The 71370-nt window shown below is 32.2% G+C and overlaps 1 protein-coding gene across 1 annotated transcript; it reads right to left on the minus strand.

Annotated features, from left to right (window-relative positions):
- Positions 1-501: 501 nt before the first annotated feature.
- LOC127729799 (multiple epidermal growth factor-like domains protein 8) lies at positions 502-54780 on the minus strand. Its single transcript, XM_052237693.1, has 33 exons — positions 54423-54780; positions 49710-49873; positions 43992-45153; positions 42101-42240; positions 41563-41700; positions 40401-40593; positions 39307-39479; positions 37113-37793; positions 36564-36667; positions 35508-35785; positions 34844-35075; positions 33382-33596; positions 32920-33061; positions 32339-32567; positions 31492-31645; positions 30768-30842; positions 30362-30540; positions 29589-29857; positions 25137-25275; positions 24587-24767; positions 23408-23604; positions 22169-22313; positions 21448-21718; positions 20569-20701; positions 19711-19909; positions 19248-19405; positions 18604-18847; positions 18081-18261; positions 17413-17602; positions 16479-16652; positions 15055-15327; positions 12746-12965; positions 502-10206 (listed from the first exon to the last, which is right to left on the minus strand). The coding sequence occupies exons 1-33, from the start codon at positions 54598-54600 to the stop codon at positions 9197-9199; spliced, it is 8421 nt and encodes a 2806-aa protein (XP_052093653.1). The 5' UTR covers positions 54601-54780; the 3' UTR covers positions 502-9196.
- Between the last annotated feature and the right edge of the window lie 16590 nt (positions 54781-71370).

Below are 71370 nucleotides of genomic sequence, written 5' to 3' on the forward strand. Positions count from 1 at the left end.
AGGTATCAAAATGGGGAAATCAGGTCCGTAAATCACAAATATAAGAACTTGCATTCTGAAATCTTACGCATGTATTTGTATGCAGCTTTTCCTGAAATCCCAATAGTTATTCTCTCATTTTGGTCTGCATGTCAAAATCGCAGTAATAAATGCACGTAATAATTTCTGAAATTACAATATTATAATTTTGGGTATTTTAATTTTTAACTAATATTTTTCACTATTTGCAACCCTATATTTCTCATTTCAACACAAATAACAATACACATCAAGTTTTCCCAGTCACTGCATTGTTTTAACATACTCTATAGCAACATTTGAAATTTTACAAACACTGTGCTTAATGTCTGTGCATAAAAATTATGGAAATCTGTTCAGCCAATCTTTTCTTATCACATGACATATAGAAGTGCAGACTGACAAAAGTCAGACAGACAGCTGGAGTGCTTACTATAGTACACCATCAAAAAAAATTGGCAGGGCCATAATAATAAAGAAGACTATTATATCAAATGATTTATTGCATTGTGATGTGCATGATAAATTGACCATCACACAAATAATTGCAAAATATTACATGCAATACATTTATATCAATATGAAATCGTGTGACCATCTTAATATCACATAAAATAATTTACAACAAGACAATAATCTGAGAGTATAATTCTATAAATAACATAGTTCAAAGGTTATTGCTAAATTTACTAGAGCAGTAGGATAAACCCTTAATAAGGCCAACATGTTGTTGCATTGTTTCATTTATTCTGAGTTTCTGAAACAAATAGAACTATGAATTAAAAATCAAAGTAATGCAGTTATTAAAACTTATTTGATAACAATTTTAACTCTCTCTTAAAGGGTAAGCACTATTTTGGTTTTAACTAAGGTTTGTTGCTGCACAAAAGCATACATATTCTGGTACCAAAAATGAAAAGGAAAGATGGCCTATTTAATAATGATATTACACTATATCATTGATTAAGGCCTAGGTTTTGTAAATGAATATTCATAAAGTCAGTTACAGAATCAAACACATGGGGAAAAGAAAAAGGCATGGGAAACACTTTTTTTAAGACCCCAACCACCCATAGCATCACATTTCCATTTGACTTGAAACTTGATTTTGCTGGGGGAAAAAAATATATTAAAATTAACAAGAGGCTGTCAGAGTGACAGCAAACGGATTTTCCTGCAGAGGTTGAATCCTGAACAGTTGAGCAAGTATGAACACAACCTTTTCAGCTTAAAACAGCTCTGAATTGGGATTGTGATTGAATATTTGACACAGCATAGGTTTGTGACACAAAATAAATGTGGTCAAAGAACTGAAAAATTTGAAATTGGGCATTTACCTATTATGGTCCAATATCCAAAATCTAAGAACATTGTTAGAATCAGCATATCAAAGAAGCCCAAGAATTTAATTTTTGATGAAATACTTATTAATTAATTTCTGTTCAAAGGGAAATCACTCAAAATAAACAAGAGACCAAATGACATAGTTAATTATTAATTTCTATTCAAAGGATAATAACTCAAATTCACCTAATAAAAATCAATCAATATACTGAAAGGTCTACAACTCAAGAACGGGAACAGCTAAAATCGTGAAAATTAAACTTGACCTTCATTTAGTCACAGGAAACAACATATCTAAATTTGAAAATTGTCAAAGCGTTTTCATTTTAATGAACGGACACTGTTTGGCAGCCGCCCCACCACCCACCTGCCCGCTGTACATCCCCAAATCAATAACCGATTTTATTTTAAAAAATCCTGTCAAAAAGTGAAAAACCTTTAATGTCATGACTAAAAGTACTGGGCCCATTTAAGAAAATATTTGCATTTAAAAATCCATATCTTCCTCCATCTTAAATGCAATTCCATTCTGTTAAATTTAGTATTAGCCCACATCATTTCACTTCTTTCCTTTTTTCAGTAAAAATTCCTGTGATTGTATTAAAATACACCACAGTAATCAGATCTATTTTTTAAATATCAAAATGTACAACAATAGTTACAGGAAACTATTAACTTCTAGATTATTTGGAGCATTCACAAGGACAATCAAAAAGCAATAATACTGACACAGACAAACATGTATATCCTGATTAAATACTTGTAGAGTTGACAAAATATTTATAATGTAATATCACATGAGAAGATGATTCATAATGAAAAATTGAAACTAACTGTTCTCTTATAATTTATTTTTCAATAGCACAATGTGTCAAAGTCCTAAGAAATTCTTTGACAAACAAATTCATCAGCATTTTTTTTTATAATGACATTGTTTCAGCAAAGATACAAATGCTTTAGTCCAGGCAAATCATCAATTTTAAAACTTAGCTGCTCCATGAGTTTATACAATTTAATATCAAGATTTTTTTTCCTTTAAATGTGAAATATTAATAAGTACAGATTCCAATAATTTTGATAATCAGGCCTTGGTGCGAGAAATATGAACATGCTAAGGGATGAATTGTAACATAACGACAACAACACCCATAGTTGCCACAAATTACCTATTATCATTTTTCACCACTACTTCTAAGAAATGGTTGGATTTCTTTTGATATTATCTTCCAGCATAATTTTTTTTCTTGAATCCGGGAATTTTGTCCAAACTGTGAAACTTCAAAATTCATTAAATACAAAAATGATTTTATTAGCAAAACATCCATAAATGCAATCTAGTACTTATATATAACAAATCAAGTCTTTTAAGCAAGGGATTAATATGGATATTTGGTGAAAAACATGAATAAAAGTTCATCTTTGGTTTTTGTCAATGAAACATCAACTTGAAGAAACAGAAGATTTTTAGATGTCAATAAATGGTCAATAAAGAATGTTTTAATCTAAATATTATCGAAACTTAAATTATTTATTCAAATAGGAGATCAAAAGTTTTATTTCTCGTCTATTTTCTAACACCAGAGATAGTAAAAACATCACACAAATCAAATGCCTCATTTAGAATACTAATGTACCTTATGCTAATTTGGTGACAGGGGTGGTCTGTTGTACTGTTCAAATTTTCAGTTACTTCCCGTATACTTTTCAATCTTTTTAATATATCATTAATATTTGATGAAACGAATATAGATCACGTTTAAGTACTTAAATCATTGTTTACATTAGATATACAGTTATATATTCCGACATAATTCTACATCTTTTAATCGTTATTTCATAAAAGATGATGTTTAAGGTAAAATATTTTATCATGTTTATTAAATAAATTTTATCATTACTGATTATTGTACAACTTGGATCGATGAGATCAAATAAAAAATAATCCCTAGATTATGACCTGCATCATGTACATTTGGGAACCACCCTTAAATGAATATAGGAAGATATGGAGTTGAATGTCAAGAAAACTGCAACATAAGTAGACAAAAATAAATCTAGTGGTCAAAATAGAGTTTAAGAATTGTACAGGAGTGGTTAACACCCCCCCCTCCCCCACTTTTTTTTAATTGCATATGCTATGCAGTATACAATTTTGCCCAGTGTATTTCTAAATACTTTTGAAAAAAATTATCTCAAATTTTTTTTGTCAAATATTTGGAATTTCTTGATGTTTTTATTTTCAACATTCTTCCTATAAATATTTTTCATTATTTTTAACATTCATTTCTATAAATATTTTTCATATCAAAAATCCATAAATATCTAAAAAAAATCAAAATAGTTCAGATGCTTGTATCTCAAAATTTAGAACTCACATCTAGCTTTATTTTTCTGTTAATTTCATATATTGCATTATAAAAAAGTCGCAATAATTATTAGGTTTCATTTTTTTTTTTTACTAAAAAGATTAAATGTTTCTCTACAAATTGAAAGTTTTTTTTTCAGATAGTCAAGAAATATAATGAAAAATGCATTCCCACTATAATTCTTTTATTGTATTGGTTTGATCAGAATCTAGGAATATCTTTATTATGACCTAAGGCTTCCTCAACCAACCACACCTGATTTAAAACATTGTTAGCATTTCTATGATAATTTTCTTTTTAAATCAATTCATTCTTCTTCGATTATTTCTTTCTAATAAATGCATTACCTGGCACAAGTATATAAATATATTTCAACTTTACTTGGCAAACAAAATAAATATAAATAGATCTCATTTATGGATAATAAAATTAAGCAGAGACACTAGCTTTTATATTTATCTAAAATCTAGGACATGATTGTCTGGTTTTTGCAAGTAATCTTAATATTGACAATAATAAAGTTAAGACTATGACCCAACTAAAACAATGATAAATTATCACAATCTATGAATCTAGTATAACGTTAAATCAATTACGTTATTGCATAAGACAAAACATTCACCAAATTGATCTTAAAAATTGTAATTTGAAGTTGTTTCTCAAGAAGAAAAAACCACAATCATGAGTAGATATTAAATATGCAGAGTTGGGATTTTTTAAAATGATACCATATTTTCATTGTGATATTTAGAAGACTCAATATACAAGTGACAAAGCAAATGGTGCTAGATAAGTGAGAGTCTGGATGGGGCAATCAATAATGTATTATTTATTTTTTTAAAGCCATTTTTCTCTATTCTTCATAATTTTTGTCCATTTGTCTATATTCTTTATATTTTAGCATCCCATTATCATCTATTCTTTTTATGGTTGCCTATTTTTCTCTATTTTTTATTTCTTTTGGCCTATTTTTCTGCAGTATTGATCCATTTATTCTCTATTCTATAAACCCCATCCAGACCCTCATAAGAGGCTTTCTAATTGAAATCAGTTTTTAAAAGAATCAAAAGCCAAATGGAAGAAATTTGAACATTGAATTTAACAGGAATTTTTTGGGGAGTATTTTAAGTTCAGGCAATAAAAAAGGGTCACCAAGGTCATTTACAGAATTCTGTTTTTATCAAAAACTTGTAAAATCAACATTTTTGTTCAATGCAAGCAGCAGCATTATCTAAAAAGAAAATCTATAAAGTATGTTTGAAAATATTAAAATCTGTCGTTTTAGTTGAAGTGTGAGTGAGTATACTATTATATTCCCTAGGTTTTATTATCACAAATATATTTTCTTTCTTAATATCTTCTGCATAATGCTGAGACTTCCTCATTCCCTAAGGATATGTTACTAGTTTAATCTGGTTTACTTTGTTATATACAGGTAGCCTAAATATCAACATAAAAAATAATACAATATATAACAAATATTTCTCGAAGTTAATATATAACTCATTAAAACTTACTAAATCATAACATTATGGCAATGATAAACAATATGTACAATTTAAGATATAATTATAACAAGCAACAAATATTTAATCATATAACAAATGAAATAATGCCATTGTGAAAAATGAATAAAATGTTTGATTTATGACAATCAGATTTCTAATGCTATAAATGTGGTACATGAATAAATGATAAAGCTATAAGTTTATATTCTCTACAAATATTTACAATGTATAGCATGTCAACACAAAATATTACAAAATAAATTCAAATGATAGATATAAATAACATGTATATGGGTTCTGACAATCAAAAGACAAACATAGATCCCTTGTTCATAGAAATTTCAGATTGATTTTGTAAATGAGGAGAGATAGACAGGGTACCATTCTCTCTACATTTTCTCCTTCTCTCACTTAGAGCTATTTTCTTAAAGCTTGTAGTTTAAAGGTTTGGTTGGCTTGCTTGCTTGCTTTGTTTGTATAAATGTTTGCTCAAGCATTGTAATTAAGATTGACATCTGCAATCAACAAATAGGCGGGGCTTCAGTTTGTATACATTATTCTTAAATGTTATTGGATGTTAAATATAATGTATGCAAGATGAAGCCCCGCCTATCTATTGATAGCTGATGTCAATCTTAATTACAATGCTTGAGCAAACATTTATACAAACAAAGCAAGCAAGCCAACCAAACCTTGAAACTACAAGCATTAGGAAAATAGCTCTAAGTCTTTGTTTACATTCTCTCTTCCTGTCATTTTTCTTAAATCTCCCATTACCCAGTCTATCCTTTCAAATAATGAATAAAATTTGTCTTACATTCAACCAAGACAGAATTACATAAATTCAGATCTAGAATGATGCCAATTTAAACAGATTAAATTTCTGGAACACAACATTACATTTTCCAACTTACTGAAAATGTCTGACAGCATGTGGATATTTCTTAAGAAATACATCAACATGAGATCTCTTTAATACTGGATTCAACAAAATATATGTGACTAGAAATGTTCATCTAAAAAACTGTACACCAACATATTTCCGCTGATACTTCATTTCACGTTTAGCCGTTTCTAGTTGACCTCAGGGCGATCGGTTCTAATGATTTCCTAATTTTCTAGATGCATTTTATAAGGAAATGTGAAAGTTTTATGCATTCGCGACGATTTACATTCACATTATTTCTCTACTCGCCAAAAAATAAATCACTCTCGAAAATAAGTTGGTTTACAGTATACTGGAAAAAAGCAATGCATTCATAGAAACTAAAAGTATAACCTAGTTTCCTGTAAAACATTCATTGCAAGAAAAATCTTTCATCCCACAGGTTTATACCCACAATTTCCTCTCATTTAAATTAAAAAAAAAATTTAAGGATGTACTTAGGTCAGGTTTAGGAATTTTGTCAGATATTCGAACTCCTTGGTTTTTTTCCTACGATAAAGGTAAAATATTTTGCCCCATAACACCCATTTTTCTTTTCATATAAGACTTCAATAGCTCATAAAAGGTCATTTAACAAAATTTAAGCAGATTCTTGATTTCTTTTCTTTCGATTTGAGACCCAAATAATACCAATACAAATATAAGGTAAAAGTCCGAGTCAGGCTTTTCCCACCATTTTTTAACAATTGAATATCTCGAAAAGGACCTCCATAACCTATTAATATTCTTAGCTGATTTTGTTCCTCAACTTATGCTCTTCTGACTATCAATTTTAAATTCTAGATTTTTTTAATTTCGCCTCAGTACATCCTTAACATTATAAAAAGTATGAATATGCTAATCAAATCCAAACTAAAGCTATCAGTTATAATTCTAAAATTTACTGGCAATTCTGAATACAATGTATTTTACTATTAACTAGCAATTGAGGAATTTTTTTTATATATACTGATCAGAGAGGTAGATAGATATGAAATATAAGTAGGTTTACATTATTTCAAGGTAAAATAAGTTTTGATTTGACCATTTGCACTTGTTTAAATCACACACACTAACGAATATAAAGGTGTATGAAGGCTACACAACATTTCATATTTGTTGAATTTTTAGATTCTTCGAACTACATTTTCCATCAATGAAAAAAAAATTGATTAGTCAGTGTCAAAATTTTTTCTTATAATATTAAAATCTTTCACCTGAAATGCATATAAAATTGAGAATAGAAATGGGGAATGTGTCAAAGAGACAGCAACCCGACCAAAGAACATATTCCAAATATTCACATTCACCAAGTTCTTCATGTCATGAAAGCTAGTGTAATAGCTATAGATTATGACATTGATTTATAAGCTTTTAATATTTGAAGCAGAAAAAAGATGCTATTGCTTAATGCATTTCAAAACATTTCCATACAAAAAAATTAATACCAAAATTATCCTTTTATAAAGACTAAGAACATTGCACTTCTCTGAAATGGGTCATCAAATTGTTTAAGAACGAGCTGATTTTTTTCTGTCATTTATTCCAAAAATCATGGCCTGTATTTACTTTTAGGATTTTTTTTATCAAAATAGTTTTGTGTGAAAATAACATAACACATTAGAAAATTGTCAAGCACCAACTAAATAGACTATAATCTTGTAAAATGTTTACTAATGATACTTAAATTGTCTTATCTCCTAATCTGTGGTTATGTGTAATATTCAGGAAAGTAAATCATCGGTTTAACATCCTCCAATTTTGACACTGTCCAATCAAAACTGATGTTACATACCACATTGCTTTATAACTTTATGTAGCCTGTTACATGAAAAGTAAATGCCCAAATTACAATAAACACATACATCAGCATTCTTACAAGGCAAAGACATGGATTGCATTGAAATCAATTTATGTTTTGGTTCAACAAAATGAATCAAATTTCTTAATCATATTAATACATACTGTGGATTCGTTTATTTTCGTGGGTATCAATTTTCGTGGATAGAGAAAAAAAGACGTTTCGTGGTATACGTAAATTCGTGGATCGCTGATTACAAAAAAAAATAAATTCAGATTCGTAATTCAGTGATTTCTTTTTGATTTAGGAGATCATATAACCTCCTTAGTTTGATCAATAATAAAAAAAACAAAAAAGAAGGAATTCATTGAAAAAGTTTTGAATTGTCAAAATCCTCGCTTGGTCATTCTAGGTTAAAGTGTTCATTGAAAACTTCTATTACAATAATGGACAGAGACAACTAATTATTTGTTTGTTTTACAATTTATAAATTCTTGTCGGAATTTTATAAGGCATTTAAAACTCTATGATTGAAAGCTCATTTCCCTAATCACGATATAATAAACAGTCATATAAGTAAAAGGTCTGAAAATAAATGTTCCTGTCAAAAACAATATTACCTACGGGCAATATCCCTGTACTTAAGCCTATTGATTTTTAATCACCAGTAAACCAAACTATGACACGGTAATTAACAACTTGCAGTTATTTTCCATGAACAGTTTTAATCAATTTTAAAAAGTAAATTATCACTGATATTCGATATATTTATTATTGATTTAATCAAAATACTTGTATCTCCTTTCAATAAAAACACGTGTTATGTTATAATGTTTATAGCTAGTCAACACTATACTAGAACTGCATAACATAACCGAAAATGAACATCCGACTCCATACACATTTCTCGGGATTATTCTTCGTTGAATTCTTAAATTCATGGTTCTCTGTGACCCACGAAACCCACGAAAATTGGTATACCTCGAATAAAAATTAATCCACAGTATATCTTTTTTTTAATAATAATTTATCAACCTGATGTAAATTATATCTTATATCCCTATTTTTAAAGCAGTTCTATTTGATTATATCCCATCAAAATAACATCGTATTTGACCTACATACATGGGTGTGTAATACAGTTTACCGGTTGAAAAGATTATACCATGACAGCATAAGCTGAGCTTGCCTCCATCTATGGAACACTATAGGAATCTGCATTTTTTTTTTATAATCAACATTGAGTAGAACTAGGTCTTCTCCTTGTATTACCTTTAGGATTATTATTTGCAGGTCTATAATTAGATGTCAATGTTGAGCCTATACAAAGTTTTGATGTAGCATGTGGTCCCCCAGGAAGCTGAATTACAACTGTTCTTATCGCTGCCGAACCACTAATAATAGGTTCAACTGCTATTGGAATCACATCAAATGGCACTTTTTCTTTAACAGTCATTGTTGTATGAATAATAGGTGGTAATAAATCTACTGGAGTAAGTCCCATGATTGGCACATTTCTGTGCGGTATTTTTGGAAGTTTCGGTCTCCTCAAGACAGGAGTTGATGACATTATGATTGGTTCAGGTTCAATATACACAAGAACTTTAGAGAAAGGTCTGGAAGCCATATGCATCATTTCTTTTGCACGTTGCTGTCGACTACGTTGTGTATCAACTGCTTGTTTCATCTTCCATAACAAGACGCAAACTGCTAAAAACAGGAAGAAACTTGAGAAAAAGACGGAAAAGAAGACAAATAAATCTATGTGTGGTTGATCCTGTCTGAAATATAAGTTTCCAAATGTATTGTTTGAGTATTTACTACCTACTCCATACATGATGATATAAAATCTAGCAAATTTTAAATTATGACTGTGAACTGGTAAAGTAATCACTAATCGAGATTCCACATTTTTCACACGTAAAATGGTATTTGTTTGAGTAACAGTATGGTATGTATGAAAGTTCTTGGCATGTATCTCTAGAAGTTCATGAGTGACTCCTGACGTACTATTTTGAACGCTCCTCTTGTCCAGAGGTTTTGATTCTGCCAAGTTAGTCATTATATTGTGAATGTGGATATTATAGTTATCTAAGCTCCTTTTATTGACTGGATATGACCATCGCTGTGAGCTTCCACCTCTAATGTGAAGGTCACTGTCAAGTTCTAAAATATGAACTCCATTCTCTTTGTTGTCCTTCACAGTGAAAGTCTGGTCACTTGAGGAAAAGAAAACATCTGCTCCTAGATAAAACAAAAATTGTAAAATAAAGATAAAATGAACAATTGTAAAGTGATGATTCTTTTGAAACAGTATTTTTATTTGTCAACTGACAACAATTTTACTAAATCAAAATAGGTGATTATTACATAAATCTGAATTACGAAATTATCATTAAACAGATTTTGTACAAAATCTTTTGTAAATTTGCGTATGTTTCACAAAACCTAAAGTTGTATAGGTTTGCATTGAGGAGTGTTTTACTTGTGTATATTCCATGCAATGAATATCAGTAGTTACAACAAAACTTCCATCTTTAAAACCCTATGAAGTACAAATATATAAGTGTCAAGTTCTCTGCATGATGAAGAACCTTTTCAACAACTCTCTGAGTGACCTGTAGGTGAACTGTTGCAAGGCAAAATTTCTGCCTCTATCAATGCAACATTCACTTTTCTCGTAGCAATTAAAAGTTTCTTGTCCTTTATCCATGTTGGTCTACTTTGCAGAATCTCCTTATTGTATTATTTGTGAATTTGATTTTTTGTTCTACATGTCGAAGATCAGTTACCGTCACAATGCATTTTTTTGTAATAAAAGATGCGTTTCGTGAATTCTGCATACTACTATTATCTGCAGACACATATTTTTGCTTCATATTTAAAAACTTTGATCCGACTAAGATAATGAAATTCAGAGTTTTTTGTTTTTATAACGCCTTATGGGAAGATACGCATGCGGAGACATGACGTCATTACTTTATGGCGTTCGCTATTTTAGAAAACTTACTGTTTTCAAATACATAATATATCAATGCTTGCTTCAAAACACAAATTTCTTGCATGAGAATAAGGAAAAATTTATAAATTTAAAATCATAGGTTTTGGTCCCCTTCAATACAGTATATTTTGTTGATCTCAAATGACATAATTTATGACCCTTTAGACTTTTTGAAAAGTAAAAAGATTTAGAATATATATGGACGTAATGACTATGTGCTTGGTTAATTTAGCCAAGAACCTTCTCGTCTTACTACAGAAAAACATTATATGACATAAATACTCATATAAAGAGGAAATATCTATCACTTAGTGAGTAGATTCTAAAAATAACTGATGGTAACTGGTTCTCTTCATCATAGAATTTCACGGCAAAATCGACACACTAGTATACTGACTTTCATCTTTATAAGTGGATTTAAAGATTGAGTGTGTGGGTGTTTGACCAAACTTCTGGTAACCCTATTTATGTTAAAAGAATATTTTCAACAGGAGTTCCTGTAAAAAAATATTTGAGAAAAACTACCAATTCTGACAGTATCTGGTACCGGACTAGTAGTCCCAAAAAATGCATCAAATATTTGTCACTGGATGTTAAGCAAGCAACAATCAATCAATCAATGCATATTTTAATAGGGGCCTCGGTGGCCGAGTGGTCTTAGTAGTTACTACTGTAATCACTAGCCAGTCAACACTGAGGTTGTGAGTTCGAACCCCGCTCGTGCGGGTGCACTGGACTCCAATCTTAATTGACAAGGATTGTCAGTTTTCCTATCGAAGGTCGGTGGTTTTCTCCGGGCACTCCTGCTTCCTCCACCAATAAAACTGGCCGCCACGATATAGCCCAAAAGCGGTGCTTAAAAGTGGCGTTAAAACACCAAAAATCAAAATCAAATCATATTTTAATAACCGTTATGTAAATTTAAATGAATATGCATTAATTACCAAGGGTTTTCTGGAATTTTGTATGTGTCCACAATAACTCTTGCCCTGCTCTCAGGTAAGGGCTTTATTCCATGTTTATGTCCTTCAAATAACATTGAAGATGAGGAACAACAATAAAAGATCTATTTGCTCACTATATGGGTCATTTCAAAATATTTTTCACAATACCTCCATAGATTTAGACAACATGCTTCCTAATTAACCCAGATTTTTGTACACATATCTATAAAATTCATCTAGCTTAACTTAAGGTGGTACATAACACTACAGGGAGATAACTCTGTAAAAATCAGCTCAACGTTTTAATCAGGTACTATTGTTAAGGAAATATTAAGCTTCTCAATGATCAAAATTAGTGTTTGTCAAACTGCTATATATCCAATGAAATTTTTCCAATAAAGTGTTGGTTTAAGTTTTTTGAAATTTTTATATTTTTGTCAAAATTTTATGAAAATTAATCGAGCCAAATTAATTTCAGTCAATGTGTTTGGTACCACCTTAATCTTACTAAATAATTAAAAAAAAAAAAAGCGAATGTTTTCATTTGGTAACTAGACCTTAATATTAGAATTCTACAGATAATCTTCATACCCAAGTTTTTACTTAATAAACAGTGCTTGTTAAATTAATTTTGCTTTTTTCTAGACTTTAGGCGATTATTAAAGAGCTTGGCAATTGGTATAAACAATTAGAGCTGTTCCAGAATTAAACAAAGGGGGTCATAGGAAGCACATATTTAAGACCCCATATGTATTGATGGGTTGCTGTCTGGTGAACATTTATTCCACCTCTTCTTGTATTTATATTAGCCATCCTGTTGTCTATTACTATTACTAACCTCCCTTGAGAACATCTATAGTTATACGAATGTCTACATTGAGGTATCGTGGTTGTACTGCAAAGAATACAGATCGTCCTTGCATCAAAGGATGAGTATTCTGGCTACATTCATTCTGTGTTTCTGGATCAAGGCAATATTCTCTATCAACATTCATCTGACGGTAACATTGGTGGTCATGGACTGGATGACCTTGAAAGTATTCTTCACACACTGCACACTATAAAAAATACAAAAATATCAATAGAATCAGATTGTAAAGAGTCAACTCATATGAAACAATAAAAAAGAATTCGGCTTAATCAGGATTATTTCTTTTATTTTTGTTTATGCATGTTTGGGAATAATAATAATAATATTATTATTATTTATTTAAAGAGGGTAAACACAGTTAGTTACAACACTCTAATCTTCCATCACATAAAAATTACAATACAATCAAAAAACAGATATTTACACATAGTTAATTAACTGTCAAGTAGTTCAATGTATTATTATAAACATGATAAGAGATAAAACTGTTCAAGAGGAACATGTAGTAAAAAATAAAAAAAATAAAATAAAAGTAAAATAAAAAATATTCAAATCAAAATAATGCATTGTAAGAAAACAGAATCTTATCAGGACTGTGTCAAGTACTTCTTGATACTTTGTTTAAAAGTAAAAGTGTTTTGGGCTTTACACATTTTGTTAAAAATGTAAACTTTTAGCTATTTATTGGAAAGAAGAATACTTTTGTTACATAAATATGGGCTGTTTTTGACATTACATGCATCAGGTACTAGCATCATTAATTCATGCAAAATTACTGAAATCTTCACAATTTTAGCATTTGTGCTAATTTTATAGACGGTTTTTGTCCAAAATGGAAGTGGCTGCACTTGTGTTCAGTCTTAATATTTAAATATATGTTGTATTTGATGATACATAACATATTTAAAGGTTGAGACTGAACAAGAATGAGGCCACTTCATATTTGGACAAAAACCATCTGAAAAGTGACGGTTTGTGACATATTTGATAGATTTTTCATATTTAAGCTTGAATTTAGGCCTCTTTATTGACCAAATCAGTTCAAGTCTTTTACATAAACTAATTGAATTGAATGGAGAAGACACTTAAGTGTTTAAAAAATGTCAAAAATCTTTCATCAGATGTACTTACAAATTTTAGGCCAAAATAAGCCCTTACCGGACATTCTCCTTTAACATAAAACAAGATTTGGAAATTTTTTTTTTTTTCATACTGGATGCACTAAAAATACAGTTCAAAGTATTCATTACACCACCAAAAATTCACAACAGGTTCACAACAGTCAGTAACCGATAGTTTTAATAATGTGGTAGATGAGCTATATTCATACCTTTATAATAACCATTGAACACACTGGGCCCAGGGCCTTATAACATCATAGTACATTGCAGTAGACTCCGGCAAATCGGATACCCAAAATGTCAGCTAAAAATATCCCATTACCTGATATATTCAATTAGACGATAAATGTATATTCATTGAATATTCTGCAATAATGAGTAGACCTAATCCTGAGATGTTACTAGCCCTGACCACTGCTATCTATATGAAAGGGCTGGAGTGATTTTTATCAGTTACATATATACATATATGTCTCCGGTTACATCACCACGATGTTTGTGTAAAATATTATCAGCTGGTTATGTAATTCTCATATTTGTTTTCAGTTTTTAAATCCTATATTTATTAAAATAAATCAAATGTCCTGAAATATTTATGTGAATAAATATCTACCATTCATAGTTTGTGTCTTTATTTGTTTTGTAAACAAATTAATATCCATTATTTACATTATCACAGGTAAGCCAATTTTGGCTAAAAATAGATCAAAGCATTTTCTTGTCTGCAAGATTGTAATTTCGTAACTTCCGGGTCCATTTCCTGTCAGAAAAACATTGAAAATATCCGATTGTGCATGGTTTGAACAAAATTTCCTGAATATTCTTATCTTGCCGATATCTTCTTATATCCAATATTCGATTACACGATAAAATTAACATTAAACATATAGGGAAGGATTTGGTGTTTTGAAATAATATTACAATAGCCGATATATTCGTTTAGCCGATATCTGATTACGTGGAGTCTACTGTAGTGCTATATTTTTTACCATGGTGTTATCTGACAAGATTTCATATATTAAGAATGTGTTATAAATGTGGTGCTTAAATTTTGGGGAACCAGTGCTATTCCAAATCTCATGGTGTTGTTTGAAAATACTGGTTGAGAACACTGTACCCCCTGAATAAAATTCAAACCAGATTAATTCAGCCTACCTGTTTTTTCCAGCATGTATCTGGCGAGTCATTTTCATCACTGGAGCAGCGTGTTCGTGTATTGTTTCTGCATGGACGACATTCTCCTGTCATATTATCACAAAAATGACTATGGCCATGACACTGACATTTGATACAAGCATCAAACTTGGTCATTCCTTTATGTCTGAAGTAGCCCGACTGACAGCCGTCACACTTTCTACCTTCTGTGTTGTTCTGACATCGTATACATACTGGATCACTTATTGGACCATTAGGATTGAAATCCCTGATCTAAAAAGTACAATTTTTAAAGCATTAAATATGTAATTAATTTCTCTTTTTGTCAATTAAGGACCAAGATTTATAAAAAATTTAAAAAGAAACTACTCAACAAATCAAACTTAAGAAGGTCAGAAGAACTATGGCATACAGAAATTTAAGTCTTGTTAATTTTTGTATCTATCCGCTCTTCTTTCAGCCAAGCAGCAATTTAAGAATGTAGATAAGCATGATTTCATACCAATAGGTACTGCAAACACTAAATATATAATATTATTATGTTTTACTTGTACAGATGTTGACTACTATATCGATATCACAGAATTAGTTACAGGTGTAATCAAATTATAAACTTTTGACTTATATTTCAAGTGAAAAATGTAAAGAAAATAAATCAATATAAATCCTCAAATCTTGGATATCTCCAGTTATGACAACAGGTATGTTCCATCTTAAAAAGTTGTTTTTTGATTGTAACCTATTAAAGAACCTAATGAACAACAATATAAATAAAAGTACTCCACAAGTTCAGCAAGAGATGTACATGAGCCATTCAATATGAATTTGTTATTCTTTCAGGTTTTATGTAGATTATTGTAAGTCTATATTTGTTTCTTGTCTGTCTGTTCTAAGACTTATAACTTCAATACATTTCTTTAGTGTACATAGATAGTTAAAGAAACTACATGTATGTGATTTTTCTCAACTTAAAAAAAAATCAATACATCTATATCCATCTAAAGCAAGCAAGGACTGAATATTTTTATTTAATCAGACAGTTGGGTCACTTTACACAGGTTAAAAAATCCATAAAAAAATTATTGCAAGTCTGGATTCTACAGTTCAGTTCTAACAAGTTTTCGGTTAATACAGATTTGGGTTTTAACACTTTTTTCATATTATCCTTTTCAAATGCAAATATCTTGTTTTGAATCTGACAATGATTATGTACCAATAAATAAAATTACTTCCTCAAATTGGATATTTATATATACAGCTGACTCCAGAGCATTTGAAATCATCACTGATTTTTTAGTAGGGTTTGTGTTGCTCAGTCTTCTCTCTGTGTAGTATTTTGTGGAATTGTTGTCCGTCCTTGACTACTGATCTTTATTGCCCCTTCGGCATCCTATCTTTTAATTATTACAATGCATATCACTTACCACTCTATGATAGTCGTAAGTAGAATAAATTGTACTGGCATTCAGTTTCTTAAAGTCTTTGACAGAAGAACATCTATTTGTATGATTATTGCAGACACTGAAACAGGATTTACAAGGTTGATTCAGCTTTGGACTTCCAACGAACCACAACTTGCAATGTTCACATTGAGCTCCCTGTAACATAAAGAAGAACAAATGAAAACTACTTTTTGCAATAATGATTTTTTTAAATAGTTGCTTTTAACAAATTAAATAGGTCTGATTCTCATCTCAGCTGAAGAAAATTATTCTGGTCATTTCTATTTCACGTTTTTATATTCTAGTTTTGATTTGAGTTTTTCAATCTATTTTCTCAATTACTTATTTTTGTTTGTTCAATAAATTCTAATTTTCTGTAATATGCGTAGACAAGCTTAAGGGGTGAGTGAGTTGAAATAAAATAAAGAATCTTTTAGGTTTAATTTATTTTTAAAGTTATTGAATAAGGATGACAGGAAAGTGTTCATTATAACAAATATTTCTAAAATAATATGATATAATGAACAATAAATATGTTTACTGTCAAATGGACTGCATCTGATGCTTTATCAATAACAGGAGTTTCATCTGCCCCACAAGTCAATGCATATGAAATTAAATCAACAGAAAGCACAATCTGATCAGACAAATAAAATTGCCAGACTTTACTCATTGTTGACAGGCATACAGTGACCTATAGCTGTTAACTTCTATGTGGTATCTGGTGGAGATTTATCTCATTGGCAATCATACCACATCTTCTTATTATCATATTTACTGCAGTGGGTAAGGTGTTGGATTATGAAAGCTGAATTTTTTACAGAACCTATTGACTGATTTATCGTTTTTTGCTTGATGTCCAGTGACAAATATTTCATATAAAAGGGTGATTAGTGAAACTAAATATGTTACTTACCTGTGTGTTGTTATGACAAAGTAAACAATGTTTTGTCTTTTCCACACTTTCACATTCACTGTATTTATGGCACTCGCATTCTACCGTACAATTTTGGCCAACAAATCCAAAACTGCAGTCACATTTATCTGGCCTGACACATACTCCATGTTGACAACCTTGATGACATACTGGGATACATTCTTTGGTACTGAAAGATATTTACCATAGTCAAATATCTCCCACAAAATTTAAAGCAAAATGCATTCATTAATAGTGTTCAATTTTTTTTTCTTTGATTGCAAATTTATTAAAGCTCTAAACAATTTAATTGATATATACTTTTAAAAGTAAAAAGAAATAGGTAAATGTATAACTTTTTGGCGGATCTGTAATATGTTTTGATAAAAAAAAAATTAGGAATTTCATATCAGTAATTTTTCATTTTAAATCGTTCATGACTGCATGGCAAATATGACCTTATCTAGTCTCTTGCAAATATAATGACAGTTCCACTATCATATTTCATTTTCTTTCACCCTTTCTCTATTTACTACTGTACATTATTTTTTCTACTGAATGGTTGACTGCTTTGAGTGTTATAAAACTGTTCAATGTTGGTTTGTTACATGTATAATGATTGCTCCCTATCTCCCCATCCCTCCACCTCCCCCTTTTGCCCTACTTACTTAGAGTCTTCCCTGTATCCTTTTTTACATGAACAGTTGAATCCCTTCAGTGTGTCAAAACAGTCCTGAGTTATATTGTTACACGTATGGTGGCCATTGATACATTCATTTTCTGGTGGACAGCTAATATAGGACCAAATCGGCTCAACTATTGACCAGTGGTACTGGTTCATTGGTGAATCTATGTAAATAAACATAAACATATTTTATAAATATACAACAGCTATAAAAAACTGAACAGATTCAAAACAGAGAGAAAATGAGGTACAGGTCTTCAATAAATATACAAACATTCTACAAAGTCAAAAGTCCCATTACTCTGGATCATTTATTCAAAAACACAAAATAAATCATCAAAATTGAAATTAAGTTTGTTTTCAATGAACCAAACAACTTATGAGGGAGGTCCAACAACAGTATACCTTCATTGTTGAAGGGCATATCAAAAACTGTTCAAATGGTATTCTTGTTTGCTGATCTTGTCTTAAAAATTAAAAACATCACAAAAGACCATAGTACTAACCAGATTGAAAGTTCCTGATATCTCCTGGATTACAGACACCACCAGTCGGACCTTTCATTCCTCCAGGCATACATAATCCCATGCCATTGTTTCCAGCACACCATCCACATCCTGGAGCTCTCAGACAATTTGAACACTGTCTGAACTCATGACAGGGTCTTAAACACTCAGTTGTAGAAGAGTCAATCAGTAAACCACAGTTGCCTTGAGAACACCTAAGTGGTTTGTAAGCTTCAGACATACACTGAAAATAAAGAAACAGTCACAAATTAAATTATTTTATCTACTAAACTGATCTTTCTTCTGATGTGATTAAGAAACAAATTCAGACTATCATCAGCAAAATCTAACCTTTATGGTAAGTAAGGGCCATAACTCTTGAACAGTTTTAAGGTTCAAAGATTTGGTCAAGGGGCATTATCATTATGATTTTTAAACGGAAAAAAACACTACTTTAAACATAGCTAATGGCTATAACTCTTAAACAGTAAATGTCAAAACTATCAAAATCAAACTTTACTTGTATGTTATGGTCCATAATATTGTGTTAAAAGTTTAAAAAGATTTGGGCAAGCGGTACTTAGATTATTATGTGGAATCCAAGCTTGTTCATGACCTCTTCAATGTGAAGGTATAAAACTTACTTCCTGTAGAGCATGACTCCATACACACTTCCCAGACCCAGCTTCTGCTCCTACACTTCTAATGCATGACTGGCAGTTAGCATTGGACTGGCATGGTGCAGGACATACAGTAATGTTAGGGGAAACGTTACGTCTGCAATACCAATTTTCTTCTTCATCTGTTAATATTAAGAAACATGTACTAGCATACTGTCATTTGAATGTGCAAAGCCTGAATTGTTATCAATATAAGATGTGGTATGATTGCCAATAATGTAATTTCCATTAAAGACCAAAGGACAAAGATGTGTAACAATTACATGTTTATGTATTATCTATGGGTCAAATACACAATGAGGATTTTAAAATAAGAGTAAGATTAAACCTTTCAATACTCAACAGTAGGACATATACATGTAGACATACTGGACGATTCCTAAATACTATTCCCCCCACTAATGATGAGGTTGGTACAAAAACTTACTATATCCTTTTGTACTGGTCCATTCACATTTCAGAGCTTTACATCTTTCACAGGTACTGGTTCCACATTCAAATATTCCACACCAGTGTGATTCCCCAACTGGTGATGAACTCAGGTGATTTATACAAGTCTGACCGGTACATTTACGACCAACTTTTACACATTTGTTCTCTCCACAATTCGAGCACCATTTGCATATCTAAAAAAAACAATATAATAAATATCTACATCAATTTAATTGGAAATATTTTTTATCTGACAGTTGTACTTTCGAAACTTCATTTTATATGAAGACATCTAGTGTCTAGACTATAAAAAAATGAAAAGAATAAAACCTGTTGACTTTAAGATCTTTTTTTCTAAAACTGAGTATGAGACATTCAGCATACAGCTACTTTCAAATTTCAATAAAAATCTGGTAAATAAAACAAAAAAAATCTTAAAACTTCATACATATATGGACATACATATGACTAACATAGTATTTCCTCAACACATGCAAAATGCAATAATAAGTTAAGCACATAACATGGACTTAATAAGCAATCAAAGCCTACCATACATACTCTAGTGGAAGTAGGAAATTTGGAAGTAAAATATGCAATCCAGAAAAGGTGCAGACTTTCACTTTGTATTGAATTTCCCACTGTTTTCATTTTTAGTACTGAATTTTTCACAGTCACATGCATACATTTGTGTATAAATCCTTTTAAGTGCTAAACCCAGAAATGAAATGAAAATGATTTTCACAATATATAAGCTGTGTGTATTTAGGACTTTTTTCTAACATTGACATAGATAGTAAAAATTTTCAATATTATGTATAGTTTCTTACTGTCTGGTTAATGTAATAGCTACCTGTCTTATATCCTTGAAGTATGGGAACACAGCTAAACATGAATCACATGTTGTATATCCATCACAATCCCTCCTTAAATGCCAATTCTTATCACATTCTCCTTTACCTTGTAACAGTGTTTGGCCAAAACATCTGCAACAAGGATAATAACATTTTAAGATGCCCCCGCTTGCATATCATATAAAATCATAAAGGGACATAACTGAAGAACATTAAAAGTGACTCTACACAAATGTGTACTTAATCTGTGTTTTGTGGTAATAAGTATTGTGTATAAGTTTCATAACATTTGGTTGAGGCAAACTTAAGTTAGAGAACATAAACGCAAAATTCAGCAATTTTTCCATTTGTAAAGGGGCATAACTCTAGAACAGTAAAAGTGACACCACCAAAATTCAAACTTGATCTGTATTTTATAGTAATAATCATTGTGTATAAGTTTCATAACATTTGGTAGAGGCTAACTTAAGTAAGAAAACGGAAACAAAAAATTTGGCGGGGACATAAAAATGACTTAATTTCTATTCTTGAATACAAAATAATGATTTCTCTGTAATGACATGTCATTAAAATGTCATATTAACCGTAAAAAAATAGTACACATTTAAAAGTTTACCATTAAAAATTTCATCAAAACTGGACCTCAAACTAACTTTTGACAATGCTTTAAAAAAAATGTGTTTTTATATGAAACAATAGGGGAATCTATGATAGGCTTAAACACTTTTGACCAAAGACTGAAGCTTAATGCTGCCATCATTAACTGTTATTAATGTCTTGATTATTAACTCAACAAATTTGACTTAATGTTCAGTAAAATTGAGTTCCAATACAACAACCCATATTGTTTCCTCTACTTCATCATTTTTCACACTTACTCATATGGCAAAAATTTATGGATGTGAGCTGAATAACAGGATGTGACATTGCTCCCATCTGGACTGGAGATAATACATGCTTTACATCCAGTGGAAGATCTAACACACTCATGCTCATCCTTAATTAGTCGACACCGGTCTATTGGCAGTGTTACTTTGATCATCCCACTATGAACTTCACCACTATAACCACCCATGATGTAAACACTGGTTTCTATGGCAACAGATGCAGCTGACACCCTTATGCTTATAGGAGCATCTTCTTGGACTTCTGTGAGAAAACAATGTAATTAGTCTATCTAAAATATACAGTACATATATAAATGAAACAGTTTCTTAATCTATAAGAACTAGAATAATGAAACAAACTTTTTTCTGTTTTTAAAGCATACTTATTTATGCATGCATTATCATGATTATGTTCAGTCATTAAGAAAAAAAGTTAATAATGCTTGTGCTATGTGTGTGCTTTCTTGCTATTCTGACATAAAACATTATACATGTGTCGCCTTCCCCTTCACAAAAAAGCATTTATGACATCTGGAAAACATTGCAGATAAAACCAACAATTTAAGTCCTTCAAACATGTTAAGCATTGATTCAAAACTAAACACAAAACAAACTGATGAAAATGAGAATATCATTTTAAATTTTTTGTTTAATTCATTATGTTTATAAATCCAAAAATATAGAGACTTCATAAATAATATCAGGTTTTTACCTTTGAACTGAAAGGAATGCCAATCATTACACAAGTAATGGTAAATCAGGACCTTGTCACTTAGTTGTTGGTCATCAGACTGACCACCAAATATGACCATATACTTCCCAACATCAACTGCTGTGTGGAATATCCTCTTGTCTTTCTGTAATCAACAATCAGATTTCCAGTTAAAGTAAATGATAACTTTTTCTACCTTGCTCTTTAATTTCCAGTTAAAAGGAAATGACAACTTTTTCTACCTCGCTCTTTGCAAAGTATATTCAACTTTAAAAAAAAACACTGAGCAAAATTCAAAAGTAGAAATAAACCTGTCTGAAAAGATGTTCTTCAAGAATGAACGTTTTTGTTTTTATTGAATAGATGTTTAGTTAACAACAAATAAACTAGATGTTCTGGGAGTTATAACTCACTATATAAACATTCACATATATGAAGAACTTATGACACACAGTATGAAATATCTAAATAACGCTTGGTGCCATATAACAAGAAGCAATAATAACATTACATGCATGTTTCATAATAATACGTTATTTTGATTGGCTAACAGCAATCTCGTGTCATTCTGAAATTAACCTTAATTTCAAAATGAAATGTAACATTCATGATGACATGAGCTTCCACAATAAAGTGCACAGGTAAATAGAAGAAAAACTTGATAGAAATCGTGTTGTCAAAATCCAAGCAAAATAATGTAATCATAAGTTTTGAATGCTTCTTTTAGTAATTTTATAGAGTTGTAAAAGAGTTGACCGCTTCATACAAAATGTACTTCGGTCAACGCTTTTACACCCCAATAAATTTACAAAAAGAAGCATTCAATTCTTAAATGAATATTAAAAATGCAACAGTAATATGTTACGGATAGACACATACAGGTAAACCTGTATACCCCCTCCTTCAGAGCAGGAAAGTGTAATTATTAAACAACATTCATTATGTTGCTCGATATAACAGCATATTGAGATTGATTTTTGGTTTACACAAGTGTTTATTCTTCTCATGTGAATCTTTTTCTTTCTTTTTTTTCCACATTTTTTTGGCACCTTAGAAAGGAATATTTCCTAGAATGAAAAATACTTTTTAATTTTTTCTACATCATGTACACAAAACATTAAATAAACTGCTATAAATTGGGAAAAATTCCCCCAATAAACTTTATGACCGCCTCACCCCCTACTAAAAAACAAAGATAAAATACCAAAACAACACCTAATAATAACAAATTACACTAACCCCTTCTTCTTCTGAACTTTTAGTTGACTGCAGGTTATTCCAACGTTTGCTGACTAAATCAAATGCATATAACTCATCAGACAGAACCACTCTAGGAGATTCTGACAGATTAACTCTTGGAGATCTGTATAGTATTCCTCCATATATATAAATAGATTGGGTTTCCTCATGGTGGACAGCAGTATGACCATACAATCCTGAAGTTATATGTTCTAATAAAATATTGTGCGTTTATTTCAATCATGTTAAAAATATGATATTGCAATAACAAATTTTGAGATAAAATAATTAATACAGCCATTTTCCTTGGCCAAATGAATATCATTTACAATATAGTTGTATTGGCATTACATCTAAATAATACAACAATAATGATAAAACAAAACTTTATCTGGACACAAAAATAAGAATAAGCCACAGCTTTAGAATTTTTATCAGAAATCAAGTCCTGAGGAAAAAAGCTTCCGGTATCTATAAATTTTAAATATTTCAATAAATATGTTTTGTACAATCTCTCATTAAATCTATTTGCTAGCATAAGCAATGCATGTACTTTTAAAAATACCAGAAACTTTTTATGGTATGATATATGTGAAATTAATAAAAAAAAATCTGTTTGCAGCTCTTTTAAGGTCTTGATTTAAATATATTTCTTTGCTATCTTGTTTCCCAATTTAAGAATAAGTATAAACAAGAGAACATTATGTATCTTTTTTCAATATCCCACCATTATCAACCCAATACACCAATAGAATCCAAAGAGCTCTGCATGAGGGATTATATTGGTTGAGGGTTGATAGTGTGTGATATTGAACAAGCAATATCATATATATACTTTATTATGTACTTTAAGTCAATACTTTTTTGAGTGACATGATGTTATTGCAAACCAAAGGAAACTTTTCCTCATAATCATTTCCTTTTGGTCAAGGTATTTAAACGTGAATGGTATAGATGATATCATGTCATACAGATTATGAGTTTGATAAAGCCTTTGCAACCATGACTATTAATATCAATATCTATATCATAGATGGTTGATACAGAAAGATTGCCATAGATTGTATTACACATAAAATTTACTTGTTTTTATACTAAGTATATAATACTGGTAATCTAATTAATCAATTATTTATTTCTGTATTCTTTCTTGGTTGCCAATCTCAGACTAATATGTACCTATTGGAGCTCCTATTAGGTCTCTATGTGTATAGACTCTCCAAGTAGATATAGTAGCATCATATTCATACATGTTCTCTGAGAAGTAACTTGTTCTTGAAAATCCACCAATCACAAGTAGTTTTGCATCCCCTATCTTTGTCATTGTATGTCCAGCAACAGGATATACCTCTGATGATACCTAAAAAAGACAATTTCATTGAATATCACAAGATCACTGATTTCAAAATATTCTAATATTCAAGATTTCAAAGGCCAAACCTGTTTGCAAGGCTTTTTTTCACATATTTTTGTCTTTAATTCTGATCTGCCTCAAAGATAAAACTTAAGTGTAGTAACATTTACCAACTCTAACTAAATCACAAAATTAGCAGAAAAAATAAATCTCTCCCGAAAATTTTTATACTTTACAAAATATCTAATTAGTCAACATCTTAGGATTTGGATGGTAATATAAAAGTACTTAGTAATAAAACACTTAATTGCAATGGTTTGAATTATATCCTGTCTAGCAGAGAGAAGAAATGAGAAGAAAACAAATTTTTCTAACCTCTAGTGTCCACTTGTGAGCACCAATAGCAAACTTCCACATTTCATTTGTAGCTTCAACATTATTTCCTCTTCTTACAAAACCTCCAAACACATACATTGTCTTTAGATAATCTAAATAGACTGCTGTGTGGTAATATCTACAATAAAAAGAAATATTTTTCCTTCTACTATCACACCAAAACAATCAATAGAAATGTTTTAAATTCAATTCTAGAAAATTATCGATGCCTTTCATTGAATGACCCACATTTTGACTCTGATGTGCTTCTGGGAACAATAAGCAATGGTTGCATATCTACCTGCACTTTTCTACAACTAGTGTGCTGATGTTTCTATTGAACTTGACACAGTTATAGATAGTGTATTCATAATTATTATCATGGATTTCGTTGGTAAAGGGAAACCCAGAATTCTGGTCATTAACCAAATACATATTTCCAGTTCATTTAAAAAATTTCTTCTTTTTCACACTTGTTATGAGATATATATATTTGCCTTCAGGTTTATATGATCTGTTCATCCTATTTTGACTCTTCAAAATTCAAGAGTCTATCCTAAATTGAGGTAAATTATATGGCCTTCCAAATACCATTTCGATTCCTAACATCACTGAAGAGACATTAATTGTCGAAATCCGGATATGGTGTACAAATTTTTGCACCTCATGTTTGCGGTATCCCATCTTTTCCCCAAGTTTATTGTTTTCTGCTTGGTATTAAATTAATAATAAAGATCCATTTTGTTACATCTTGTGATCCGTTTATTTGGCAATATATATATAATAAAGTATATCAGGAAATTTTCTTGTGCAGTGTTCCAGCTAGGATTTCAAAAGGGCAGGGTGCCAATCCTGAAAAAGGGCATTTAACGTGTGATATGATAATATGAAAAGGGCATGTTTTAATAAAGATTATAATCAAACATTGTTTGTTCATTGAATCACTGGTTATAAATATACAAGAACAACATCATTAGCCCAGAGAAAAACTATCTTTCTACTTTTTAGGCTGAAAACTTATCAAGCAGCTTGTGACACAAGTTTTAAATCATTGCTTGGCACAGTTAAGCTTTCTATGCAGTATTTTTTGAAAAATGTCCTGCTTCATTCTGTTTCTATGGTCTGACACACTTTACAAGTTTCACCTTTCTACCTTTTCTGTGCTTAATGGCAATACAGCACAAAACAGCTGTAAATGCACAATGTTAGGATATAGTGAACAGTGAAAATTTGGATTGAAAATAAAAAATACAGAAAAAGATGACCAAGGCACCCTACCAACCCTGCTACTAAGACCCTCTTTAACTTTTCCCATAACTCAAAACACCTAAACATATAAATTCTAAAGCCAGAAGTATGAAGACATATTTTATAATATCTTAGTAGGTTACTCAATGCTAGGAAAAAATAAGATTGAGTCATCTTTCTTTATTTGGGTGTGCTCCTTCTTTGGAGGATAATATACAGTACCTAGAAGATGTAAAATACGATCAACAATATGGCGGCCGATTTTGTTATTTTCGTATAAATAAAATGCTCCGCTGGGGCGCAGCTTAATACGACCACAGAGGTCGAACCCTGAACAGTTGGGGCAAGTATGGACACAACATTCAAGCTTGATACAGCACTGAATTTGGATTGTAATTAAATATTTGACACAGCATAGGTTTCTGACACAGAATGAATGTGGTCTAAGAACTTAAAATTTTTTTAATTTATCTATTCAAACCATATCATTATTATTTGCTTTTATATATAAATCAGAAATAACCAATTTAAAATGGAAAATTTTAAAGAAAAAAAAGGAAAAAAAAATCCCCCCCCCCCCCAAATTTTTTGAACCTTATGATTCATCACCCCAAACTCAATCCCAGCCTTCCCTTTGTGGTATGGTACCTTGCAGTACACATACATGTGATGGACTGTGAAACTAAGATCAGGAGTTTGGGAAATTTTGGTCAGGAGATTAGGACTCAGATCAGGAGGTTTTTAATTGACATAAATTCTGTCGTAAATGTAACCGTGTGCTGTAGAAATTGTCTGTTAAAGTGTGTTTTCTTCAACTTTCCATCCAAATGTATTATGTTTATAGTACCCTTGTACTTATAAATTTTCTCTTATCTTTTTAAAACTTTCAACTTGTTCAATCTAACATTCTTCTTTTATAGTATGTTCTTTAAATTTTTTAGGTCATATCTTTTTTACCAGTATTCATTGCAACATGAACATTTGCTTATCTATCTGCAAGTAGATCTTTTATTTTTATCTTTATGCAAGAATTTTTTTAATGCTTGATAAGTAACACATTTAGACTGCTATCTTGGGTCATAGTTATTATATAAATTTCAATTTAAGCCTTGAAAGGAAGTATAGAACCCTCAAATAGTTTTCAAATTATTATTTTTTTATTTGTCCTAAGACATTTAAAATCATTTAATTACCATCCTTTTATGATTATTTGTTCAATTTATATTTTATTTATATTCTTTTAAAAATTTACATTATTTAAAGGAAAGTAACTTAAAACAGGATAAATCAAGGGAAGTAACCCAACATTCATTTTAAATACACAAAGTTTTATTACACAACGGCAGTTAGCCTGAGGTAAAAATCGTTGATTATCAGTATGTTTGACACCAAAGGTGACAAGTGAAGCCATATAATTATGCATGTTATTTGATTTACAGGTAAAATATAACTTCAGGTAATGTCAGTTACACCAGATGTGTTGGGCTGAAATTGTTCATTCATGAAATATTTCATGCACGGGATTTTTTTGTCTTCAACGGGAGGTCAGGACTGTACAATTTCAGAGAGATCCATACACTTGAACACAAGTTACTGTCTGGAAACTAGAAAAAATGCTTGTTTTTTGGCCCCAAATTCCTAAACATTTAGGGCAATTACCCCCAAACTCAAACCCAGCTTTCCCTTTGTGATATGGAACCTTGCAGTACAATTTCATAAAGATCCATACACTTACACACAAGTTATTGTCCTGAAACTAGAAAAATGCTTGTTTTTTTGCCCCTTTATGGCCCCTAATTCCTCAAATTTCTAGGGAATTACCCCCAAAATCAATCCCAGCCTTCCCTTTGTGGTATGGTACCTTGCAGTACAATTTCAGAGAGATCCATACACTTGAACACAAGTTATTGTCTGGAAACTTGAAAAATGCTTATTTTTGGCGCCTTTTTGGCCCCTTATTCCTAAACGTTGTGGGCAATTACCCCCAAAATCAATTCCAGCTTTCCCTTTGTGATATGGAACCTTGTAGTACAATTTCATAAAGATCCATACACTTACACACAAGTTATTGTCATGAAACTAGAAAAATGCTTGTTTTTTGCCCCTTTTTGGCCCCTAATTCCTAAAATTTGGAGGCAATTACCCCCAAAATCAATCCCAGCATTCCCTTTGTGATACGGAACCTTGTGGTACAATTTCAGAGAGATCCATACACTAACACACAAGTTATGTCTGGAAGTTACAAAAATTCTAATTTTTGGCCCCTTTTTGGCCCCTAATTCCTTAACTGTTGGTACCATAACCCCAAAAATCATTCCCCACCTTCCTTTTGTGGTATTGAACCTTATGGTAAAATTTCATAGAGATCCATTCACTTAAACTAAAGTTAGAGTGCGAAAACCAATGTGTCTTCGGACGACAACGACGACGACGTCATACCAATATACGACCACAAAATTTTTTTTGCGGTTGTATAAAAATGAAGGCAGTCAATGAAAAATACGTCTTAATTTGCTATTTATTTCACGGAAAAACAATAAGAGCAATGTTTTTGAACGAGTTGATTATGGTTTTCGACTTTCTGTCAATCACGTTTTCTCCATGAAACTATGGTAAACATTGCTAATTGTGCCCAAGTTGTATGAACATTTCTTCAAGTCAAAGACAAATGCCGACTGACCGATCTATTTGAATGAATTAATGTTGATGATCATTAAATGACCCATCCGATAAACGGATTACCTATAACAACAGCTTATGACACTTGTTGTTACCGTTGATTAGCTTGGCCTTGGGGTCGTAAACAAAGTCATATACTTGTCGCCAGGTAAATTTTTCCTAATTGGCTGATCATATCAATACGAACAAAATAATATACCAATCGATCTTCAAACAAGGCAGGGCGCCCTGCAAACTGTAAAAAGGCCACAGGGCCGCACTCGGGAAAGGGCGGGCGGACCGCCCTATGAAAACGACCTAGCTGGAACACTGTTGTGTATCTAATTTCGTTATATTCACTGTAGATATTGTACTGGGAAATTCACCCTAATGCAAATATTTAACTGTTCATTTAAAAGCATTGTACAAGGCAATGAAATGGTAATAATGAACAAAGCAAAGATTTAACTGTCCAATCTTAGGCCAAAACACTGAACAAAACCAGACGCAAACACAATCTGATATACAGTATCACAATGTAATCACCTTCCAGTGGGCTCAGTTGTAGTGAATGGAACGATTTGGGTCCATTTATTAGTCGTCAGATTAAACATCCACACATCATTCAGCAGTCCATGTCTCAGGGAGTACCCGCCAAACATGTACATACTGTCACTCCCGCATGCAACAAGGGTGTGGCCGTATCTGCTCCGGGATATGTCTTCAGGCAATCTGGTGTAAGGTTGGAACACAGTGTACCATGGGAAAATCTCCACTGGCCCTAATGATGAGTTACAATGACATGATTGGGAATCCTAGAAAGAAAATAAACATTGAATAAAGGCAAATACTACTCAACTGAGAGAGAGGTGTTACCATTACATTACTAGTAATCCTGGAAAGAAAATATACATGTAAAAATACCTTCATACCTAGTGATATGTCCAATGACAGTTCAGGTAATCATAGAAAGGCATATGTAGTTTTTTATTGGCAAATATCTCTAATGAGGTAAAAAAGACAACACAAGGATCCTGAAAGTGATCTGTATATTCATGACTGATTGACTGGTGTTTACTTTACGTTCAGTGGAAATATTTCATGCATGTTCAGGACAATCTCTGTATATTTAGTGTACTCTACTAATGTTCAGTGTATTAAATGAACATTTGTAGTGTTTAGTGTATTCAGTGACTTTAACTAATGTTAATTCATTGCATTCTGTGAAATCTATTAAAGTTCAATGTATTCCACATACTCCGCTAGTGAAGCGCCAATAATAATTTCTGGCAAGATTCCAGACAGCCTATTAAGCATACCTGGTTAAACAAACATCCTGGTGAACAGACAAACTTGCGACATTCATCCCCCTCAAACCCTGCATCACAGATACATTTGTTTCCTTGGCAGACTGGATTCTGTAACCTAAGCTGGTACCTACAGCTGAGACCACAATCATTCACTTGATAACTGGCATTAAATCCTGGCACAATCAATTCTGTAATTTAAAGCAATTCTCAGTTAGTACAAATGGTCTCAATGCATTTATTTCAATTTCATAGACTTTTCATCAATTAACCTCAATGTTATATATTTTGAAAATTATAGCAATAATTTCAAGTTGAAAATTATCATAATATTTACAGTACTTTTCTGTACAAATTTAACCTATCTTTTTTAAGACATGCATAATATGGATATTTCTGCTGCTTAAACACTTCTTACCTTTATGCCATGCTGTACTGCCTGCAAAGGTTAAGATATCTGCTGTCAACATCCAGATAGGATGGTTGTATACACCTACAAAAAAAACAGAATTCTCAATTGTTTGAATTACAGGGTAATTAAAGTTACATATTTAAGTAAGCTGTCTGCATAAAAACCATCAAATGGACTACGATTGTTGTTCAAGTCAGCTGTAGTGTTCATGTAATAACCTAGAAAAGATCTGCTAAACATTGAAATCCAAATGGTGTTCCCTGATATCTTTAAAAGCACAACACAAATTAATAAATAATATTTTGTTAAAAACTGACTCTCTAAAATAAAAACATCTAGGAAAAGGGTGTTGGTTTGATAAGGCCCTAAAATGGCCCCTATTTCTTGCTAATATTATAAATTAGGTTTAATTAACTAATATATCATGAATTATAGCTAAAACAATTGTTTTTTTTTGAAAATTTACACATCAGAGTTCTTTTTATGACATCTCAAATATCACACATTATCATTTTCCATGACATTTCAGTGAAAACAGATCATATTCCATTGATTTTTTGGACTAGAAACATAGAGTGTATGCATTGACAAAAATGAACTTTCATCTTAACTTCTATCATAAAATTTTGCATATTTAGTTTGTAGAAGCCACCACTTTTTATTACAAACAATAAAAAAGATTTTAATCTACTATGATAGGAATACTGTTTGTACCAAATACTTTACTTACCAGTCTCAAAAAAGACTGTAATCACTTTGGACCTAACTGTGACAGATTTTGGAGTCTCAGATCCACAGAAAGATGCCAAAAGTCCTGTGTCTGTGTCAGGTGAATTATGGCCATATATAAAGCTGGGAATCCCCTCATACACATAGACATGTTCCTGTAATTATACATATCATATCATATTTCATATTCCTTTTTTCTATTTTCTTTGCAATGTTTAAAATCATATGAATTACAAAAAGTAAATAAAAAATAATGCAATTGCAAATAAACATTCCTTGCTCTTTAACATAATAATAAGTACAACCAATGAATTCAACATAAATATTCTTAAAATAATGTATACAAATAAATAAAGCTACATTTGTGGTAAATAGAGAAAGCTAAATAAACGACAATCACTGTTCAAATTGGTCAACAGATAAGATATTCAGTAGAATAGACCTTATCGCTATTTGGAAATCTGCGCCGCTTGACCTGAAAATCTGCACCTCTTGAACTATTGACATCATACAACAATCACTTTTCTTTTGTGGCGTCACATATTTTCCATTGTGACATCAAAATTTTACGGGAACCTTTGTGATGTCTGTATAACTGTTTTTCATTTAATAGAACTTACCATTTCTTAATTTGTTTACATTAAATGCTGTATTTTCAAGACAGCTCAGAAAAAAAAATATTCCTAATAATAAAAGGTAACTCTTTTATGTACATATAGGTTATGAATAAATCAGTCATCATGGTCATGTGACCACATGTCAAAATAATGATTGATATATATGCCAAAGGTCAATATTATGAATTATGCCAAAAGGCAATATTATGAATTATGCCAAAAGTCACTTACCCGACCGCATTCGGTTACAATGTTGTCAATTGTAAATGTTATTGAAATCTCAGAAGTATCATATATTGGCTCCTCGATTTCTACTTTGTCTATATCTATTTCTGAAATAATCCATACACAATGCTTTCTTGTACTAGTGACCCCTGTACCATGGAATGAACCAAGTGACCCTGACTTCTGGTTTAGAATTACTCTGTTGTCACAGTTTCTGAAGCATTTGCCACCATTCCTAAATTAAAGTATAAAAATAAAAAGGGTTTTGAAATCTTGGACTAATTGTAGATTTGTTGAATTACCTGTACTTGAAAAAATTGATGTATTGAGTCAAAGATGTGTAATCTGAATTCAATTAAAAATTTATCTTAGTCATATATCTGTTTTGATTTTACATTTTTTTAAGTTGCATTTTAAAGTAAATCACAAATATATCAAAATAAATTTGACAAAATTTATTACAAATCATCAATATGATTTTAGTTGCATTCTAAAATAAATGACAAATTTATCAAAATGAAATATCGTTATTAACAAAATTAAATTATGGTTTTAAGCACGATTGGCCAATACTAAAGTGTACAAACCTTGGGTCTCCATAGTAACCTTCTTGGCACCGTTCACAATGTTCTCCCTCTGTATTATGAGTACAGAAGCACTCTCCTGTCACATAACTACACTGACCACGGGATGTTTCTGCATGACCATTACAGTGGCAAGCCTTACAACCTGCAAAATTGATCATATATTCCAAATAGATGAAAGGTACATCATACAAGTCAATTTTGCTTTGTATACTAAACAAACAAAATATGTTACAATAAAAAACTGACAAGTCAGCATCTGTTTGTTTATAATTAATCTAAGGGAGCTGAAGTGACCATACAAATACAGAAATTACTGTGAAGTTTTTATTGATGCCAATGCAACAGGGTGAGTATCACAATTATAGGATTTTTTGTTCAGTCTTCAAAAATCGCAATTCTTTCTGAATTTTTAGAATGTAAAAGGTCTTCAAGTGTATCTGTGTTTCTATTGTTACAATTTACCTTTTGATGGTATCCCATAATAACCATGTAAACAAAATTGACAATGGCTACCATTTGTGTTGTTTTGACATGAATCACATTTTCCAACACCTTTTGTACAGATACTTTGGTTGTTACATTGACAATCTGTGCTACAGTCTGGTCCTGTGTAACCAAGGTCACAATGACATTCATAATCAGCCGAACATTTACCGTATAGGCAATCATAATAACATCTGAAACATGTAAAAAAGCAATATTACATTCTACACAGTCAATAAATATATTAAAGAGAGTTAAAACAAATCGTAAATAAAGGGTTATATGCTGTCCATGTAAAAGTGTAATGCTGACTGCCAAAAACTAAGTCTATTTAGGCCACACGAAATTAATTTCTTGTTCTTCCGAATCCTACCCATCGAAAAAGAGGAGCAAACGAAAATTTGAATTTTTTCCCCAAATTTTTGTTTTTGTTTTTCAGAGGCAAAAGAAGTTTATTCTAGCAAGTTACGATAATTTTTAAATGATTTTAAAGCAAAATAAATGGAAAGATTTATATTCAAGCAAGCAAAAGGGTTTTAAAATACTTTCAAATAAATGGAAGGATTTTTTTACAATGAGCGAAAAAAGATTTTGCACATTTATTGGTGTGTTTGTTTCTATTTCTATATATCTTAGATTATTCTACATTGCTTCTCTATTCATTTAAGACTCATGAACTTAACATCCATGAGTCTACCTCTTTTAAATCTTTGTGTAGATATTTGCATACAATTCTTGATTTACATTGAAAAAACAGTGACAAGTATGTCATTTTTGTAGGTGCTAATACTTTATAGTAGCAAATCCTGCTATTGAACATGTGACTTCTATATCATATAAGGATGCAGAACTAAAAGCTTCCAAAAAGGAATGAATAGAACAGTTGTGAACAGCCGACCATACAGATATATGTATGTTTAAAATGGAAATATGAAAATGAAACAAACACTTGCGTTTGAAGCACTAAAATGATGAATAAAATTTAAGGTGGAGGAACTCTGAATTTTCAAATACTGTAAATTCAGAAATTATTGCGTGCATATATTATTGCGATTTTTCAAGAATGGACAAAAATGCTAGTTTAATTATTGCGATTACGAAAAAATCTGCATACAGGTCTATGTTTCAGTTATAAGAACGCGAGTTCATATTATTGAGATACTCACCCAGTCGCATTATTCACATAAGTAAAAACCTCGCAATAATTTCTGAATTTACAGTATCCCCGGTATACAAAATGGACCTTTTCTTCTTAAATGTATATTTGCAAAAAACTAAAACAATGGCTGAAATTACTAAATTTTGATATGAACATGATTAGGTATTACTAGATATTGATATTGTAGATCCTTTGAAATATGTGACAAAAGTCAGAGACAGATGGACAGAGGTAAAACAGTCTACCTCCTCTATTGTAGAGCACATGTATAAAAGTACATACGTTTTTTTACACTGATTTCCATACTGTATGAACCCCTTGTTACACACACATGTGTATGATGTCTCTGTGTTCACACATGATGCATTCTCATCACAGTTGTATACATCATGAGCACACTCATCCACGTCCAAACATTTGTCATACATCCACATAGCAGGATCATCCACTGTGATGTTCTTTTCTTTCCCTAAATCAGCGACAATCACAGAACAGTTCAGGTTGTATGCTGGACCTGAAATAATGTAAACAGTCTAACATATTAAATGCACCACAGACAGCAAATTCATTTGAATGTACCAGTACCAAGCTAGAAGGTTGCTGGATTGCTTAGTGGACCTTGAATTCAAAAGCATTCTACTGTGAAAAAAAGTGATTTTACAAAATGCTTTGGATTTAGTTTTTGGGGATTTCTTTTAAATCTAATTTAATGAAAAGATAATACTTTGAACCAACTTATTTTGGCATGCACATGACTTATGAGTTGAAACATAACATCACCTTTCAATACACCAATTTTCGGTCAATGAGGGATAAATGATCTCACAGAATTCATTTATTGTAGTATTAAAACTTAATGTGGTTTTCTGAATACCTTTGATAAGAATATTATGTAGCACATCGAAAAAAAAGTAAGGGCATCAAACTGTTGTATCAATGTACTAACCTGAAAAATCACCATCCACACACTTTCCTATCATACGATTGTCCACATTACCGCACCATCCACATCCATATCGAGACAAACAGTTATCACATGACTTGTATACCGAACAGTCCCGACATGTATGGTTATGTAGGAGGTCATCACTGTCCACCCATTCCTGGCACTGACCACTCATATGGTGAGAGATGTAATGAGCAAAAGGAAAGCACTCGCCTGTATTTTCACACCAGAAACATTCATCCTTGTCTTTAACTACACAGGAGTTGCAATTTTTTCTTCTACAATGAAAATTAGACAATAATATATGATGAATTTGCTGAACTGAAATTACGGCTGCTCCATAAAACCATACATAGACCAAGGGAAGAAACTTAAGAATTAACAAGGGGTGGGTGTCAAATATTACCTTTTTAGGGGTTACCCTATTTTCAAAGTGCCTTCTCTGGGTACCATGTATGTTTTAATGGAACAGCCCTAACTACTTTTTCTAGGTTTTTTGTTTTCTGTTAGGTTTTAAGCTGTATCTCTTTTCCTTAACTATTCTAAATAAAAGATGTGAGTTGAGCTATACTATTAAACCCTGTGAATGTTATGTGCTAATCGTAAGTCAGGATCCTCTTCTGTCAGTCCGTCACTTTTTTTTTTTTATGATAATGATAATTTTGTGTAAGTGTCAGATATTTGATTGTTTCTATTAAACTTATTCAAAAGTTGCTACAAATAGGGTGATTTAGAGCTTGTTGGCACTTGTCCATCACAGCAGACGTATGCTAATCTTAACTTTAGAAAACCTGTGTTGTTCAGTAGCATAATAATATATTAACACGTAGAATCTCCCTTAATTCATATTTTCTTCTGTCAAGACTTTCTGGTTCATAAAACTTATTATATCTAAAAGTCTTATAATCTAGCATTTTGATTATCTTTTAGACCTTGATAGTTATAATAAACTTTTTATTTACTACCACCACTTTTTTTTTATATCAAACCTATAGGTGTATATTCTGTTAATCCATGAATATAACTAACATAAATAATAAAGTAAATTAAACTCACAGATAACATGGTTGTGGACACTCAGATATTTGTCGTAAATTTCTCATGTATCGTCCTCGTCTAATACACTTTTCATATTTTGTACTCCATTCACACAAATCATCCTAGAACAGAAATAAAAGAATTTTGTATATTGCAGTATAGAAAAAAATAAAACAAGATCAGTAATATGTGCCTTAAAAGATTCTAGAATTAGTAATTGCAAATAAAAACCCATCTCCTGCCATATGCATACATATATTATTGCCTACATCCAAGTCATTTGGACTCTGGTAGGTATTTGTATCATGGGCATTTTTACAAATCCATGTGTTGATGTGAAATATCTCCAAATTATTCAAATAAATTAATTAAATAGAAGGTACATTATGCAATACTGAATACACATTCAAATACAGAAAATAGCTGACTGATTTTTGGTGTCCAGTTTTTATTGGCAGAGAAGCCAGAGTGTCCAGAGAAAGCAACCGACCCTTTGGCAGAACTGGTACTGAAAACAACTGGTGTCAATATGCAGAAAAAACATAACATACTGAAATATTCACTTACTGAAACACAGGAATAACAGTCTGGATAGTCATGGCACAAATCACACTGTGCTGGATGTGTTACTGCATATGTTCCATTACAGTTTGTAGAGTTGTTTCCCTTGTACAAGCATGTGGACGATGATGAACACCAGGCACATGAAGCATCTGTCATACAAGCTAAACAGTTGTTGTGTATAGAACAATGGACACTGTTATATGGTTCTAAAAATTCCATGGTTATCGGATGGAGATTCTGCATGTGATGGTGGGTACCTCTCATTTCACCCTCTTCACTGACCTCGATATTCCACTGCAAGCTAAGAGCGGCCTTCGCGTCTTTTTTATGCCTCTCTGCTTCCACAGCCACATAATATTTATGTCCACGTGTTGTATTTGGGAACAACTTTACACTGTTTCGATTGGCTAAGTTTGTTGTCGAAGTGATTTTATAGGTCGACTTGGGAATGACTATTTCTTGATTTTTGACTGAACTGTCATTGCTCAAATTCAATGTGGCCACAATGTCTCCTGTTCCTGCTAAATACAACTGTAATATTTTGCTTCCATACACCAATGGGGCGTCCAAGGGATATATGTAACCAGTTATTCTAACAGTGATTAATTTTCCTGTCTCATCTATATTTCCATGGTATGGTAATATTTCTTCAATAAGCATATCAAAGGATTTCATAAACAATACCTGAAAAATCATTAAACAGTAGTTAAATGTCTGAGATATTCTACAAAAGTTTGTAAAGGGTCCAAAGAACTCTGTGTCGCCCCCTATTGCTGATGTCAGAGTAAAAGCATAATGTGGACTGCCTAAAAAAAATAATAAATTGAGAATGGAAATGGGGAATGTGTCAAAGAGACAACAACCCGACCAAATAGCAGAAAACAGCCAAAGGACACCAATGGATCTTCAACACAGTGAGAAAATCCCGCACCTGGAGGTGGGCTTCAGTTGGCCCCTTAACAAAGTACATTTATCAGTAAAATACTACAGATTTTAGTTTTATAAAAACTAATTTTTTTCTTCAGATGCTATTTCTTGACCTTAAAGAGATTCTGTCCAAGTTTCATAACATACCATGAAGGTTTGACAAATTCATTGGTGTCTGAAAAATTAATCCCAGACTGTAAACCAAATTGTTAACTGCACAAAAATTAAGTCCATTAACCAGTAAAATAGGGAAAAATGAATAAAAATTTTTTTTAAATTTTGCAGAAGATTCTATCTTTAATCACATAAAATCTTCTGTAAAAGTTTCAAAATTTTTAAGTTTTGGGAAGTTATAGATGTCTAAAAATTTTAACCCCAGACTGAATCTAAATGTTAACTGCAAAAATAATTAGGTCCATTTATCAGTAAAATGTGGAAAATTGAAAAAAAACTGTTTTCAAAATTTTACTAAGGATAATGTCTTATGATAATAAAAAAAAGCTTCTGTCCAATTTTCATGCAATACCATGGAGGTTTGACAAAGATGTAAGTGTTTAAAATAATTTTTCCTTTCTGAAAATGTCTGTACTATATAGTCTTTTCTATTTTACAAATCAGAAGAATTGTTTTCTGGATTTCTTAAAAACAGATATGACCAGCTTATGAATATTACACATTCAGAGTAATAATGTACCCACAACCATTTCCCTTCAAATATTTAATAAGGTAGCAATTGAGAAATATATGGGGAATGTGTCTATGGGACACAGATGATGCCCCCACTTACATATAACGTTATAAAGGGGCATAACTCTAGAACGGTAAAAGTGACCCCACCCAAATTCAAACTTGATCTGTGTTTTGTGGTAATTAGCGTTGTGTATAAGTTTCATAACATTTGGTTGAGGCAAACTAAAGTTAGAGAATGGAAACCAATTTTGGGGCGTACAGACTAAAGGATGTACTGATATACGGACATACAGGCGGACAAGAGTAAAACTTGATGCCCCCTCCACTACAGCGAGGGCATAAAAACATAATCAAAACCACACTAAATCATGCCCTAATGATATAGAAAATTTTCTTCAGGTTTTATAGAAATATCAAATACAAAACCTAAACTGATTTTTAACATCAATCCTAAGCAGAATTTGTAAAATGAAAGAAAAGTGACATTTTGGATCATCTAGAAATCTTTAAAAGCACTTGGGCCCACTCACCCTGTGGAGGGTAGAAATCACAAAATCCACCAGACCTATAGTGTACTTACTTGATCTGGTTGCAGTATGTTATCTGGCTGATAGTAGTACATAACCTGTATCCCTGCTGGAATGTCATTGTTTGTACACTGATCTATAGAATTCCAACTTGGATTGGTTGCTCCCCACCAACCGTCCAATCCTGAACTGAATTCCTCTCCTGGCAGACAAAGCTCTTCAGGATCTAAAAATACATTTATCAAATCCATTTTACACCAGTAATGTTTTTGTACTTGAACTGCAGCAGTGTTCATTTTTATCTTATTCTTCCAGCAGACACTTATTCAGGTGCTAAGGACTATTCCATTAAAATGGATGTGGGTAGAAAAGAAATGATTTCACGAGTCTCTCCATAACCAACATTCTTTCATTGAGTAATTTTGTAATTCAAACTAAGAGTGATTTTTTACTGAATAACTTTTTTGTATTGTACTAAAGCTTGTAACACAACATGCTTAGTCAGATGTTATGATATCATTATAGATAACTTGTAAAATAAGTCAATATCAGTCTTACCAATAGGAATCCACAAGTCTGAACATCTATTTTTTTCGAAAAATTTCAATTAGATTCTATTGGCCTGAAGACCTTATTTTCCCGGCCAAAAAGCATTTTTACAAGCCTGAGCTGGTGGACCTGTGGTTTAGCCTGAAGACTGCATCATTCACCACCAAAAAAAAGACACAAATATGAACAAAGTCTTCTCACTTTTAGTATCAATTTTAAATTCTAGATTTTTTTAATTTCACCTAAGTACATCCTTAATTACAGGAGAGTAAATAAATATCCTTTCAAGTGACAAACCTTTTTGTCAAGAGAAAACTAGAAAAATAATATGCCTTAAAAAGGAATCAAATCAATACTTTACCACAATTTTTTTTGCATTTAGTTTCAGTATCTTTTTTTACCTGAAACTATTGTGCTTGAAGGAGAATTAGATGGCCCTATTACTAAGAAATATAAGATGTAACTTCAAATCCTCTTGCTGGGACAAATCCTATTTATAGATCATGGTGGAATACAGTCCTTACCCTACCGCACAATCACCACTCCAGATGTTGGTTCACCATATACAAATACAGTCCTTAAGTATAACTAAACGTACCCACTGTCTGTGTACAACTTGAGCTTTTTATACACCAAGAACATTCTTCCTGATATACTCTGTTGCTAGGTGATGATGGCCTCAAGTTAATTCCTTGTCCGTGACTTAAACATGATTGACATGACAGTAGAGATGAACAAATTCCTTGGCATGGTGTATCTACTAAGATTTGTTTCTTATTCGAATCACATTCCTACAATGTTAAATATAGATATACAGTACACATACACTGACTGAATTAAATACTCCTTTTCTGGTGATGAGTGAATCATAGTAAAACATGGTGATGTTTGTGATTAGAAGCGATAACACTCTAATTTATGACCCTGTAATATTATACATTTACATATCATGGATAAACAGAGATATTTTAGAATGAATCACCCATCAACATTAAAGGTGAACAAGAATGTGTCCATAGTACACGGATGCCCCACTCGCACTATCATTTTCTATGTTCAGTGGACCTTGAAATTGTGGTCAAAACTCTAATTTGGCATTAAAATTATAAAGATCATATCATAGGGAACAAGTGTACTAAGTTTCAAGTTGATTGGACTTCAACTTCATCAAAAACTACCTTGACCAAAAACTTAAACCTGAAGCAGGCACTATCATTTTCTATGTTCAGTGGACCGTGAAATTGGGGCCAAAACTCTAATTTGGCATTACAGACAAACGAAAGGATGGACGAACAAACAGACGCACAGACCGAAAAACATATTGCCCCTAGGTGGGGCACAAAAAACACCAACAAGGGTGATATTTGCTTGAAACAACTTGAATGTACTACACAATATGCAGAATATACACATTGCCCCAGTGTAATAGGATATAAAGCCAATTGGAAGTGAAGATTTTCTGTAATGGAGACCTATATCATTTGTCTGCCGGATTATTGTCTGATTCAAACATGGCAATCAAACCACATCTTCTTTTTTTATACAAATAACAAATGAATGTATGGACAAAAGTATCACTTTAAAAGATGGGAGGGGGGGGGGGGGGGGGTTATAATAAAAATAACTGGCTTCAAATACAATTTAACAGCTTGCCTGTTGATATCTAATGATCAGACTGAAACTGGTTTGTCATTACACATTATCCCCTTCTTGGAAATGACTGTTTCCACATTTCACATTAAACAAAAAAATAACTTTACCCTTTTCCTTGTCCTGTGTACACAACCAGTACGAGTTGTGTCCTTCCTAGCAGTACACAAAACACACTCTATATCATCTATACATTTATGTACATCTGTATACTGTTTGCAATAATCTGTATCTTCTTGTAACTCAGTCTACAAACAATGATAAATGAAGCAAGTAAAGATTATATTAAAATAAAAAAAATTTCATTTGATCATGAGTTTTCATTGTCCCTAATACAATGTATTATATTTAAATTCAAATTTTGTATTTTATATTTGAAATAACTTAAGTTCAATTTTTGATATACAAATATCTAATTGTTTTACATTTGCCATTTTGGGTTCTTTTATAGTTTACCATGTTTACTATGCGGTATGGTTTTTGCTCATTGTTGAAGGCCATACTTGACCTATAGTTGTCAAGTTCTACATCATTTGGTCTTTGGTGGAGAGTTGTCTAATTGCCGAGTCATTGGCAATCATATCCCATCTCCTTATTTTTGTATTGTCCGTTGCGAGACAATACGTTCAAATGACGTTCATTACAAACCTCTGCTGGGGCTACTGTAGGTGGAAACTTGAATGCAGTTACATCTCCAAGTACACTCCCTCTGTACCCTCCTATTACAAACATTATATTACCAAAGGCTGATATGCTTGAATGACCAAATCTTCTCTTGCCATGGGTATCTGAAATTGTTTTAAAAAAATGCTGTAAATTTAGACATGAATATTAACATTTATCAATTTAATCAACAATAAACAATAAACACTTATGTACACCTGTATAATTGTCTGTCTTTTATTGTTGTCTTAACTATTCATATTTGTATAGTTTTATGAACATTGGAAATCTCATTTGTCTGTTATACATGTATTTATAAATTGCTTCGCCGAGCGCAGCTGGATACGACCGCAGAGGTCCAACCCTGATCAGTTGGGGCAAAAATGGACACAATATTCGTGCTTGATACAGGTCTGAATTTTGGAATTTTGGATTGAAATTAAATGTTTGACACATAATAGGTTTCTGACACAGAATAACTGTAGTCAAAGAACTTAGAATTGGTTATATGACTTGAATTTATATTCAATTTAATGCTTTTGTGCAATTCACTATGCTGTTGCAAATTGCCCCCCCCCCAAAACAATGTACCCCTCCTTTTTTTGCTTTTGTGCAATACTGACCCCCCCCCCCCTTTTTTGGCAAATTTTTTTTTCTTCACCCCACCCCTTTTTTTTTCAAAAAAAAAATATTTGTAGAAGCATCTTTTTAATTTCTGAAATCTGTAATTAGAAAAAAAATAATTACCCATTTAAATACATCATAAAAGTCTTAAAATATATAATTTTAAAGCAGTGTAAGGGAGGAAATCCAAATTTAACAGTGTACTTAAAAGTGATTGTCCATTAACAAGGAAACCCTTGTTTTTTCCCCCTTTTTTGCCCCTAATTCCTATACGGTTTGAGCCATTTCTCCCAAAAGCCAATCCTAACCATCCCTTTGTGGTATGGAAACTTGTTGTACAATTTCAGAGAGATCCATACACCGTTCCACAAGTTATTGTCTGAAAACTAGAAAAATGCTTATTTGGGCCCCTTTTTTGGCCCCTTATTCCTAAACTGTTAGGACCATAACCCCCAAAATCAATCCCAACCTTAATTTTGAGCTTATAAACCTTGTGTTTAAATTTCATAGATTTCTGTTTATTAATATATATATATATATATGCTAAAGTTATTGTCCTGAAACCAAGTGTCTTCGGATGAAGACGACGACAACGTGATACCAATATACATTTACATTTGTACGACCACAAAATTTTTTTGCAATCGTATAAAACTAATTGCCTATTTACAAGCCTCCATGGAGCAATTTTTAAGGATCTTGCACAGATACTTAGCATCTGTGCTCAGTATATTTCTGCTACATGTAACTTCTTGAGATAAAAGGTTGTCTTATTAAAAAAATATTTTTTAGCTATCCAGAAAAAAATATTTGTGACATGTTTTTGATCTGCCGAAATTTGAGAATTTAAGGGGTTGTAAGTTAAAGAAAAATTGGTTGTGAAAGTAAATTTTTGGAGAAGATTAAGGGGGAGAATGAAAAGAAATTCAAATCTTACAAAGTTACTTTATACATGTACATGTAATATACATGTACAAATAAATATTACATCTTTAAAGTTTATCAACATGACTTGTACATCTACATGTATTACCACTGACTGTATGTGCACATGTAATGAAGATTGTTAACAGACTGTACATAATGGTTATTGGTTAAATGAATGTGATATTTCCTTGTCTTTTTAAAATGGCGCAAATAAAATCTTTCTTTTTGGCACAAATGAAAACTTTCTTTGGAGGAAAATGAAAATTTCAATTTTTTTCAGATAAGTGCAAATGGAATGTGCTAAAATATTTCTATGTTGACTTACCAGTTATCATAAACAATGGATGTTTGACCCACTGATGACAGCCAAGATGATACAAGAATATCTCATTATCATAACATGTCTCAAGATCTTGATGAATGTGTATATTACCTCCATACACGACCATATAATTACCCATAATTACAGATGTATGGTGTGCTCGTTTGTTTGGAATATGATTCTCCTGTTGTTTATAAGTCGGTTCTTCTACTATTTGTGGGTTTTTTATAACAGACCACACATTATATTGTAAATTAAATGCATACACATAACCAGAAAGCACAACGTATTTAGAGTATTTCGATCGATAGCCACCATACACTAAGATTGTGTTCGAAACGGAATGAAAGACTGCAGTGTGACCAGACACCATTCGACTGAGACGTCGATCACCTGACATTTTCAATTTTTTCCAACTTTCACATTCTGTTTCATTGATGCGGAAAATGTCAGACGAGAATAAACCATCCTCCTTTTTACCCCCTATTACATACAACCATCCATTAGCATATGTCAACGTGTGGTCCATTAATTTTTCTAGTTGAAGTGAACTATTTGTGGCTTTTTGTGTCCAATTTTCAGAAGATATATCATAAAACCACAAATCGTTTGAATATGAACCATTGTCTAAAACACCCCCTAGGATATAAAATCCATCGTCTACTGTCACAGACGCATGGTTTTTTCGCCCACTAGGCCATGGATTTGATTTTATTGCAATTTCCCACATACTCGAATTCAGACAGTATCGCACTACATCATCTAATATACGATAAAGACTAAAACCTCCATAAGCATATATACAATTTACACTTTTGATAAATGCACTAGTATGTCCAAATCTTGCAGTAAAGTTCTGACTAGATTTTGATAAACTGTACCACCGAACATCACCTTCCAGTCGATCAATCGGCAAACTGCAGTCATCTCCCATGTAGCCCTCATCACAATGGCAGCCATTTTGATGACACTGTCCATGAGAGTTACAAGAATCAGGACACAATTGTTTTTCACAGAATTCTCCAATAAATCCTTTATCACAGAGACAAACATGGTTGACACATGTACCATTGCGGTTACAATTGTATGGGCATTCTTGTATTGTATAGTTAGCAACAAAACCTTCCAAATTATAATTCCTGTCACTAAACAAATATACCAGCATCTGAAAAAGACATGTTTTTATCAATCAAAATATATATTTTTAATTTACATCAATTGACCCCTACAGGACTTACACACTAGTAGTGACTAAATAACAAGCTAGGAGACTAGGAGACAGTTTGAGAGAATCTAGTTCTTTGTACATACATGTACACAGCAGCTATTCAGAGTGTGTCCAGGCTCCTGGGAAAAGTGTCCTGTCTAAACTTGAATTTTAGATTGGTACAAGTAGGTCTCATTGTTCAATTCAAGATTCAAACAGGAGTGAGAAATAAATGCAGAGTTTTCATAAAGACATGTCTATGATCCACTGCCTTAAGGAAAATCACATTTAACCAACAATTGTCTGAATTGGTGAGTCGTAACATGCATCCAGACTTATAAGCAGGTCAAATATTTTTCTGCTGTTTAAGGTCTCAAGACTCTCCTATTCTGGTCTAAGTTGTAGAACATTAAATGATGTTTGAAATTAAATCAATACAATGTATGTAAGTGTCAACAAGTGAATCTGTGAGCTACTGCTCTCTAATGATACCCCCGCCCCACTAAAAGTATAAGGTAAACAGGAAGTTGTTGAGTTATGAATCTGAAAACGCATCACACGGTATAGCTGACTCATATAAAACCTGAAACCAAATTTCAGAAATCCTTGTAATGTAGTTCCTGAGAAAGATGCGGCGAAAAATATTCATGGGACAGACAGACTGACGGATGGACGGACAGACCGAGGTAAAACAGTATACCCCCACTTTTTTAAAGCTGGGGTATAATTAAATTTTTTTAATTTGTTAAGGATTTAATGAACAATCAAAATTTTAACAATGTTTAACGTTAATTGACCCATTGTTCAAACTAATATGAAAGGTCACATATACATGAGCGTGTACCTTTATTCATTATCATTTCAACAAAAATGAAATGCTTCGCTGAGCGCAGCCTGATACGACCGCAGCCTGATACAACCGCAGTGGTTGAACCCTGAACAGTTGGGGCAAATTTGGACACAATATTCAAGCTTGATACTATCTGAATTTGGATTGTGATCAAATTTTTGACATAATATAGGTTTCTGACACAAAATAAATGTGGTCAAAGATCTTACAAATCTAATGCGCAATACTGTGCAATTGAAGATTTCTTCTTGAAACTTTTCAAAAATTTGAAATTTTGAAAATTTTGAAAAAAAAGTATGAACCCTTTTAAAAAAAATTGGAAACCCCCCTTCCCCCCAAACTTTTTGAATCCCCCTTTTAGCATTAACCATCAAACTCAATTGCAGTCTTTCTTTTGTAGTTTGGAACCTTGTAGTACAATTTTGGAGAGATTCATACACTTAATCACAAGTTACTGTCTGGAAACTAGAAAATAATCATGGCTATAATTAAATTACCTTTATTAAACATTTTTAATATAGTAACTTCTAAAAATAAATTGACAGCTAATCACCTAAAGACAATACATTTCTTTATAAATAATTTACAAGCAGTGTAAGGGAGGTAATTTGATCATATGTGTTTGAATTACCTCCCTTACACTGCTTTAAAATTATGTTTTGTACTTAAGTAATTGTCCATTAACCTGGAAACCCTTGTTTTTCCCCCTTTTTTTGCTCCTAATTCCTAAACAGTTTGAGCCATAACCCCCCAAAGCAAATTCTTACCATCCCTTAGTGATATGGTAACTTGTGGTATAATTTCAGAGAGATCCATACACCATTTCACAAGTTATTGTCTGGAAACTAGAATAAAATGCTCCGCTGGGGCGCAGCTTGATACGACCGCAGAGGTCAAACCCTGAACAGTTGGGGCAAGTATGGACACAACATTCAAGCTTGATACAGCACTGAATTTGGATTGTAATTAAATATTTGACACAGCATAGGTTTCTGACACAGAATGAAAGTGGTCTAAGAACTTATAATTTTTTAATTTACCTATTCATACATGTGATGGACTGTGAAACTCAGATCAGGAGATTAGGACTCAGATCAGGAGATTAGGACTCAGATCAGGAGGTTTTTAATCGACATAAATTTGTCGTAAATGTAACCGTGTGCTGTAAAAATGGTCTTTTAAAGTGTGTTTTCTTCAACTTTCCATCCAATTTATTATGTTTATAGTACCCTTGTACTTATAAAGTTTCTCCATCTTTATATTTTACATGTTCAATCTAACATTTTTTTTTTTCAGTATGTTCTTTAAATTTTTTACTTCATATTCTATAAAACATTTATTGCAACCAGAACATTTGTTTAACCATCTGCAAATAGCTTTTGATTGCATACTCAGAAAATCATTCTAACTGTAAAATAAGGGTCATAGTTAATATATAAATTTCAATTTAAGCCTTGAAAGGAAGTATAGAATCCTCAAATAATTTTCAAATTATTATTTTTTTATTTGTCCTAAGACATTTAAAATCATTTATTTACCATCCTTTTATGATTATTTGTTCAATTTATATTTTATTTATATTCTTTTAAAAATTTTCATTATTAAAAGGAAAGTAACTTAAAACAGGATAAATCAAGGGAAGTAACCCAATAAATACACAGTTTTTGTTACACAACGGCAGTTAGCCTGAGGTAAAAAATCATTGATTACCAGTATGTTTGACACCCAAGCTGACAAGTGAAGCCATATAATTATGCATGTTAATTGATTTACAGGTAAAATATAACTTCAGGTAATGTGAGTTACACCAGATGCCTGAGATGATATGTTGGGCAGAAATTTTTCATTCATGAAAAATTTCATACACGGGATTATAATTTTCCTCTTCAACCGGAGGTCGGGAGGAGACTCCTGAAAACAGGATTATTGTACTCCTGTCGGGAGGTTCACATGTATGCTATTCAAACCATATCATTATTATTTGCTTTTATATATAAATCAGAAATAACCAATTTAAAATGGAAAATTTTAAAGAAAAAAAAGGAAAAAAAAATCCCCCCCCCAAATTTTTTGAACCCCCTTATGATTCATCGCCCCCACACTCAATCCCAGCTTTCCCTTTGTGGTATGGTACACAAGTTATTGTCTGGAAACTAGAAAAATGCTTGTTTTTTTGTCCCTTTTTGGCCCCTAATTCCTAAACGTTTAGGGCAATTACCCCCAAACTCCAACCCAGCTTTCCCTTTGTGATATGGAACCTTGCAGTACAATTTCATAAAGATCCATACACTTACAAACAAGTTATTGTCCTGAAACTAGAAAAATGCTTGTTTTTTGCCCCTTTTTGGCCCCTAATTCCCAAAATTTGTAGGAAATTTCCCCCAAAAATCAATCCCAGTATTCCCTTTGTGATATGGAACCTTGTGATACAATGTCAGAGAGATCCATACACTTACACACAAGTTATTGTCATGAAACTAGAAAAATGCTTGTTTTTTGCCCCTTTTTGGCCCCTAATTCCTAAAATTTGGAGGCAATTACCCCCAAAATCAATCCCAGCATTCCCTTTGTGATATGGAACCTTGTGGTACAATGTCAGAGAGATCCATATACTTACACACAAGTTATGTCTGGAAGTTACAAAAATGCTTATTTTTGGCCCCTTTTTGGCCCCTAATTCCTTAACTGTTAGTACCATAACCCCCAAAAACAATCCCCACCTTCCTTTTGTGGTATTGAACCTTATGGTAAAATTTCATTGAGATCCATTCACTTAAACTAAAGTTAGAGTGCGAAAACTAATGTGTATTCGGACGACGACGCCGGACGACGACGACGACGCCAGACGACGACGACGCCAACGTCATACCAATATACGACCACAAAAATTTTTTTGCGGTCGTATAAAAATGCATATTTGGGCCCCAGTTTGGCCCCTTAATCCTGAACTGTTAGGACCATAACACCCAAAATCAATCCCAACCTTCCTTTTGTGGTCATAAACCTTATGGTAAAATTTCATAGAAATCCATACACTTAAACGAAAGTTATTGTCCGGAAACTAATGTGTCTTCAGACGACGAAGACGTGATACCAATATACATGATATACATGATATAGGACATTTTGCAGTCGTATAAAAATGATTCACTTGTAAACTTAATATCACATACCATATTTGTCCATTCTTAATATTATTTTTTTTTTAATCAATTAGTTTAAAATTGCTCCAACTTATTTCTATAGAATTTACATCCCAAAAACATAGATTAAAACTGCTAAAAATTTAAGTAGAGTGGCCTACTGCTAGTGATAAACCAATGCACTGAATCATTTTGTTTGTTTGTTTGACATTTCTATTTTCCTGTACATGTGTACTTAACTGTTTCACAATTTGTAATGTCTGACATGGCCTGTTTATAGCTATCTATATGGTATGATTTTGCTCATTGTTGAAGTCCACACTGTGACCTATAGTTGCTTACATCCACATTATTTGGTCTCTAATGGATAGTTGTCTCATTGGAAAATTAAATAAAGTCCACCAAAATATATCATTTATTTTGGTTTTACTCTTCCTTTTTCCTGTGTAACAAATTGCAATTTAATGCATATATGACTTGAATTAAGTTCCAGCCATAACAGAGATTAACACTCTACTTACATAACCAGATGTTGCTAAAACTGGTTTGGGTAAAGTGTTCCCAGAGTATGTGGCCAAAGTGGTACTATTGAAGGAATTTCCATCATATATCATCACAAAATCGTAGGAACATTCTGTTTCCATGGAGGAAAACTCCAGCAAGATAGACTTCTCTGAAGATCCAGCTGAAAAATAAATAAAGCAATGGTGTTTCTCAATTTCTTTTATTCTTAAAACTGTCTGTTTTTTCAGGTAATGTTTTTCTGTGTTCCTGTACTTGAGACACAGGCCATGCTTTTGTTTTTGAAAAATCTGCTTCTTTTCTGCCACTTTAATGCAAAGCTTTTGCTGTGTGACCTGTTTTTCTAAAAGTGTTATATTCGAAATGCAAGTTTAAAACTGCAACAATTTTAGTTACTAAAGACTGCAAATTCCTAAGGAAGTGATCATGCTACATTTTTGTACTTCCATTTTTGAGTAACCATTTCCTGTACAGATTTTTCTTCTGACCATTTAACTTCAAAAGGGGGGTTATGGTTTTTTCCTAAAAAAATATTCTGAACCCCAATTTGATGAAAAAAAATATTGTGGACAAGCAGATGACAAAAAAAAGTATTATGAATCCAGATTTTCCCCATACCTTATAGTGTTAAATTTTGAAAAAACACTTTGATTGATAGCGTTGAAAAACTAAAAAAAATGTTGGTGCTTTGCGTGAAATAAATTTCTCACTCAAGACAAAAAACCATAACCCCCCTTGAAGTTAAATGGTTACTCCCTTAATATATGACACATAATCAAAGTGTTTAAATATGAATAATTGTTTTACTTAAAATTTTGTACAAAAAGAGGGGAACATTTGCGTAATGTGTAATGAATATTGACATATTCGACTAAACCTACAGTTCTTTTTTAACAATATCTATGGCCTTTGCTGAAAATTATTTCATAACAAAGTCAATCATCTGTACTAGGTCAGAATTTTCTGTTGTCAGGTATCAACATGATAAGCGAAAATATACCTAAAACCCCTGGGGGCGTTAAACATGAACATGCATATGTAGGGCCATGTGGACTATTGTACATATTCGAGAGGCAGTTTTATTACTGGAAAAGAATTGCAATTAAGAACTTGTAATTAAAATTGCAATATCTGACAAAAGGCATTGATATATTCATAAATTTTCATTAAATTTTTTTTATTACCTAAATTACAAAATGAAATTTCGGAATCAGTCATGACTGGAAAATAGGACTGTTTCTGGACCCTTGATGTACATGTATTAATTCAGTTCCAGATTACTAAAAGAGAAACTTGTAACTGCATGTATCAGGATTGTGTTTAAGACTATTGAGGGAAATGACTGTCATCTGAGCTTAAATTTAGCCTGAACTAGTGTCAATACAATTTACATCTACATGACTTGTATTGTTTGATGACTTCAAGGTGTTTCTGGTTTTTCTGTGAGGTAAGGTTTCTGTCACATTCAAATACATTTTGAAAACCTTTGTTCTACTCTTTCATACATGTACAATGTACATATATGTAATAATCTAAACTTTAAGTCAATGGTCGTAAATCTTCAATACTATATTCATACATAGTATGTCATCAAAATATAAAAATAAGCCTACATCAAATTTTTAAATGCAAAAGCAGCCCATAAATTGTATGGTTTTCCAATTTGTATAATGCAGAACACTTCATGTCAAGAAAATTCTGAACAAAATCTGTCTCACCAACATTTGTACATGTAGGATATTCCAAACTCAAAGACAATAGTCAACACCAATCTGTGAAAATTGTCAACATACATTACAAATATTATGTAAAACTGAGTGAAAACTTATATCTGACTGAATAAAACAACTTAGGCAAATGGCTGCTAACCGGAAATATACATTGTACACATGTTGTAGGTAAATGCAAAAATATTCATGTCAGAAATCTACATGTGTACATATCCCCACTTTGAGAGATAGTTCAGCCCTCAATTTAGGCTATTAAAACAGTCGCCTGGGCAACCTATAAAGCCTCCAGGCGACCTTAATTTCATTGTTGGTTGCCATTTGGCGACTGGTACTATTTGGACCTAGCGACCGTAAAATTCGGGATAATCAACCTGCTTCTGGTCGTATTTTATTAAGTTATATTCAGTCATACGAGCATTTGAATGTATGCTAAAACTTGAATATGATTTCAAGCATTTTTAATCTTAACGGGGTCTATAAAGCGCTAAACTTAACTGGGAATTCAAGCGTCTGATGAAGTGTTTTCGGGGCCAATACATCATGGCAGCCAAACAGATCTTGCTGTCCGGATTTTACAAAACAACTATGTTTCACCAGCTAAGAAACAAAATGAAGGGGCGGAGAGTTCCTCTACAGAAACTCTGGCTTCTGAAGAGCAAAGTACAGTTCTAATGTTACGATTAAACGTAAAAGCACAGCAACAACTTCAAGTGGTACTGGAAAATTTATAAGAAAATTCCAAAACAGCTGTGTAAAAAGAGTTCTCCTGGTTGATCAAGAATCAAATTAGAATTCTCACTTTGGTTGCCTTGTTCCATTATTAAAATTCATTATCAAACCTCAATGAATATTTACTTTTTTGTTAGCTTAGTCATGGTTTGGTCATTGCGTTTCTTTAATCATTGATGTTGATTTAACTAGTTAGTAAAAAAGATCAGAACAAAAGATATACAAGGGTTAATTATAAGCAATATTTGCTTTGAACTGTCGAAGACTACAGTAGTCATGGTAGTGTCCGGTAATTCAGCCCATCCGGTAATCCTGCCCACTCCCATTTCTTCCGTAATTTGCACTTCCGTGAATATTTCGTCTGCTATTTTATACATAGGAACTGTACTTATTATCACTGCATGTCAAATTTTAAAGAAAAATCCTTTATTACAAAAATATCTAGTGATATATATAATACAGCTCCTAAAGCTCACGATAATCATATTATTGCTTACAAAACTCATTTCTAACTTGAAATTCTTTTTTAGATTATCTGGAATCTCTTTATAACATGTATCATTGGCACTCATACCACATCTTCTTATATCTATATAAGTGGTCTATTAATAAATATATCACCTTTATCATTCATAAATTTGATAAACTGGCCCTCCATACAGATTTACTGAGCATGGGCGGATTTACCGGACAAACACATTTTCGATAAAAACATGGATGACCCACTTGTTTCGTTGATTTTAAAATTTATTTCAGATATTTTTGGGGAAATGACATGAATGAGATAAACTACTCAAAGTTGATTTGTCAGTGAATCGATTTATATCAAATTTGATACAATTTGTATAATATTAAGCAGAAATACTTCAAATACATACGAACAAAGCCTTATGTGGGCGGATTTACCAGACTGCATCGTAACTTATTTTATGTCTACTATTCTAGATATAATAGAAAATTTATTGATATGCTTTTTTTTACTAGTCTTCATTAGCTCTACTAACTAGACTTTCATAACAAATTTCTTAGATGACCTGAAATTATTTCCTGGCCACTAAAATTTTGTATAAATAATTTGGCCACTGAAATTTTATATCTGGTGGCCAAAAGGCAACCTGGTCTTTAAACCTACATTGAGAGCTGTAGTTAATATGTGGGTTTGCCAACCATACAGTTTTGTACAATCAAATGGGCTAATTTTATGCATCTGATAATGCCATGCAGAGGATTTACTTGTTAAGTTGCTATATCCGGCAATGGTGGTAAGTCGTGCACTTAAGGCCATTTTTTATTTTATTTTTCTGTAGACTTAGTTTTGTTTTTTTATTACTGTGTATTGTCAAGCTTGGTTACTCATAATTGTTTCTCAGTCACTGAATGTACGATGTTGTTCCATACGGGAGCAGCTGACCCGGTTTGTTTACATTCAAATTCTAATGGCTTCAAAACCACGTGACACATTGAATCGTTATATCCAATCAAATTGCTCTACTGTCAATTAGGTGATTTTTTAGTAGAAGGCAATTATACTATTTGTTTGTATGATATTGCTTTGAAATAGTTTGCAATAAATTGGGGGATTATTCAATAGGAAAACTCATTATTAGCCATGAAATTTGACATCAATGGAATTTTATATGAATATTTACTTATGGTCAGAATATCGATCTCTTTATATTAAACCAAATTTTTTTTTTATGAAAAATATATGTATATTGTTTTTTCTTAACCTACTCTATATTCCTGAACAAAAACATGGCATGATTATCGTTTGTTACCCAAAGTTTTTCTTTCAATTTGGATGTTTTTTTTCGCGGGAAAATTGCGGAAGACGTAAGGTGCTTGCCATTTTGAAATTCTTAAAAAAAGGATTTGCTTGGCCTGTTTGGTCTGCCATTAAGATTGATGACGCTCAATGGAATGTAAACAAAGCAATGGAGGCCGGAAGAGGGGTTTTCTCAAGTTCTGAAATGCTTTTAGGCATTCGGAAGTCAGGTTTGAAATGGTCATTAGAAAATCTGCATTTTTGTACAATACTTAAGAATAATAATGAAAACATATCTTTAGAAATATCATTTTATTTAGAAGTGTAGAAAAAATGTATTCTGCACTAATTTTATACGCTGGTATTAGCGTAGTGACGTCAATGCGGAGTTTTTCCCGTATGATAAGTACAATAACAAAATCCGAACGAACCAACGTTATGACCGACTATAGACTACGGTAGGATACATGTATGCTTGTTAAATTTACCATCAATAAGCCATTCACATCTGGAATAATTGCTATATTTATTCTTTATTCCAACTCTTATTGTCCCACTAGTATTTGTGAATATTTCCCTGCCAGTACAAGTTTGACGGATTGAACTGCACGAAAATAATAATGAACTCAAAACAAAGATGCAGAACGTAAAACCCAGCATCTCCATCTTTTTAGCCCTATTTTATCATTTTCGGAGTTCCCTGGCAAGAGGGACCGAAAATGTGTGTTTGCTACATCTTCATAATTTGGATTCTGTAATCTGGTGCTGTCTAATATCTATAGTTTCTTCGAAATCTGAAAATTTTGACATAATAAACACTAATCAGATGTTTTTCGTCTTCTAAAAATAAACCAACTGGACCGCGGTAAATTTTTAATTTCACGAAATATTTAGGAATTATCAATGTTACTTGGTTTCATTACCTTGTTTTTATTTGTTCGTCTTAAACTGAAAAAACATTTTTTTCTCTCCTAATAATACAAAAGTCATAACATGAATTTCAAGAAGTGAATAATGTAAGGAAAGCTATCGAGGTCATATGGTTGTGGCTATTACCTCCCTTCTCTCAGGTTTGGCTATGATAGCATCGATCGGTCAACTTATGTGGAGAACAAAGTAACGATGGTGATTCTAATGCATCCCACATAGGAATAAAAAAAATCTGATTAATATTGTAAATGAAAATATAGTTTAAAGTAAGCCAGAAGAGCATGAATGTCTGGCCATGATGGGATTTACACGTGGATTTACAGAATAGACGGAATAATGCACAAAAGATGACAAGGCAAAACATTAAATCATGATAGAGAATAATATGCCAAAAAATAAAGAATAGATAATAATGGGGTATTTAAATTTATTAGGGGGTCTCATTGGGGGGTTCTGATCCCGGATCCCGCTTACTGTTTTGTCAGATTCCCGTATCCCGCTTATACTATGTACGTAAGCAATTCTCATTTTTTTTAAATTTCCCGTATCCCGCTAGACTTCATTTCCCGTTTTCACGGCACATAATTTGACTTTCACGTGTCACGCTTACAAAAAATCGGCAATCCCGGGTCACGCTTAGACCCCAAATGAGACCCACTTATTATACTTACGAGACGAGAATGAATGTTAAAATGCCAGACTTTGATTGGTTTGATACGAGGGAGACAATTTACTCTATTACCCTTCACGGAGACACTTGATCAAATGTGCGCTTTATTGAATACGGATGGATGTTATGTACAAGACGTCATAGTGTATTTCTTTTAATTTGAAACTCAATAGACAGTAATATTAACAGAACATTCAGTATAATAAATTAAATAACACATATCTGAGAGATGATATAGCAGATTGTTACCCCTCAAAAAGACATTGTCAACCTTGGCTTCGCCTCAGTTGACAATGTTTTCTCGGGGTAACAATCTGCTCTATCACCCTCTCAGCTATGTGTTATTTATATAGTAAAGAATAGAGAATTTGCAAAAACGATAAAGAATAGAGAAAAAGGGTGTAAAAAACAGAAATGAAGGACTCGATACCTTCCAGACCCTTACACATATTTGCTGGTCGTTAATATACTTTATCTAGCCGTCTGATGGATGATGCAGAAATCCTTATTAAATCCATAACTCTGTTTGGTAAAAACAAATAGCTGATAAAGAATCTATTGAACTGCGTCTGACTGAAAGACAACTACAGATGAAGTCTCACAAGAGTCAGCTGGTTTATTGGAATAACTGAGGAAATTTGTATTAGATATGGCATTCTATAGACCCTTACAATTACTTGGAAAACCCGTTACCACAATAAATGCGAAAAAAGTTAATCAAATTTAAACGGTATTTACCTATTGGAAATAAAAAATAATAGATGATTCTAAAATGATATTCCACCTTAAGATACATGAATCACATATCTGTTTACCCCCAGCAATATTTTTCAGTTCAAATTAAGAGACATGATAAAAACTCAAGTACGTCCATAGATAGTAATTGAGAAATATATCCTTCAAGCTCTTAAAGTCTCATTTCCCAAGAAAACTGGTACCCCAGGTTGTCTTGAAAATGTGCAACAAATCAGATGAGAATTTTTCTATTACTTGTTTTTGGCTTTGAACTAGCTTTCAGTAACTGTGAGTACTCTTAAATCTGTACTTTGTGTCTTTTGTGTCTATTGTTGTGTATTTAATTTTTTGTATCGATCTGATGAGTTAAGCCCTTTTCAACTGATTTTTATAATTTGTTCTTATGTTGTACTGTTACACCACTGACCGCAGTAAGGGGAAGGGTTTGGAGAAAGCAAACCTGTTTAACCCCGCCACATTATGTATGTGCCTGTCCCAAGTAAGCCTGTAATTCAGTGGTTGTCGTTTGTTGCTGTATATCGTACTTGTTTATTGTTTTGTACATATATCAGGCCGTAAGTTTTCTCGTTTGAAATGTTTTACATTCGTCATTTCGGGGGCTATGCGGTATGGGTTTTGTTCATTGTTGAAGACCGTACGGAAACATAAAGTCGTTAACTTCTACGTCATTTGGTCTCTGGTGGATAGTTGTCTAACTGGCAATCAGACCATATCTTCTTATTTTTAAATGGATCATCTCATTTTAGCATGTAGAAAACAAGCAGAAGTCAGACAACCACTACATTCTAGCAAGCATTAAACACACTGTAGGTAGTCAAATTTTAGCAAGTAATAAGCCATTCTAACCAGTTAATGTTTTATAGTTAATTATTCACCTGTTCTGTTACATAGGCGTACACGCATGAATAGAAATGTCTCTGAAAGTACCTGTAACAACTAACTAGAACCTCAATCTATGCAGAAAGTTACCATTTCAATAATGATGATAACAGATATGCTTTATTAGATACTTTTGATAATATTAACAGCATAAGATATAATTTCAAATGACAATAAATGTTCATAGATTGTTAAGACTCACATGGTCTTTGAATCGAATTATTTTCTTTTTCTTTCTCTATAGTTGCTTACTGCGTTTTTATGCTTTTTAATTAAGTGCCAGTCTTTGTAAGAATCAGGCAATTTTGAAAAAAATCAAAACATGACCGAAAAAAACCCACCGACCTAACCACCCTATTTTGAAGGTACCCTCGTCCTGAGTTATATAGAAATGGTAGGTCTTTTGTTTCTGCGTGTCTGGGTAATTCGAGAAATATATATATCTAGATAAATTTTGGTTAGAATGATAGCAAATTACGGAGTTAGCTCCCCTTAATTGTTAATTTCTAGTGCATTTCAACCAAATTATATCTCGAATTACCAGAACAGGACAAGGAAACGAATGTTATATTCGTGCATCATTATACATTCTGAACTTAAATTAATGTAAAGCTGAGTGGGTTTTTGTTTGTCATGTTTTCACCACTGCCTGATTCTTATGCATATTGGCACTTAAACGCTGAAGGCAGATCTTTGGAAGTCTTTTTTATTTTAGACTAGTGGAGATTTCGAGCCTGGCATATTGTATAGACACCTTTCTATTGTTGAAGACTGTATTATCTTTTATATGTCATTTTGGTTATTTGTGTCGTTGGGTTGCTGTCATATTGGCATTAACCTCACACATCCTTTTATTCATACTATTTTGATATTCATAATAAGATATGTTTCAATCATTAGACCATTCCAAGAAAAATGTTATAAGGATTTTAGAAAGCACTGTTCCTGTTCGATGTTCCTCATTTGCTCTACATGGCATGATTTTTTCCCGTCTAATCTATTGGACTATGTCTAGCGGTCTGTTCTTCTGTATTTCTGTCATTTGATGATCTCCAATGGATTGGTCTTTCACCAGTTTAGTTAACCAGGAGGGTTAACTGTGTTATAGACGTGACGTAAGTCCGAGAGCAACTGGAAGTTTCCTATAAAACAAAGTGATTTATTAAGGTGGTACCAAACACCTTGACTAAAACACATTTTGCTCGTTTAATTTTCACAAATGTTTGACAAAATATTTACTTTGACCCTTTGACAAAAATATAAAAATTTCAAAAAATTTGAACCACACATATGTACACTTTATTGGAAAAATTTCATTGGATATGATAGCAGCTTGCGCCTTTTTGGGCATTTAAAAAATTTGTTTCTACCATAAGGCAATTGAAATAATTTGAGTGATAAATATAAAAAAAAAACCTAATATGAATAAAAAGTAAAAATGAGCAAAAATTTGAAGGATAGAATAATTGGTAAATAAATAAATTGATGAATAAATGAAGAAAATATAACTTAAATAAAATAAAAGAATATGAAATGAGAATTTATATAGAAAACCAAAGAAAATAAACTTAAAAAGTAAATAAATAATAGAAAAAATAAAAATAAAAATGGAGCCACCAAAAGTAGGAATAGGAGGAAAGTAAGGCACAGCAAACGGCAGTGAGCGGCAGCAACGTTGTCCTGGTATACCAGCAGCCAAGTAAACAGTGGATAATTTTGATATGCCAAATTGTGTATGTAAATTTAGTTGCCAAATATTTTGTATAAATCGAAAGAGGCCTAAATATGTGTGTGTGAATTTTGCAAAAATAATTAGTGAAAGGTTTTGTATGTACAAAAAAAAGATAAGTAAATAAAAGAAAATAAAATAAATAAAAAACCAAAGGGTGTATGTATAATTTTGACTGCTTTGTGCTAGCCTACTTATATTGAGGACTTTATATAGTGCTAGTTCACTGGAACACTGTCCACAGGAAGACAAACGCCCCACGCTAATTAAAACTGGGTTAGCGCAAACTAGATCTTGCGAAGTACCATTTTTTAAGTCTTTGATTTGACTTGCGGCTTTAATAAATGAATGGTAGAATAAAATTTTAAAAAGAAAGTCCAAAAAGTTTAACACAAAAATAATTTAAATATTTTTGGGAGCCGCTAATTTGGAAAAAGAAAAAGCCAATGATGCTATGTGAGCGATTTTTAGTTTTTTGTTCAGTTATCATATTCTAGTATTTTAGATTTTTATTACTTTAATAATATGAGAAAAAGTCCTACCTGCTTGTACCTATAAAGAAACATATGTCCTTAAACTTACCTTTACGATACACACTTCACCGCACCAGAATTTTATGAAACTTAAATTATAGGTTTATATAAGCAATGTCTTGAACAAATTTGAAAATCAGTGCCGATCAATAACTTTTAAAAGAGTTATGCCACTTGGAAATATTAATTACATGTATATGGAAAATTGCCTTATGAGCGCTCTAATGTGTTCAATTCTTGCCAGAATTTTATGAAACTTATATCATAGGTTTATATCAGCAATGTCTTTGAAACTTTCGAAAATAAGTTCTGATCAAATATTTTTAACGAGTTTTGCCCCTTGGAAATATAAAATTATAATGGAAATCATATTGCATTTGCTCTGAAGCCTTCATTTCTCTTTCAAAGATATTAATAAAAAGTTTTAAAGAACAAAAAAAAGTGCTTTTTTTTAGTTATTGCCTTTGTACCTTGGATAGATAACATATGTGCAACGCGGGGAACATTGCACGAACTCTGTTCTTTTATTCTTTTGTAATTTTGTAATTTTTTATCATAACTTAATATTATAAAGAAAACTTGTTTAAACCAGAACAATATGTAACAAGTAAAGATCCTCACGGAAGCAAGAAGGTCGTTGTTACCAAATAACTAGATAGACATGATGATTCCATTTTAATTCATATTTCAGTAGATTGCATTTATTTCCATGTTTTTCTATTATCCCGATTAAATATTAATAGGTTTATATATAAATGACGTGGGATAAACGGCAGCCCAATGACACCCCAAAATTCCACCTAAATAACTATATATAAACTCTTGAACTATTTCGGTTCTTATACATCCTTGGCTTTCAAATATTCGGCTTTGAGCGTTCCTGATGAAGGTAAATCCAGAAAAGCGGCGCTTCGGACGCATGAAATTTATAAGGTGATAGAAAAACAAAGGATATGGGGTATCCATCCATGACACAAAATCAGTACATGCACAGCAAAAACACACAGAAAGCAAAGGAACAGCTCTTGTATTGCTGTTCTTCATCTCAAAGTCACAGTAATCCCTTCAACACGGAGCAAAAAAAAAAAACCCTCTCACCTCACTGCAAGTGTTGTTTTCATTTTTTTACAGATCTGGGTCGATTCCTCTGCTGGTGGACTATCAGTCCTCGAGGGTTTCATCAGCTCAGTAGTCAGTACATGTACTTCGATACTTACATGATTTATAACAAACCTTTCTAAAATTGTCCGTTTATAAATTTTAAAATTATAAAGAAACTAACGTTTCAACTCTCTCAGCAAACTTGACCTAAGATGTGTTTGGCTATTTTTTAGGTTCTTTTTGGTTTTTTAGCTCTTCAACTGTTTTGGTTCTGTTACATCAAAGCTTTCAAATATTGGGCTTTCGGCGTTTCTGATAAAGCTAAATCCAGAAAAGTGCTTCAAAAGCACGAAATTTATAACGTGTTGTTTTCATTATTTTATATGCATTTTCATATATGTACAGTTATGATAACGCATGATTCTACATCCAATCGAAATATGTATACTGTTATACTTATATTTTGGCATTACACAAGGTCATGCGTTTCTCAGACTGTTTATGACGTCTTTACACTAGATCCGTTGGATGTGTACTGATTGATACTTTAGTCTTGTAGAACATGATTTATTTATGTAAAGATTATCAGATTTTCTATACTTTGATATTTTACCAAATCTGTACGTAGAAAACCCAATAGTCTGTTTATCGTTCTATTACTGGTCTTTTCCCCCTCCCTTAGAAAGTTTTACGCTTGACGAAGTACCGATTATCAGCTGCGAGTCACAATATGAAGTTTTGTGTCGAGTGAGCGCAGCGAACGAGTCAAAAAGGTATCATATTGTGTCGAGCAGCTGATATTTTACAATATCAATATGCAGACAACCTGATAATCGATTTATCGGATTGTATTTGTGTATTTGCAAAATAGAAACATGAGTTGTCTTTATTTCACCAGCAAACCGGAAGGTGACGTGATAAGTTCGGGTCAAACTTATCCGAACGTCGGTTCATTCAATATGACGTCAATGATATGTCCAGGTCAAAGTTATTAAGGTCAGGTCAACGTATTTGACGTCTCAAAGCCGTGACATTATAAGTTATCTACGTTCATATCCGTAGATATGGATATTTTAACACCCTGAAGTATCCAAGTACACCCTGAGGCGCAGCCGAAGGGTGTACAGGGTACTGAAGGGTGTTAAAATATCCATATCTACGGATATGAACGTAGATAACGAATTTATCCCCGGTCTTAGTCTAAATCTGGCGATTTTTAGAGAAATTCGACCACAAAGTTAAACGTGAAAGCAACGTTTTTTTCATTTTTTAAATATCTTTTATTGAAATTTGGGAATTTGACATATTTTTAACGGGGTGTAGGGTACTACCTTTGGTAGAACCCTACAGGTAGACAAACATAAGACGTTTTTAAACTAGAGACAGAGAAACTGAAATGGGTCGAATTTGGCGCGCAATGTTGTGAGAGTTACATCATAAACGGTGTGACGTCAACGTGGGTCATTTGCATAGCTAGGTCAGTAGTACCATTCATTGACAATGTGGCTGCATAGTGACGATTTACTAAAATGTGTGCAAATAATCGATATAATAAGATAAAATCGTTAGTGGATTAAATATTTAATTATACAGACATTATGGAAAATCTACAGAATTCGATATTTCATAAGGAACAACCATTGAACTTAGGAAAACGCGCGTGAAATTCCCCGATGTAATGGGTAGCAACGTCCGGGGATATGGGTTAGCAACACCCAGGGGCTATGGGTTTTGTAACGACGTGCGTTAACCAATCAGAATCCTAGAAATATACTAAGCCGGGGATAAGAAATTTTATGAAGATCTGAGCAGAGTGATACAGACATTGGGGACACCGATAACGTCTCCTCGCACATTGTGGCGTCGCAGAAAATGTCTGCTCACGTCGCCCCAAAGCCGTGATACGATAATTACTGAGTGACAGTGAAGGATGATATATATATATAGGCGAAGGGAAGGACGATAAAAGTTGTTATTGGATTTGAACTAGCTATTAGTAACTGCGAGCCCTCTTTTTCCGGTGCTTTGTGTCTATTGTTTTTATGTTACTTGTTTTTATGTCTCGTACTTTTGAGTTAAGCCAAATGCAAATGATTTTTACAGTTTGTACCTATGCTGTTACACCACTGTCCTAGGTGATAGGGAGGGTTGAGCGCTTGCAAACATGTTTAACCCGCCAATTTTTTTATGTGCCTGTCCCAAGTCAAGAGCCTGTAGTACAGTGGTTCATTTCTGTTATGTTTGTTTTTCGTAAAATAGTTTTGTTATAAATTAGGCTCGTTTGAACTGTTTTAGATTTTTTATTTCGGGGCCTTTTTACAGCCGAATATACGATATGGGTTTTTTCATTGTTGAAGGCCGTACAGTGGCCTATAATTGCTTACTACCACTTCATTTAAACTCTTGTGGATAGTTTGTCTTATATTGGCAATCATACCCCATCTCCTCTTTTTTCATATGGAAGGTAGATATAATGGCTTCAACAATACACAAAGTTAGCCTCGGATGTTGTAATTGACAAAACACATCACGAAGAAAGGAAATTCAACCAATGACATGACGTCATTTTCATTTTTGGGTATGAATAATGAATTTACCCATAGTGTGTCAGATCCTGAAACAGCGAATTCCAAACATACTTTCAAAATATGTAGAGAAAAGAATAAATGACAGTTCCAAAGAGGGTTTTCAAAATCATATATATAGGACCGAAAAAAATCATTATACGGGTAAAATAAATTAATAAAAAACAGTCATGCAAAAACAAACCACGAAACCGAATATAACCTCTAAATCAGCACCAAGAGAAAAAATAAAAAACCGAATTTAATTGATACACTATTTGAATACGCTATTCGTTTCGTTTGGGTTCACGGTGCTCGAACCAAAAATCGACATTCCAAAGTACCAAATACACCATAATAATTACATTACATAAAATTGAGAATGGAAATGGGGAATGTGTCAAAGAGACAACAACCCGACCAAAGAGCAGAAAACAACCGAAGGCCACCAATGGGTCTTCAACATAGTGAAAAAATTCCGAACCCGGAGGCGGGCTTCAGCTGGCCCCTAAATAAAAATGTGTACTATGTTTTACGAGAACTCGTTAGTTTGATTGGCTAACAACAATCGCGCGTCAAATGAAATGTTACATTCGTGATGACACGTGCTTCTACAAAAAAGTGCACAGTCAGGTAAATAAAAGAAAAACTTGATAAAAATTTTTTTCATGGTCTTATTAGCATAAAAATGTAATTATAAGAAATGAATGCTTCTTTTTGTAATTATTGGGGTGTAAAAGTGTTGATCGTGCACACATAAAGAAGCATTCATTTCTTAAATGAAAGAAAAAAAATAAACATTCGGTGCGTCCGAAGCCCTTTTCTTGATTTATCTTTCATCAGGAACGTTCAACCTATAAAGACAAGGAAGTATGAATATTTTAATAATTGACGTGCTACATATATAAACAGCAAAACACTATTAAACGCAAAAAAAAAAGGACGTCATAACAATTGAGAAACATCTGTGCATATCTATGCATCCACTTCATTTGAGCTTTGGTGGATAGTTGTCTCATTGACAATCATACCACATCTCCTTATTTTTATATAGGTAGGATAACCTTAGAATTAAAAACAGTTTACATCATCATCTTTGTCAATTGAAAAGATCTAAAGTACCAATAACAAAGTAATACCACGCCAGTACAAAAACAACAGAACCTGACTATAGTGACGCATCGCAGCCCACCAGAAGTGAACCCGGTCCAGGAATAGTAATGCAATATTTCAAGTTACCGATTTTTTTTATTCAATATGTGCATGCGAATGCGAATGCAGTTGCAAAATGATTTATATCACGTCAATTGTAGTTGAATCCAAAAATTGAAAGTCTGAACAAAAAACAAAAGTGGCGACCATAGAACCATGAAACTTACTTAATGCGCATGACTGAAGCTACTAGACTGTAGATCACCTATTGTCTTTGCTTTCCTGTTTCATCTTTTTTGTATTTATGTTAATAACTTAATTCGACGATCACAAGTTTTCCTTTTATTTGTCACATTTGTTCACGAGCCGGAGCTTTTGTAACTCAAAAACTAGACCACAAGTATGACTACAAAAGTTATATGTCGATTTACTAATGAATTTGTTGATGTTATACAGGTCTTATTTTTTTTTACTAGTTTGATGTTAACCTTTTAATCTTTTAATCTAAACATGTCCCCTTATGTCAATTTGACATTACTATACTGGTTTTTACGTGCTAACGACTTTGCTATACTGGATGTGACGAGCGATGCACGAATGAACAATCGAGATTGAATTGGGTATAGAATTCTTCACCCGTTAAACATACAAACACACTTAGTGAACACCAGTAAGGCTTTTTGTATGGGAAATATCTATCGTATCAAATAGTCCATTTTTCTCTTCCTTCATCTAGAAAGACTCATAACCTACCTATTGTGTTGTTGAATATGTGCATGAAACTACGTTAAGCGCCAAAAGAAAATTACCAAAAATACAATTAGTCAAACTAACGATGTTGGCGGCTATGGCATTAGAAACTATATATTTAAGTATTCTTTCTGCATGAGATATGCAATCATGAGTCCTAGCAACCGTTAGATAAATATAGAAATATTACAAACATATATAGACGAGTGGACTGCGTAACAATTCGATAAACATGCAGGCCGTAAAAAAAGAAAAAGTGAAGTAGTGCAAGTACTGTAAACATCCGAATAAAATTATATGTTGTAGTACCCCAGGTTAAGATATTTTTTTTTTTTAATTTACAGCTTTCTTTGGTTTGACTAGTCACTAAAGTCAGCATTTCCAGACAACGATGAGCTATTTCACACAGAGTTTAGAAACCTGCTTCATCGCAAGGACAATCAGTGTTATATGACCTATCATCTATCGAGAGATAATAATAAAGGCACATCGATGATATACGAAAATGCATCCATGAAAATTAATGAGCTTTCTTGACCATCAGAACAAGTGTGATTAGCTGTTTGTTTGTCATTTTAATGTTTCCTGATGCTGATATGGGAAGGATGTAAGCGACCTATCATCCGGGCTATCATTCGTCTGTCACGTTTATCATATTACACGTCACCGGTACTCATCGCGTGCAATTCGTACGTAAAGGTACTGAAAAGTAGATAAAGGCGAAATTGACAGTTTAATGTTGAGAATCTCATCTGAACATTTGCTTTGCTTATCAAAATATTATCTACAATGAACAATAAAAAAATTCTGATAAGACCTTTCAATTGCATCGGTCTATCATTCAGAACCCAAGAATTACAAAATCCAATTCGGACTACGTTTCCAATACATAACCAATTCCATTTTATCCAAACGGCAATTTATAGCTTTCATTCAAAGCGTTACTCGTAGTTAGTGTTTTATGATTTATTATTTTCCACATGACAAGCATCGCTTCCATCATGATTCGTCTTAACACAATTTGAAAAATTGTTTAAGTTCCGCTTATTTTGCACATAGTATATTTTCCCTACTCCTAACAGAATAATAAGAAAAACACAGCTGACTTTTGTAAAAAAAAATGCTATATTAATACCTATAAACGAACGTTTTAGTATTTTCATTTGCTACAAATATTATAGTGTATCTAATTTTAGTTCTTTTGCTCTCATTGGATTCGTTTTGTTTGATATATGGGTTTCGTGAAAAATTCTAGAATATACGTTGTTATAGGCGTATACTTCTATACAGTAGACGGTATATATATATGATAACGACACTTTGTTTGGCCCCATGAATGCGAAGTATATTATGATTTTATCAAATTATATCCGTCAGATGTTCACAAGACATTATGTTTTGTCAGACTTAAGTATTTAAATTTCTCAGTTTTGTCTTATTTCTGCGTTTAATAGGACTTTATAAACTTTTTGAATGTAACAACGTAAATGCCAAACTGCAAAAGTACCAAACAACCATGAATTATTTATTATTTTCTAATATATCAAGATATGTGCCATAATCTTGGCATGATTTCTTATTCAAAGACGTAAAAATTGGCAATTTTGGGATAAGACTGTAGCTGATCTATTATTTGCTATAAACTATATCTGTAGATTGGTCATTTTATGTCATATGTGTCAATTGCGACATGTGTACGACATAAAAAAAACAAATATTTCTGCACTAAAGTGTTCATTTATTAATAAAATTAACATAATTTAGAAAGGACTAAAGATTTTAACCATTTTTTAATTTGTTTTAATCCTTAATTAAATCACAGTCATCGACCAGTGATATTTCCCCCCCCTTTATAATAGTCATATTTCCTTTACTGTGATAGAAAACATCCGTAACTATATTTCAGTTAAATATGCTATGATGGAGCACAAAAAAGTTTTATGGCGGTTGGAAGATTATATAGAAATAAAACAAACAGGCATTCAAGCGATGAAAAAATCGCTTACAACAAGTATCAAATGATTTTGTTTGGCATCAAAACATCGAAAAGATCGACCACTCTCCAAATCCAGAACGTTATCCGTCCGCCCCTCCAGTCTTGGTGGCGTCTAGAACATGTGTTCGGGTCAGCCATCCTCTGAGAGTTTGCTAGCTAATTACATAGCTTCCTATCTTTATATACCCTCATCATGTTATGTTATGTCTTTTTATTCTTCCATTCGATGTCTTCTCTGCTTCTATGGTGCATTAAAAGAGAATGTTTTCTGAAAAACAGAAGATAGTTTACCTAAGAATGTTAGCTCGTGCTGTGAGCAGACGATCAGTAAAGAGAAAGATGGATAACGCTGTCTTACGATTTGATATATTTAAAGTCTTATGAAGTTTTTACTATGATAAATAACAGAATATAAATCTATATCTAGGAATTAAAGAGATGCGAGGTACACGTAAAATAGGTATATATGCAATATATAAATATAACTATCAGAGGCTAAAGTTCAAAGACCATGTTCACACTTGGGGATACAAATCTGGTATCATATAATCTTATACTCGTTTCGAAGAAGTGTAACTTGTCCAGTTTTCATGGGACTATATATCATTTATGCGATATGATGCTGGTCGATAATTTCACTCGTACTGAAAGTTCGTCCATTTAACGTTATATTAACGAAATGTAAGGACTTAACGGACGAAAATTTCGTTGATTACTAATTCTTAAGTTTTTTTTTAGTGGACTGCTATTTTTTTTCTCTGTGTCTGTTTTATTTTTGCTCTGGTATTGTCTGTCCTTCGATTTACTATTTTTTTCATCGCAAGCAACCTCAATTTCTTCTTGTAATGTAACGTTCAATGTTTTAGTAGTTGTACCTTGGAGAAAGCACGCTGGTGATAGCATACCAATGATCCTCAAAAGTATATGTTTACCTTTTATATTCGTGTAAGCTATAGTTGCTTTAGTCCTATTAAAAAGCGAATCTATATAGAATACTTAATAAAGAGGTATGGTATGATATTGTTTTGTTCTGTTATTAAGTTTTAAGTATACGCTTGATGCAGACAGCTTGAAAAGTCGATGGGAGTTTACAACAATGGTGTACAAGGTATTAACAAACGTTCGAATAATCAAGGAGGATATAACCTCGTTGGAATAATGATATAGACTGTACTATGAATTGCATAGCACATATTTTTTAAAAACTTGACATGCAATTTTTATTATGTATTTAATTTACTGCTTTTAATACCAATTAAAAGATGTTCAATCTTAGCACTAGTGACCATAACAAATTTCAGAGTAATTTTGGAGATGTGCTTTTATTAATTAAACAATAAGTCATACGTTTTAATGTACGAAAAAACGGTCACCTATGTGTATAAGTTGTCTCATTGGCAATCATAACGCATCACTTCAATTGTATATGATCATGATTGTTTGGTTTCTGTTATTTAATTTTAAGCAAACGCTGGATGTAGACAGCTTGACAAGTCGATGGGAGTGCTAGTATATAACAATGGTTTACATGGTATCAACAAACGTTGGAATAATGACATAGACGTGTCTTTACATTGCATAGGACCCATTTTTCTTGACATGAAACTTTGATTACATATCTAAATTTTCTGCTTTTATTACCAATTAAAAAATGTTCAATATTATCACTGGTGACCATAAAAAATTTCAGAGATGGGTTTTTATTAGTAAAATAATAATTCATATGTTTAAATGTACTAAAAGACGGTCACCTATGACGAATTATGTCTCATTGGCAATCCGTCCACATCTCCTCATTCTTATATGATATGGTTTGGTTTTGTTATTCAGTTAACAAACGTTTGAATAATGATAAAGACTGGTATTTATATTGCATAGGACCAATTTTTCTTGACATGAAATTTTGATTACCTATTTAAATTTACTGCTTTTAAATCGAATTAAAAGTGTTCAATATTATCACTAATGACCATAAAAAATTTCAGAGTAATTTTGGAGATGTGCTTTTATTAATTAAAATATAATTCATACGTTTTAATGCACGAAAAACGGTCACCTATGATGAATTAGTTGTCTCGTTGGCAATCATAACGCATCACCTCATTTTTATACGATATTGTTTGGTTCTTTTATTTAGTTTTGAGCAAACGATTGATGTAGACAGCTTGAAAATTCGATGAGAGTATTTAACAATGGTTAACAATGTACCAACAAATGTTTGAATAATGGTATAGACTGGTCTTTATATTGCATAGGACCCATTGCTAACAATGTACCAACAAATGTTTGAATAATGGTATAGACTGGTTTTTTATTGCATAGGACCCACTGTTAGCAATGTACCAACAAATGTTTGAATAATGGTATAGACTGGTCTTAATATTGCATAAGACCCATTGTTAACAATGTACCAACAAATGTTTGAATAATGGTATAGACTGGTCTTTATATTGCATAGGACCCATTGTTAACAATTTACCAACAAATGTTTGAATAATGGTATAGACTGGTCTTTATATTGCATAGGACCCATTGTTAACAATGTACCAACAAATGTTTGAATAATGGTATAGACTGGTCTTTTAATGCATAGGACCCAATGTTAGCAATGTACCAACAAATGTTTGAATAATGGTATAGACTGGTCTTAATATTGCATAAGACCCATTGTTAACAATGTACCAACAAATGTTTGAATAATGGTGTAGACTGGTCTTTATATTGCATAGGACCCATTGTTAACAATTTACCAACAAATGTTTGAATAATGGTGTAGACTGGTCTTTATATTGCATAGGACCCATTTTTCTTCACATGAAATTTTGTTTACATATCTTAATTTACTACTTTTAATACCAATGAAAAGATGTCCAATATTATTATCACTAGTGACCATAAAAAGTTTAAGAGATGGGTCTTTATTAATCAAACAATAATTCATACGTTTAAATGTACGAAAAAAATCGTCTATACCTATGACGAATTATTGTGTTTGGCGTGAAAATTTCTACTGATAGTATACATTATTTGGAAATGTACTTTATTATGTTTTTAAAAACGGTGTGTTTTGGGGCAAAATATACAATTCATTGGATACTCAAATTAACCAATTTACTGCGAAACTCAAACAAATGAAGCACTGTTCAAATTAGATACTGCTTCGGTTTTGAAATGTATGTATATTATATTAATATTTATTTTGTATGTTCTATCTCAATTCATTCATTCAGTCACATGGTAAACTGTATTTTCAAAGGTAGACTGAAAATGGCAGATAGAAAAGTGATTTTGCACAGTTATTTTTAAAATATCTATAAGTTGAAATCTAAAAACCTCAATCCTTTGAAACACAATCATAACAACCAATCAAATGAAGTTCGGTGTATTGAAAATAATAATATATCAATTATTGCCATTATATGAGGTCGATACAAGAATATATCGACCTAAAGTATATCGACCTCAGACTTCGTCCTCAGTCAATATACTTCTTTCAAGTCGATATATCCTCGTATTGACCTCATACAAAGGCTATAATTGTATAATACTGCTGTATCATGATCCATGCCGCTTAAAAGTAAAAAAAATGTACTTTGTGATTTGAATGAACAACGGTCGCTGAAAGTGGCGTTTACACCAAAAAAGTAAGCAAATAAACAAATCGGTTAATGGTTTTTTAAGGATTTCAAAAAAAAAAATACACTAATAAACGAATTTCAATGTTTCTATAACATGCAATCAATTCAAAAACGTGGATTCTTGTCGCGTACGCAATAATCCGGTTCGCCAAACCATCCCCGAAGAGGAAAAACTATTCTTTTACCTGATCGGTTATGCCATAACTTGTTTTATTTGATTTGACATGCGTTTGATGTAGGTTGGATAAACTTTGTTTTTTGCTATTTTTAATTTATTGCAAAAGAGATTTGATTTCTATAAAAGTTTCTTCTATGAAGATTTGAAGAAACAAACGCTTTTCTCCTTTTTCTTATTAAGAAAACGGAGACAGCGAGTGCTTTTATATGTAATATGTACCAGGGTTTTTCGTCTGATTGAAAGTAGAACAATCCTCATTGAATCTAAATTTTGAATTATTTCCCTACTAGTGGCTGATTGTATTATGTTGACATTCAAACTTATCCTTAATCATATTTTTTTTTTATTTTTATGTTCATTTTTCTAATTTGCTATTTAAAGCAAGGCTATGATATTTGTTAAAAAATTTCAACGTGACAGACTTTTTTAACATTTTAATTCTGAAATTAGTCTACAGCTAAAAAAAAAACAATCATAGTTCAAACACAGACATTTAAAACTGTTTTTTTTTCTCTCTCAATGTTTATGTGTTTTTAAATTTTGTATAAGCAAACTAAAAT

The sequence above is a fragment of the Mytilus californianus genome, unplaced genomic scaffold (genome assembly GCF_021869535.1).
Source record: "Mytilus californianus isolate M0D057914Y unplaced genomic scaffold, xbMytCali1.0.p SCAF_2, whole genome shotgun sequence".
Lineage (NCBI taxonomy): Eukaryota > Metazoa > Mollusca > Bivalvia > Mytilida > Mytilidae > Mytilus > Mytilus californianus.

Excerpts from the sequence above, each read along its gene's own strand:
- LOC127729799 (XM_052237693.1), bottom strand. The coding sequence starts at position 54,600 with ATGGAGATGCTGGGTTTTACGTTCTGCATCTTTGTTTTGAGTTCATTA. Across the intron at positions 30,541-30,767 it reads CAGTACAGCATGGCATAAAG|AATTGATTGTGCCAGGATTT; the intron begins GTAAGAAGTGTT and ends TTTAAATTACAG. Across the intron at positions 18,848-19,247 it reads GGAGTCATGCTCTACAGGAA|TGTATGTCTGAAGCTTACAA; the intron begins GTAAGTTTTATA and ends CTTTATTTTCAG.